This window comes from Poeciliopsis prolifica, unplaced genomic scaffold (assembly GCF_027474105.1).
Source record: "Poeciliopsis prolifica strain line A6 unplaced genomic scaffold, Auburn_PproV2 SCAFFOLD166, whole genome shotgun sequence".
In the NCBI taxonomy this organism is placed as follows: domain Eukaryota; kingdom Metazoa; phylum Chordata; class Actinopteri; order Cyprinodontiformes; family Poeciliidae; genus Poeciliopsis; species Poeciliopsis prolifica.
The window spans coordinates 245001-314115 of NW_026562541.1; the positions used below are offsets into that span (position 1 = coordinate 245001).

General features: G+C 42.4%; 6 protein-coding genes across 11 annotated transcripts in view; 1 reads left to right on the forward strand and 5 right to left on the reverse strand.

Annotated features, from left to right (window-relative positions):
- The window catches only part of si:cabz01090165.1 (uncharacterized protein LOC100333421 homolog), a 100750-nt gene extending 92319 nt beyond the window's left edge, over positions 1–8431 (forward strand). For all 3 annotated transcript variants that reach the window (XM_055025926.1, XM_055025928.1, XM_055025927.1), the window contains 3 exons: positions 1061–1280; positions 1351–1572; positions 7799–8431. In XM_055025926.1, coding sequence (XP_054881901.1) covers positions 1061–1280; positions 1351–1457 — 327 coding nt within the window. In that variant the 3' untranslated portion in view covers positions 1458–1572; positions 7799–8431. The remainder of the gene's footprint in view (positions 1–1060; positions 1281–1350; positions 1573–7798) is intronic.
- A 1047-nt stretch (positions 8432–9478) lies between these two features.
- Positions 9479–12895, reverse strand: LOC129356342 (zinc finger protein OZF-like). Of its 2 annotated transcripts, XM_055025932.1 has the most exons (3): positions 12580–12634; positions 11052–11448; positions 9479–10947 (listed from the first exon to the last, which is right to left on the reverse strand). In XM_055025932.1, the coding sequence occupies exons 2-3, from the start codon at positions 11074–11076 to the stop codon at positions 9614–9616; spliced, it is 1359 nt and encodes a 452-aa protein (XP_054881907.1). In that variant the 5' UTR covers positions 11077–11448; positions 12580–12634; the 3' UTR covers positions 9479–9613. The 2 variants fall into 2 exon arrangements, with proteins under 2 accessions (XP_054881907.1, XP_054881906.1); XM_055025931.1 differs by lacking the exon at positions 11052–11448 and having other exon boundaries at positions 12580–12895.
- A 3028-nt stretch (positions 12896–15923) lies between these two features.
- On the reverse strand, positions 15924–18349 carry LOC129356343 (gastrula zinc finger protein XlCGF52.1-like). The gene is made up of 2 exons (XM_055025935.1): positions 18028–18349; positions 15924–17105 (listed from the first exon to the last, which is right to left on the reverse strand). The coding sequence occupies exons 1-2, from the start codon at positions 18128–18130 to the stop codon at positions 16036–16038; spliced, it is 1173 nt and encodes a 390-aa protein (XP_054881910.1). The 5' UTR covers positions 18131–18349; the 3' UTR covers positions 15924–16035.
- A 1099-nt stretch (positions 18350–19448) lies between these two features.
- Positions 19449–25516, reverse strand: LOC129356344 (uncharacterized). 2 transcript variants are annotated; one of them, XM_055025937.1, is made up of 7 exons: positions 24732–25516; positions 22554–22729; positions 21570–21663; positions 21337–21493; positions 20996–21175; positions 20640–20687; positions 19449–20503 (listed from the first exon to the last, which is right to left on the reverse strand). In XM_055025937.1, exons 4-7 carry the CDS (start codon positions 21479–21481, stop codon positions 20025–20027), a joined length of 852 nt encoding a protein of 283 aa, XP_054881912.1. In that variant the 5' UTR covers positions 21482–21493; positions 21570–21663; positions 22554–22729; positions 24732–25516; the 3' UTR covers positions 19449–20024. The 2 variants fall into 2 exon arrangements, with proteins under 2 accessions (XP_054881912.1, XP_054881911.1); XM_055025936.1 differs by having other exon boundaries at positions 22526–22729.
- Positions 25517–25825: 309 nt separating this feature from the next.
- LOC129356346 (synaptosomal-associated protein 25-like) lies at positions 25826–32880 on the reverse strand. 2 transcript variants are annotated; one of them, XM_055025940.1, is made up of 8 exons: positions 32791–32880; positions 31682–31862; positions 31117–31158; positions 30223–30271; positions 28229–28340; positions 27198–27344; positions 26828–26972; positions 25826–26099 (listed from the first exon to the last, which is right to left on the reverse strand). In XM_055025940.1, the coding sequence occupies exons 2-8, from the start codon at positions 31760–31762 to the stop codon at positions 26034–26036; spliced, it is 642 nt and encodes a 213-aa protein (XP_054881915.1). In that variant the 5' UTR covers positions 31763–31862; positions 32791–32880; the 3' UTR covers positions 25826–26033. The 2 variants fall into 2 exon arrangements, with proteins under 2 accessions (XP_054881915.1, XP_054881914.1); XM_055025939.1 differs by lacking the exon at positions 28229–28340 and adding an exon at positions 28715–28832.
- A 2340-nt stretch (positions 32881–35220) lies between these two features.
- Positions 35221–44646, reverse strand: LOC129356345 (calpain small subunit 1-like). The gene is made up of 11 exons (XM_055025938.1): positions 44476–44646; positions 43565–43619; positions 43441–43477; positions 43248–43340; positions 37708–37765; positions 37552–37616; positions 37405–37473; positions 37255–37333; positions 37067–37183; positions 36581–36639; positions 35221–35487 (listed from the first exon to the last, which is right to left on the reverse strand). Exons 2-11 carry the CDS (start codon positions 43609–43611, stop codon positions 35461–35463), a joined length of 651 nt encoding a protein of 216 aa, XP_054881913.1. The 5' UTR covers positions 43612–43619; positions 44476–44646; the 3' UTR covers positions 35221–35460.
- Positions 44647–69115: the final 24469 nt, after the last annotated feature.

Genomic DNA, 69115 nt, shown 5'->3' on the forward strand with positions numbered 1-69115 from the left:
TCCTACTTCCTGTCCCATTAGTCCTACTTCCTGTCCACTAGTCCTACTTCCTGTCCACTAGTCCTACTTTCTGCCCACTAGTCCTACTTCCTGCCAACTAGTCATACTTCCTGTTCACTAGTCCTACTTCCTGTTTAGTAGTCCTACTTCCTGTCCACTAGTCCTACTTCCTGCCCACTAGTCCTACTTCCTGTCCACTAGTCCTACCTCCTGTTCACTAGTCCTACTTCATGTTCACTAGTCCTACTTCCTGTCCCACTATCCTACTTTCTGCCCACTAGTCCTACTTCCTGTCCACTAGTCCTACTTCCTGTCCACTAGTCCTACTTCCTGTCCACTAGTCCTACCTCCTGTCCACTAGTCCTACTTCCTGTTCACTAGTCCTACTTCCTGTCCCATTAGTCCTACTTCCTGTCCACTAGTCCTACTTCCTGTCCACTAGTCCTACTTCTTGTCCACTAGTCCTACTTCCTGTCCCACTAGTCCTACTTCCTGTCCACTAGTCCTACTTCCTGTCCACTAGTCCTACCTCCTGTCCACTAGTCCTACTTCCTGTCCCACTAGTCCTACTTCCTGTCCACTAGTCCTACTTCCTGTCCCACTAGTCCTACTTCCTGTCCACTAGTCCTACTTCCTGTCCACTAGTCCTACTTCCTGTCCCACTAGTCCTACTTCCTGTCCACTAGTCCTACTTCCTGTCCACTAGTCCTACTTCCTGTCCACTAGTCCTACCTCCTGTCCACTAGTCCTACTTCCTGTCCCACTAGTCCTACTTCCTGTCCACTAGTCCTACTTCCTGTCCCACTAGTCCTACTTCCTGTCCCACTAGTCCTACCTCCTGTCCACTAGTCCTACTTCCTGTCCCACTAGTCCTACTTCCTGTCCACTAGTCCTACTTCCTGTCCCACTAGTCCTACTTCCTGTCCCTGTCCATTTCAGTGGAATTAAAGTGTATGTCCTCCTGTTTAATCAATAACTTCCTGCTCCTGTAGACAGTTTCTTGTTGTCATAGCAGCAGCTTTCCTCCATCTTAGCGTGTAACTTCCTGTCTGTTCTCCAGTTCCTGGGCGGCACCATGATCATCATCATCGGCGGGATCATCGTGGCGTCTGTGCTCGTCTTCATCTTCATCCTGCTGATGAAGTACAAGCTCCATAGCAACCACTACAAGCAGAAAGCCGCGGCGCGTCACGCCAATGTCTGCTCCCAGACCAACGGCGGCGGAGGGGGCGGAGCCAGCAGCGTACTAGCGCCGCCTCCGACCGCCGCGGGAGGTGCAGGTAATCGACCCGCCGAGCGGCCGGTCCGGTTCTGACGGCGTTCTGATGACGGCGTTCTGATGTCTTCCAGGCGCTAATAAAAGCTGCGCGCCGGCCGCAGAGGGAGGAGCTTCTCTCAGAGGGACGACCGTGGTGGACCTGAACCCGAGTCTTGACGAGGACGCCGTGTCCCAATAACAGGAAGCCGGACGCTCCGCGCCGACTCCCCTTTCTGTTTGTTTCACTGCGTTTCTTTTTCTGCTCCATCCTGGAGTCAAACTGGACTTTCTGTGAGGAGCAGCGGCGCTCAGCGGTGAGTCCTGCTCACGACACCGAGCGAAACATTTAATTTGAAGGGTTTCATTCTGATCAGTCAATTTACTCAGCTGATGGCATCCAGTCAAGGACAGTGGAGAGAACAACTTCCTGTTTCACAGGAAGTGACTTCACCAGAACCTGAGGGACATCCCATAATAAACCTTTCATGCTGCTTAATATTAAAAGCATTGCTGGCAGCTAATATGGGAGCTAATATGAAGCATTGTTGCTAACTGTAAGAAACATTTAGCGCTCTTAGCTTCCCATAAAGGAATTTTTCTAAATAAATTGTGACACTAATTTTCTTCACTGTTTAATAAACTTTCAGTAGCAAACTAATGGGAATTTATCCAGAAAACAACGTGGAGGGGAAGCTAAGGTCGTTAAATGTTCTCCAAGTTTGTAAAAATGCTAAAATGTGATCAGTTTACATGATCTGTAAAACATAGAAACGTTTGTTTTGTCCCAGCAGTTGGATAACAGAACATCATGCATAGAGCTGCTGGGCTAGACCATTCTATGTGATAGATCTGTGTTAATTACTTGGTGACATTTTATCACCTCCTGCCACCAGATTGTGTTTTATTGGTTCAGTAGTGAAAATGTTGTGAACAAACTGAAAACATGACGAAGCTTCAGGTTGAGAGAGAGAGAAATCCTTCAACAGATTTTCCTTCACTCTCCAGCTTGTCTGTCAGTTTCCTCTGATATACAGGAACAGACCGGAACCCTGATCCAGCCAGAATGACACCAGGCGCCTCCTTCTGGTTGGTTGGTGTCACAGCAGCTCTTCCTCATTGAAATGATCAACTTTCAGTTTCAAAGCAAGTAAGAAAAATCAAGAGCACGAAAAAGAACCCGGAGGATCTGAGCGCTGCACTCTGACCTCAGTGAGGTTTGTGGCTCGTTGCTGATGTTTTCAGCTGCTGGTGGAAACTTCTGCTTTTCCTTCTTCATTCAATAAATAATGAGCTGCTCCTCATTTACGGCTCAGTCCGTCGGATGGCCAGAACTTCAGGTTCTACATGTTTAGCAGCAAACTGGATGTTTGTGTCAGAATGAAGGAATTCATGCAGAGAGGTCACAGAGGTCAGGGCAGCTGGCGGTTCCTGCAGTCTGATGGATCATCAGGCCGGGTCGGTCCTGGCCGGATTCCTCTCGCGGAGCCGCAGTGACACCCGGTGGCCGGTCGCTGCGCTGCAAATTTTATTTTTATCCCGATGTATCCGGGGAGAAGAAAAGAGAAGCGGCCTCTTAGTTCGTGCGTCGCTGAGCTCAGGCTGCTCTCAGGTGTGAGGAGAGAACAACAATGGGATGTCTGAGCAGGAGGAGGAACTTTTCCAGAAATATAAATAAAGAGATGAAACATTGAGACGCTTCCTCTGGAGCAACATCTGAAATCAAACCAGAGACGCAGCAAAATCCTCAGAGTCACAATTCAGTTCAATGACAAACGTTTGATTATTATTATTTATAGATCAGGTTAGAACATCCCACTGCATGGGAGAGAAGCAGATCCTCAATGTCAGCTGCTGAAACTCTTCCACAGAGGGAGGATGAGACCCAGAACCAGATCAGTGTGGGTCCAGTCCAACACCAGATGGTTGGTTCTGGTTGTAACTTGCTGTTTTCCTGTTGGAGGATTGGATTGGATCAGTTCTTCAGACAAAACCGCTTCTGATCCTGATGGTGACGCTGAGATGCAGCACATGGTGCCACCATGTGGGGGCAGTATAAACACTCTGCAAAGTTACTGCAGGTCGGGATGGAGGCAGTGCATCATGGGAGTTGGAGCGTGGAGCTCAGCCAGATGTTGGTCATCACCAAAGTATTCCAGGATTGGTTCTAATAATATAAATAATAATATCTACAGTGATGTCATGCTGCAGTGTGCAGACTCGCTGTCTGCACCCATGAACTCTGACTCAGCCTGTGTGGAGAGACTCAAGTGGGCGGGAGGTCCAACCGCTTCTGAGCGGTTCAGATCCAGAACAGTTTTTCATAATGAATCAGTTCTTTGTACTGAATCACTTCTTCATAATGAATCAGTTCTTTGTACTGAATCACTTCTTCATAATGAAGCAGTTCTTTCTACTGAATCAGTTCTTAATGAATCAGTTCTTTGTACTGAATCACTTCTTCATAATGAAGCAGTTCTTTCTACTGAATCAGTTCTTAATGAATCAGTTCTTCATGCTGAATTGGTTCTTCTTAATGAATCAGTTCTTCTTAATTAATCAGTTCTTCATAATGAATCAGTTCTTCATAATGAATCAGTTCTTCATAATGAATCGGTTCTTTGTACTGAATCAGGTTGATAAACAAATAGTTTCAGTCATCTGATTTTTAAATGTGGAAAAAAAAGCTTTCACACACTAAGCTGATCATTAAAACTAAGAAAATCTTCAATTCTTTGTACTGAATCAGTTCTTTGTATTGAATCAGTTCTTCATACTGAATCAGTTCTTTGTAATGAATCAGTTCTTTGTATTGAATCAGTTCTTCATACTGAATCAGTTCTTCATACTAAATCAGTTCTTCGTATTGAATCAGTTCTTCATACTGAATCAGTTCTTTGTAATGAATCAGTTCTTTGTAATGAATCAGTTCTTCGTACTGAATCAGTTCTTCATAATGAATCAGTTCTTTGTAATGAATCAGTTCTTCATACTGAATCAGTTCTTTGTAATGAATCAGTTCTTCATACTGAATCAGTTCTTTGTAATGAATCAGTTCTTCGTAATGAATCAGTTCTTCAAATTGAATCAGTTCTTCGTACTGAATCAGTTCTTCATACTGAATCAGTTCTTTGTAATGAATCAGTTCTTCATACTGAATCAGTTCTTTGTAATGAATCAGTTCTTCATACTGAATCAGTTCTTCATACTAAATCAGTTCTTCGTATTGAATCAGTTCTTCATACTGAATCAGTTCTTTGTAATGAATCAGTTCTTCATACTGAATCAGTTCTTTGTAATGAATCAGTTCTTTGTAATGAATCAGTTCTTCATACTGAATCAGTTCTTCATACTAAATCAGTTCTTTGTAATGAATCAGTTCTTTGTAATGAATCAGTTCTTCGTACTGAATCAGTTCTTCATACTGAATCAGTTCTTTGTAATGAATCAGTTCTTCATACTGAATCACTTCTTTGTAATGAATCAGTTCTTCATACTGAATCACTTCTTTGTAATGAATCAGTTCTTCATACTGAATCAATTCTTTGTAATGAATCAGTTCTTCATACTGAATCAGTTCTTTGTAATGAATCAGTTCTTCGTATTGAATCAGTTCTTCATACTGAATCAGTTCTTTGCAATGAATCAGTTCTTCATACTGAATCAGTTCTTTGTAATGAATCAGTTCTTCATACTGAATCAGTTCTTTGTAATGAATCAGTTCTTTGTAATGAATCAGTTATTCATACTGAATCAGTTCTTTGTAATGAATCAGTTCTTTGTAATGAATCAGTTCTTCATACTGAATCAGTTCTTTGTAATGAATCAGTTCTTCATACTGAATCAGTTCTTTGTAATGAATCAGTTCTTCATACTGAATCAGTTCTTTGTAATGAATCAGTTCTTTGTAATGAATCAGTTCTTTGTAATGAATCAGTTCTTCATACTGAATCAGTTCTTTGTAATGAATCAGTTCTTCATACTGAATCAGTTCTTTGTAATGAATCAGTTCTTCATACTGAATCAGTTCTTTGTAATGAATCAGTTCTTCATACAGAATCAGTTCTTTGTAATGAATCAGTTCTTTATACTGAATCAGTTCTTCGTAATGAATCAGTTCTTTGTAATGAATCAGTTATTCATACTGAATCAGTTCTTTGTAATGAATCAGTTCTTCATACTGAATCAGTTCTTTGTAATGAATCAGTTCTTCATACTGAATCAGTTCTTTGTAATGAATCAGTTCTTTGTAATGAATCAGTTCTTCATACTGAATCAGTTCTTCATACTAAATGAGTTCTTCGTATTGAATCAGTTCTTCATACTGAATCAGTTCTTTGTAATGAATCAGTTCTTTGTAATGAATCAGTTCTTTGTAATGAATCAGTTCTTCATACTGAATCAGTTCTTCGTACTGAATCAGTTCTTCATAATGAATCAGTTCTTTGTAATGAATCAGTTCTTCATACTGAATCAGTTCTTTGTAATGAATCAGTTCTTCATACTGAATCAGTTCTTTGTAATGAATCAGTTCTTTGTAATGAATCAGTTCTTCATACTGAATCAGTTCTTCATACTAAATGAGTTCTTCGTATTGAATCAGTTCTTCATACTGAATCAGTTCTTTGTAATGAATCAGTTCTTTGTAATGAATCAGTTCTTTGTAATGAATCAGTTCTTTGTAATGAATCAGTTCTTCATACTGAATCAGTTCTTTGTACTGAATCAGTTCTTCATAATGAATCAGTTCTTTGTAATGAATCAGTTCTTCATACTGAATCAGTTCTTTGTAATGAATCAGTTCTTCATACTGAATCAGTTCTTTGTAATGAATCAGTTCTTCGTATTGAATCAGTTCTCAATACTGAATCAGTTCTTCATACTGAATCAGTTCTTTGTAATGAATCAGTTCTTCATACTGAATCAGTTCTTCATACTGAATCAGTTCTTCGTAATGAATCAGTTCTTTGTAATGAATCAGTTCTTTGTAATGAATCAGTTCTTCATACTGAATCAGTTCTTCATACTGAATCAGTTCTTCATACTGAATCACTTCTTTGTAATGAATCAGTTCTTCATACTGAATCAGTTCTTTGTAATGAATCAGTTCTTCATACTGAATCAGTTCTTTGTACTGAATCAGTTCTTCGTAATGAATCAGTTCTTTGTAATGAATCAGTTCTTCATACTGAATCAGTTCTTCATACTGAATCAGTTCTTTGTAATGAATCAGTTCTTCATACTGAATCAGTTCTTTGTAATGAATCAGTTCTTCATACTGAATCAGTTCTCAATACTGAATCAGTTCTTCATACTGAATCAGTTCTTTGTAATGAATCAGTTCTTTGTAATGAATCAGTTCAGCTCAGATGAAGCATTCAGGTGAACTTCAGGCGCAGGCCAACTTCCGGACAGTTAGCTAGCACTAGCTCTGGTGTTCGTTTGACTCTGCAGTTAAACAGTCGGCTGCTGCTTCTATTCCGTACAAAACTCACATTAATCACGCAGCCCCCCTGCTGGAGCCGTGGCACAGAGAAACGGCGCATCTTCTTTGCTTTACATCTGGCTCCTGCAGAAAGGGAATGGTCTAATCCAAGGCTGGTGCTTCTCACATCTATCCCTTCCCAGCAGCTGGCTCAGAAAAGCCACAACTAAAATAAAAGCCATTTAATCTCTGGACGTGAGGAGAGAGACGGACAGAAGAGGAGGAGGAGGAGGAGGAGGAAGGCTGATGGACTGCAGAGAAGCAACCAGACAAACGTCCAGATGAGTCGGAGACGGAGGAATAAAACGCCAGCAGGAGGAGGAAGAGGAAACAGTCAATTCATCCACTTCCTGTGCTCTTGACCTCTGTGTTCAGACAAACAGTTGACCTCTGACCCCATCCGCCTCATGACCTCAGCAGGACGTGTTGGTGAATGAACGTTGCACTCAGTCTGATTTCCCATCAGAAATTGAGGTCTTGTTCTATGGTGACCCCTGCTGGTGATGGACAGGAACTGCAGAATTTCAGATCTTTTCTTTGGTTGTGAAACTGAACATTTTCTTTTTGATTCTTAATAATCTGATGTTGGCGGTGCGCCCCCTGCTGGCAGGCATTCAGTCCACAGCAGAAACCGACTTGAAGCTGTTGAAGTCCATGGATCAGCACCAATTAGAAACCTGAGAGAAAGACGAAACAGGAAGCGGCTGGCTCACCCCCCCCCCCCCCCGCGGGGAGTCCGGCTCAACCCCCCGCGGGGAACCAGATTCAGGTTGGAGTATGATGAGGCCGTTTCAGCAGCAGGTGGCACTAGTGAGTCATGAACCTTCAGGCGAAGCAAACGGCCAGAGGCTTCCTTTGGCTGAAAACTGGGGTCAAAGGTCACCATCCAGCCTGAACATGCAGCTAGACATTATGGGATGTTTCGATTCATAGGTTCGAACGGTCTAGTCAAAGTCCAGTCTACAGACAGGCAGTCTGTGAGGTTCTGAACATTTAGGGGCGTGAATACTTCTTCCGTCCTGTTGCTGTGGAGACTAACCCCTGCCCCTCTCCTCCAGGTGTTCTGGCCGTGATGAAGGGAACTGGGACCGCCTCCGGTCCAGAGCCGGTCCGGGTCTCAGCCTGCTGATGTTCTGGACCCGGTGAGGTTCTGGCAGAACTGCGGGTCGGTCCAGTCAGGAAGTTCTGGTGCCGCTGCTCCTCTCCTCACTATACGGTCACATGCCAAAGGATTACTGTGGGAGCAGCACCTCCTGCTGGACGCCTTGGCCTGAGAAACGAGCGATGGAAGGACGACCTCTGACCTCCAGACGTTTGGTCGTCCCTCCTCCCTCTCTCTGTTTTAGGGACAAACGGACACACTGGACGTTAGCGTCCATGACGTGACCTGGAGGATCTGCAGCTGAAACGCCGGCGGACTGAACCGGCGTGGAATGTATGAAGTGGTTTTAAAAGATGGCCGCAGATGATGCGTTGTCCCCTCCCTCCCCTGTTGCTGTCTGACAGTGTCTGTGTTTGTATGTGACATCCACCTAACAGTCTTCAGCGGTTTGACGCCCAGAATTTACTTTAACCGTAACGAAACAAACGGAGAAAAACCACGGCAACATGTGAAACGGGAATTTTATGCTTTCATAGACACAAATATGTGGATTTATAATGAAATAAAAAGTATTTTTCTTGGAAAATTATTTCTGGGTTTCTTTTGGTTGTGATGATCGCATAAAAAAAAAAAAGCATCAACACATTTGTAGTTATGGTGCGGGTTGGAGCAGCTGGGTGTAACCATGGTGACCACGTCGATGTGCATTATTGCACAGGACGGCGAGTTAGCTGCTGACGCTAGCCACAGCTACCGCTAGCCACAGCTACCGCTAGTTACAGCTACCGCTAGCTACAGCTACCGCTAGCCACAGCTACCGCTAGCTACAGCTACCGCTAGCCACAGCTACCGCTAGCTACAGCTACCGCTAGCCACAGCTACCGCTAGCCACAGCTACCGCTAGCCACAGCTACCGCTAGTTACAGCTACCGCTAGCTACAGCTACCGCTAGCCACAGCTACCGCTAGTTACAGCTACCGCTAGCCACAGCTACCGCTAGCCACAGCTACCGCTAGCCACAGCTACCGCTAGTTACAGCTACCGCTAGCTACAGCTACCGCTAGCCACAGCTACCGCTAGCCACAGCTACCGCTAGTTACAGCTACCGCTAGCTACAGCTACCGCTAGCCACAGCTACCGCTAGCCACAGCTACCGCTAGCCACAGCTACCGCTAGTTACAGCTACCGCTAGCCACAGCTACCGCTAGCCAAAGCTACTGCTAGCCACCATTACTGCACAGTTATCTCCAGCACAGGGTGAGCAGGAATCTGTCACGATATTTGAATCGCCTGCTACAAAATGTCTTTGATTAAAGCTGAGCAAACTGTTATGATAACTTTGTTTCCTTCCCAGAAACAAATCTATAGTTTGGTTTCTGTCAGTTCTTAAAGTTGCTGAAGAAGAATAAATGAAGAAAGTGCTGAAAAAGAGGTGAACAACTCAAAACCACTTATTTTGTTTCTAAATGCATTTGCTTCGCCTCACACCCGTTAGCATAGCAACCAGTTGACAACAGTTGTGCTAGCCATAGTAGCAGACGTTACGTTCATGGGTTTCGGGAACACCAGTGCCAAAAAACACAAACAGAACATTCACTCAGTTGCTAATTGATGACATGAACAAAGCAAAGCCGAATTAGCTCATTAGCGCCACCATCCAGCCGTCATTCAACACGCAGGACATTTTATTAACAGAAACAATAAATATTAAGAACATCGTCTAAAACAAGCTATTAAATCCCCCTGTGGTCATAAGTAGTCTTTCTGCTGCTCAGAGTAAGACGCCCCTCCCTTCAACATGGACTCTTGTGTGTTTGTCCAGATTTCCTTTCTGGATGAATCTTTGTCCACAAAAATCGCAGGAAAACGGTTTCTCTCCAGTGTGGAGCCTCATGTGTATTTTTAAGTTGGACTTGTAGCCAAATCTTTGTCCACACACTTCACAGGCGAACGGCTTCATCCCTGTATGTGTCCTCATGTGGATCTTCAGGGACTCCTTGTGGCTGAACCTTTGTCCACAAACATCACAGCCAAACGGTTTCTCTCCTGAATGCAGCCTCATGTGGATTTTGTGCGACTCCTTGTGGCTGAACCGCTGTCCGCACAGATCACATCCGAAGGGTTTCTCTCCAGTGTGGCTCCTCCTGTGCTTGTTCAGGTTGGCCTGTTGGCTGTACCTCTGTCCACACACGTCGCACTCAAAGGGTTTCTCCCCTGAGTGGCTCACTGTGTGCCGGTTTAGATGTGCCTTCTGGCTGAATCTTTTCCCACAAACGTCACAACAGAAGGGTTTGTCTCCAGTGTGGATTCTGGTGTGCTGGTTCAGATGGGCCTGCTGGTTGAACCTCTGACCACAGACGTCGCAGCAGAAGGGTTTCTCTCCGGTGTGGATCCTCATGTGGATCTTCAGATCGGTTCTCCTGGTGAAACTTTTCCCACAGTCACAACTAAAATATTTGAGGGCAGTTTGATCTTTACCTGGTGAATTGATGTCTTTCTGCTTCCGCTTCTCATTGCAGTGCAGAGAGCGAATGATGGAATGACCCGTCATGTGTCTCTGGAGGGAGCGCTTGCTGGCGAACTGGTTGCTGCACTCGGAGCAGCTCAGGGTCTTGTTTCCCGGAGGAGTCCAGTCGTCTTCGGCTCCGGACTCAGAACCCGATAGGGGCTTCAGGTCAGCTTCTCCACGCTTTGATCTATCGTACTCCTCGCTCTCCTCGGTCTCTGAAGAGTTCAGAGCCTCTCTGTGAATGTTGTGGTCAAGCCTTCTGCTGGACCCTGCTACCTCACCGTCCTCTTCATCACTTTCTCCCTTCGACGGATCAGCAGAGCCGCTTGGAAGATCTTCATCTTCTGCTTGATGACGATGTGAGAACAAAGGTTTCTCCTCCTCTTCATCATCGTCTTCGTCATTCTCACCCTTCACAATGACTATATTTAAAGGGAAAGCGTCTCCAGAGGGAGGGAGCTCCTCCTCCTCCTCCAGGCTGCTCCACAGCTCTTCCTGCTCCTGCTTAATGCAGACGGCCGCTGGATCCGGCTGCTCCGCATCAGAACTCTGGTCTTCAGGAGGATCTTCCTCCACCAGCAGCATCAGCTGAACATCTGCAGAGAAGATGGGAGAGCTGGGATTAGTTCACACGAAGCCGTGAAGGAGGCTGCAGTCCGAGAAAACAGGCTGAAGGTTCAGTGATCAACCGAAAGTCAACCTGCAGATCTTTCTGCGGCCTCCATCCTTCAGAATCCAGGCCGGCTAACAGAAACAACGTATTTATTACGCAGAGAGATCAGAGAAGTGTCCCTGAAGATAAAAAGACAATATTCAAACAGGATTTTACATAAACAACAAGAAACAATTTGGACACTTACTGACCTCTGAACTCCAGCTGAGAAAGAAAACCTTAAATGATTAACAGAACGTGTAAGACAGATATTTTGATAGAGCCAATGTGACCCAGCTGCTCATGGATCTTGGCACATCCTGTGGTTCTGGTCTGCATCCTAAAGTCCAAACCCCCTGCTGGAGAAACACTGCTACTGCAGGGGGAGCTCCGTTCAGCCGCCTGGAGGGAAATGCACTGACGACTGGTTCTGATCCGCTTCCAGCTGAAACAGTGAAAAAGCTCATTGCATGTAGAAAATGTTTCTATGCTGCGATCAACGACCGATGATCATCTACCGTAACGCTGCACGAGAACAAGCCTGAAACAATTCCCAACACGAAAAATGACTTGAATGTCCAAAAAGACTGACCTTGAAATTTTATTAAGATTTCAGTCCTGAAAAGATTTGCAAGTATAATGTAGATTTTGTCATTTCATTAATATCATCTTGAGATGTTTCAAAGTGTTTACCCATCCTGTCTGCTTCAGATCGATAACTTTGTTTACTAGATTCTTCATCGTTAAAACAATCCTTCCTTCATGGACAGAGAATTAAACACAATGTTCCAGTAAAACGATCACGTTTAATATGATTCAGTAGAAAATATTGTGCACCTAAAAACTGTTAGTGGTCTGAATTGAGTCAACTGCTACCATTAGCTCTTCTTTACTCTAAATGATCAGAAATGTTTGATTAAAACTCTTTGCAAGAACTTAAAAGAGAAACAGAAAATAACTCGGGATCATGTAGCTGATCTCCAGCCTCAGCGTGTTGAACTGAATGGTTTCTATGGAGAGTAAAGGATTTCTCAAGGTAACACTCCATATTTGTTTTTGATGGGGGAATAACAGAGCAGCTCAAAATAGTGGATTTTACATAATGCCCCTTTAAAATGCTGAAATGTGTTTTAATTACGTTCAAACTTTACTCATAAAAAATACAAACGTATACAACTTTTTAAAAATCTCAAGATTCAAAACTGATCCGCAAATCTAAAAGATAAATATCTAATTTAGGTTTTAAGATTTAATTTGGAGACCAATTTACTAGAGTTTGGGAGTTATTATTATTGTGTTTAGATAATGCGGAAAAAGTGACTTGTTGGAGTACCGTGAACAACGGCGCCCCCCAGCGGTCATGCTAATGTGTTCACGTAAACAGAAATGCCACTCGCAACATGGCGGCTCCGTTGACCTGCTGCTCGGACGCTCATGCGGCTCTCGGCTGCTGTCCAGCTAGCAGCTGCTGAACAGCAGCAGGAGAGTCCGAGCTTTCCAGACACGGTCCCTGACTAGACCAGTCCACCCAGTCCGCCCAGTCCACAGCTGATAATGGGAAAGTAAAGGCACCAACCGGGATGTTCGGGGCTGAAAGCAGCTTCCAGGATTTCGTGTCTCTGCTGCTCCGCTGCGTCCAGTCGCTGTTGGACCTGCTGTCTCCACATCTCTGCTAGCTTTTCTCTCTCCAAACTTTCCTTTAACAGTTACTGAGCGGTTCCAGCGGAGCCTCAAACCGTTTCTCTTCTTCCCAGAGTTCACCAACTGCTGCTGTTTCCACCTTACAGCTTCATTAACTCTCCCGCTGCGGCTCCGCGGACAAAAACCCGACAAAACACGAAGGACGGCGCTGCAACTAGCTCTGCTAACTGAACAGTCACGAGTCTGCGCACTGGGGTTCATGCGAGCCTCCGGGAAACGAAACACCCGGAAGTCCCGCCCACAGGACATCAGATAGACGTCAACATGTCCGCCATATTGGGAGGGAAATGCGCTCGATGTATAATTTAGTGAAGATTAGGAGCAGCTTAAGCAGTTTTAAAAGCTCTACAGTTCACTCTTCACAAATAGCTTTAAGTTTAAATATCAGAAACAAGAGACAGATAATTAATAAAACGTTTCTGTTTTTCAGTAACAAACGTTTATTTTCACTCTGAGTAGTGACCCTTTAAACAACCTGGCAAAGGTTTGGCTCTTTTAGCTTCTGATATATGGAGAATTTTCTAACCACGAGGTTAATGGTCAAGTACCTTTAACCTTCCAGATGGAAGACCCTCCATCTGGAAGACCGTCCACCTGGGAATGACTCTCAGCAGACCACCGGGTTAGTCAGAACCAAGTCCATGTTCTGAAGCAGTCATCATAAAACCTGTTTCAGTTTTGCCTTTTCGACCTCTGAACATTTTGCTGCGTTCACAGACTCTGGGCTCTCAGCTGTTCAGGGATGACTGCTTCCTGTGTGGAGGTTTTAAATTTTACCCAATTGCCAATGTTTGCCCGCGACATTTGTAAAGCGCCAGTTTGATGCTAAGAACCTTCCCAGATATTACCTGCACTGCAAACAACCTTCATCCTCTGCAGTGAGAGAAGAGCCGAACGAGGCGACTGTCCATGTTGGCTCAATGTTTGGAGTGTGACCAACACGGACTGAACGGCGTCCTTCACTTCCTCCTCCAGCTCTACAACCACAGGCAGACCAGTTAGAAACACAGAGAACACAGTTCAGTGTAAAATTCAACTGGACTTAAAGCAGAACTAATTTCATCAAGAAAGTTTTGTCTCAGGAATCAGGTGAAATATGTTACAGCAAGTGGTTTAATTAGAGAATAAAATATTCAACCTCTTTATATGGAATTTGTTTATTTTTGGCAACAATGACTTATTCAAAAACTACATTACTAAGAAATAAGTTATTTTGACCAATAACATATCAGGAACCAAATATCCTCAAAAATAATAAAAGGTGAGATTTAAATCACTATTTATCTCAGCACAAAAAATAAATAAATGTCCAAAAATGCCAGTTCGTTTTAATCAGAATAATGTGCCTCAAAAACAAAGTCCTGCAATATTCCATTTCAATCCTGATCCAAAATGAAAAATTCAAGACAAAATCCCCTAAAAATAATGAGAAAAAATAGTGGTGCCACCAAAACTGTGCTGAAAGAAAAGCATTTTCCAGATTTCACTGGGAGCGTCATTCTACCCCCGTTTCCTCATTTTCTCATTTCCTTGTTTCCTCATTTCCTCAGCTCCGATCTGGTTTCCAAACACACCATCTGTGACGCAGGGTGAAGTCTGACTGCCGTTTGTCTTTTCTTTCTCTTCTTCTTGTTCCAAACGCTGGTAAAGCCAAACCTCCCGCCTCCCTTCTTATACTGGTCTCAACCCAGCATGACGCTGCCCAAAAACCAGGGGAAACTTCGGATCAACAGTCACGTAATGAAAACTGTTCTAAGAATTCACTTTATTTTTTGGAACAAACTTAGTGATTGTTACAACTTATTCTCCTTCTGCTGCAGCAGGTCTGAGTCCAGAGGAGCCATCTGCGGTAAGTTCACCCGTCCACCGGTTCACACGTTCACCCGTCCACCGGTTCACACGTTCACCGGTTCACACGTTCACCCGTCCACCGGTTCACACGTTCACCCGTCCACCGGTTCACACGTTCACCCGTCCACCGGTTCACACGTTCACCCGTCCACCGGTTCACACGTTCACCCGTCCACCGGTCACCGGTTCACACGTTCACCCGCCAAGCTTCCCGTCTGTAGAGGCCAGGCTGCTGTGCGCTGGGAATGGAACCAACAAACTGCCACCATCGACCTCAAAGTCCTCTGAAAGCTTTGAGGTTCAATAAGATGCTTGAAGAAATGGAAACGATTTTTTACCACTGGATGTAAAATGCTTAGTGCTGCTTTTCTGTATTTTTATTGCAGAATCTGTTTGATGAGCCACTGATGTCTTTTCTGAGTCAAGGTTTTATTTTATAATTCTCATTTAGGGAAAATAATTCTAAAGAAAGCTGTTACAACATTTCATACTTTCCTACTTTTATTTACACCAAATCATTTATTCACAATGAATGTTTTTCAGTCGATGCCTTCGGATCATTCTGCTTCACTTCAGGTGGAGCTTAATGGAAAGCTGCAACGCTCCACCTGTGGAAGGAAAGCTGCTGATCCTCACCTGAACTCTGACCCAGTCCTGGGTAGAACCAGAAGAAGTAGAACCAGACGATGTAGAACCAGATTATGTAGAACCAGATGATGTAGAACCAGACGATGTAGAACCAGATTATGTAGAACCAGATGATGTAGAACCAGAAGAAGTAGAACCAGATGATTCTCTTCGTTTACTGCATGGCTTTCTACATGTCAGTTTAAATTGGACTTGAATCAAAATTTATGCTCACAAATGTCACGACTGTATGGTTTGTCTCCTGTGTTGATTCTCATTGAATTGAACTCGTCATTAAATCTTCTTCCACAAACATTACAGCCGAATGGTTCCCCCCGTGTGGATCGTCATGTCGGTTTAAAGCTGACTTTTTGACTCATTTTTTTACAGCTACATGGTTTTCCTCTTGTGTGACTTTTCACGTGCCTGTCCGTTGGTGTCTATACAAAGAACATAAAGTGTGGACTCACATAAAGGCAGTTTAGAGACCAATTCATGTTTTTTAGACGGTGGGAGTACCCAGAGAGCCCATTCTTGAATAAATAAGCATTTATTGTTCCCTAAGCAGTTTCTCCTCCAGTGTGGATCCTCATGTGATTTTTTAAGGCAGGTTTTGCAGTAAATCTTCGACCACATACATCACAACCAAATGGTTTATCTCGTCTGTGGATTGTCATGTGACCATTTAAAGCAGACTTCTGAAAAAATCTTCGTCCACAAACGTCACATCCATAAGGTCTTTCTCCTGTGTGACTTTTCACGTGTCTGTTTAGATTTGACTTGAATCGAAATCTTTGCTCACAAACATCACAACTAAACGGTTTGTCTCCTGTGTGGATTCTCATGTGGCAGTTTAAGTGAGAATTTTCACTGAATCTTTTCCCACAGACATCACAACCAAATGGTTATCTCCTGTGTGGATTGCCATGTGACGGTTTAAAGCAGATTTTCCGATAAATCGTTGCCCACAAACATCACAAATAAATGGTCTGTCTCCTGTGTGAACTCTCATGTGACTTTTTAAAGTTGATTTTAACCTGAACTTCTGTTCACAAACATCACAAAGAAATGCTTTTTCTCCAGCATGAATTCTGATGTGATTGTTTAAAGTAGACTTATTACGAAATTTTCGTCCACAAAAGTCACAGCTAAACGGTTTGTCTCCTGTGTGAACTCTGATGTGTCTGTTTAAACTTGATTTCACTCTAAATTTTTGTTCACAAACCTCACAACTAAATGGTTTTTCTCCTGTGTGAATTTTTATGTGTCGATTTAATTTAGACTTAACTCTAAATCTTTGTTCACAAACATCACACCTATAGGGTTTCTCTCCTGTGTGGCATTTCATGTGTTTGTTGAGATAATCCTTCCTGTTGAAACATTTACCGCAGTCAGGACAACCATACAGCTTCAGCTCTGCCTGGACCTCACTGGCTGAGCGACAAGACGCTGCTGAATGATTGTGAGTCTGAAGAGAGCGCTTGCTGTTAAACTGCTGGCCACATTCAGAGCAGCTCAGGGATCTGTTGGCCTCTGACTCAGGACTCCTGCTCTCCTTCCACTCATCATCACTGTCTTCAGTTTCAGCCCCTGAGTCAGGCTGCTCCACATCATCATCCTCCCCTTCTTCCTCCCCCTCAGCTTCTGTTTTCAGGTTCTTCTGAGCTGAGCTGCTGCTGCTGCTTGGCAGTTCTCCATCTTCTGATTGATGAAGATGAGGGCTGAGAGGCTCCTCTTCATCATCTTCGCTCTTTATGAGAACAGTGATGACTGGAGACCTGGAGGCCTCAGCCTCCTCCTTCACGCTGGGCGGCGCCCCCTGCTGGCTGCTCCAGGGTTCCTCCTCTTCCTCCTTTATGTGGACAGGTTCTGGATGGTTCTGGTCCAGATCAGGACTTGGTTCTTCTTTAACCAGCAGAACATCTGCAGGGAACACAGAAACACTTTATGTACTTTATGTACATAAAACTTGTCTGCAGGTCATTTATGAACATCAACAGCTTGTCATAGGTCAGGGGTCACCAACCCGGTCGCCCCCAGGGGCATTGTCAGTTGTCCGTGGAGCAAGTTTGAAAAATAGCCATTGTCATTAGGGAGCACTGGCAAAGAAATTATTTAATTTATTGTTTTTACATTGAAGTAATAGCATTTGTTTATATTTAGAATTTTTAAAGAAAGTAAATTATTAAAAATATTTAAAATAAATTGCTTTACAGATAAAACTAATGTGGTTAAAGTTCGGAACTATGCCCGCGGCGCCGCCCGCCTTAATATTTTTCTTGAAGTAAAAAAGAAAAGAATAATTTTTGAGGTTTTTCTTATTGAACCTTCTTTACAATTAACAAAATTCTGGAGAGGAAACAAAGATCTTATGTGTCAAAGCATCTTGTACTAACTGTAAGGAGACATAGGACGCCTCTATGGCAAGCAGTGTTAACATTTAATAACAGACCAAGAAATTCTCTACCAAGTATGAATAATTTAATTCTTGCAAGCAACTAAGAGTTTTTCTATCTAAACGTTATTCCTCCCAGAAAAAGTTCTAGATCATCTGATATCCATAACTATATTTATTTTGTCCAAGATTAATAATATTAAAATTAGATAAGAGAATATTCATAATTAAGAATCCTCCTTCCTCCTCGAGATGCTGAATTTGTCCACAGACGTCACATCCAAGCAGTTTCTCTCCCGTTGGACCCTTATGTGACGTCACCAGCTATTACCGTAATGCACCTTGAACAAGCGAGGATACATTTTCGCAGCGAGCTAACCAGCAGCTAAGTCCTGGCGGCTGCTCCGGCCTGCAGCTGCCCTCCCTGATGAAGAAGGAAAACCTCCAAACCTGATGTGTGCAGCCGATGTTCGGGGCTGAAAGCAGCTTCCAGGATTTCGTGTCTCTGCTGCTCCGCTGCGTCCAGTCGCTGTTGGACCTGCTGTCTCCACATCTCTGCTAGCTTTTCTCTCTCCAAACTTTCCTTTAACGGTTACTGAGCGGTTCCAGCGGAGCCTCAAACCGTTTCTCTTCTTCCCAGAGTTCACCAACTGCTGCTGTTTCCACCTTACAGCTTCATTAACTCTCCCGCTGCGGCTCCGCGGACAAAAACCCGACAAAACACGAAGGACGGCGCTGCAACCGCCGCCATTGTACCGGAGAGAAGCACGAGTCTGCGCACTGGGGTCAGGCTGGACCAACCAATCACGGAATAGAACACCAGGAAGTCCCAACCACACAGGGCATTAGCGGGACGTTAACATGTCCGCCATATTGAGAGGGTCATGTCAGCAATTATGGAATTTTTTATTTAAAAGATGTCTAAAGTTTAGATTTGACATGTCAATAGATTTTGTCTCTGTTTGAAACCGATTATTCTCAATAATTTTTAGTTCATGTTAAAAAAAAAACAGCGAATCTTCAATGACCCAGCATAAATTTGCCTTCTTTACTTTAAAAATTTTTTAAACCAATTCCAATAAATCCATGTTCCAATATGACTTCCATTTACTGTGCGTAGTTTTATGCTGTAAATCTAACCTTTCCTATACAGTGATAATTTGGATAAAAATGTGTGTTTAAGTGGAGCAGTGTCTCAGCTGTTTCTCTGTTTGCTGGACTGAATTACAGTATTTCCTGAAGATACATGTTTTATCACTTTCCAATCAGAGGCTGCAGAAGCAGTTTCAGATCCTCCTGGCTCCGCCCCCTCAGCAGCAGGTGTTCTGTGGGAGGTCCGGGCTGCATGGAGCCCATGTCCCCTCTCCTCTCCTGAACCCGAGGACAAAGAGTGGCCATCTTGGAGGACAGTTTCTGCAGAATCTCATCTTTCATTTATTATTCATGATACAATTGTATTTCCACATTCCTACAGAAAGTTTTTTAAAGGCCATCCTGATGTTTCCTCTTACCTACAGCAGCAGAAACGCATCAGACTGACCAGCAGGAGTTCATAGGGAAGCTCACCAAACCCAGCTTTTATTTTGGTAGTCCACTTCCAGTTAATGCCAAGTGAATTTGCAAATTAGCTCAGAGCTAAATAGTTCATTTGGATTTAAATAGCTTGATAACTAAATATTTAGCTAGCTTAGAGCTAAATATTCAGTAAGCAAGCTAACTATGTAGTTAGCCAGTTAAAAATGTTACAACCTGTGACACTTATTAATTCATTCATTATTGTTGAAAATTGAACTGCTATTTTTCTCTTATAAAAGGCTAAACAAACCGAAGTTTGCTGTTAATTTAGAAACTGAAAACTCGGGGTTTCAAGGTCTGGTTGAAATGATGAGTGTTTATTTTCTGCCATATTTTTAGTGTGATTCTGTAGGAAATGAGTAAAAACCATTTCGGTAAAAGGTCTAAGCCAGGACCGGAGGGCCGACCCGGTCCTGGGGGGCCGACCCGGTCCTGGGGGGCCGACCCGGTCTGAGACGTCTCCCTGGTCCAACAGCTGAATCACATCCTAAATCCAGTCCGGTTCTGCGGAGTCCTGCTGATGACATCATTATTTGACTCAGGTGCGTTGCGGGAGACGCTCCAGTCCTGGTCTTTGCTTTGGCTTCAGCCTGTTCCTGTTTTGCTAAATTATGGTTTGTTTATTGTTTTTGCTTCCTGTGTTTAATGTCAACAACTTACCAAAATACAGTGAGTTGATTGAAAAATACAAATAATTAGGAGTTTTTCTCCGTTTGTCCTGCTGCCAACATGAGGATGTGAGCAGGATGTCAATAAATAAAGAGCCAGAACCGGCCGCCGGGTCGTTTCCGGGTCAGAACCGACCGGATCAGAAACAACGGCTCCGACTTTGTCCTGCGTTCTGGTTCTGGTCGGATGGATCAGTAGGAGGGTCAGAACCGTGAGGCTGGATGTTGCTGCTGGGACCCGGTAGGGGGATTCTGCTGGTGGTTCTGGGCCGGTCCGGGCGGTCCGCTGCTGGTTTTGTCCCTCAGCATTCGCAGCGCGGTCTCCGAGAAGTCCCGGAGGACGTCCACGGCGTCCCGCTGCAGCTGCAGCGACTCCTGGACGAACTCCTGTTGGCTCTCTACCAGCAGCTGGACGGACCGGGTCAGAACCTCCAGGGAGCGCGACACCGAGCCCAGCAGCAGGCGGCCCGCGCGCTGCTGCTGGAGGCTCTGGGACGACAGCCGGGACGGGGACGGCCGGGACGGGAGCGACGGGGCAGGCGGCGGGCCGCCGGCCGCAGCCGATGTAGAGGAGGAGGGAGCGGCGCCCCCTGGAGGGAGGCTGCAGGATTTCTGGTTCTGGTGGGTCCTGGAGTACGTAAAGACGGGTCTGATCCTCTGCCTGAAGTCCTGGGAGGACGGACCTGGAGGAGAGAGGGGGGCACAGAACCTTCAGCCGGGCCTCCGGTCCGGAACCTTCAGCCGGGCCTCCGGTCCGGAACCTTCAGAACCACCCACAGACTGGATCCTTCATCGTCATCATCATCATCGCCGTCTTACCTTCATCATCGGCCTGCTCGAACTCGGAGGAGGAGTGGATCAGCTCGTCTGCGAAACATCAACAACATCAGGTCAGCGGAGGATGTGACTCCATCCAGGAGTTGAACAGGTCAAAGGTCAGGGAGCCAGCTAGCAGCTCTGCAGACCCCACACATGCTGGACCTGAGCTGCTTCCACCTTTACCTTCGGGGCCGTTCTCAGTGTGCGTGTGGCCCCGCCTCCAGCTGCATCACTTATCATGATTGTTGTTAAATTATTATGGATGTTTATGGAACTGGAACATTAAAGGCACAAATGTTGCAGAAATTAATCTCTGCCTACTTTCACCGCCGTTTTAAGGGTTTTAATTTGCTCACCGGGTTCGTTCTCCGGCGAGGACAGAGGCGACATGTCGAAGGACAGGCCGTCGCCGTGGGAACCGGAGTTCTCGCTGAGGTTCAGGTAGGAATACGGCGCCGGCGGCTGCATCAGTGGACCCGTCTGGAGCGACTTGGGAAAATCCTCGGCAGGACTCCAGTCCTGGTCGCTGCCGCCATCTGGGGACCCGAACACCACAGCAGCTGGTAAGAGACTGGGCCGGCACGGAGCGCCATGATGGTTCTACGGCAGCCCAGAGCGGACAAAACGGGACGGGCGGTCTGGCACAAACTCAGGCTGAAGAGCCAGAGGACAGAGGGAAGCAGGAGGAGACGCTGACCTCTAGAAGGACTCATCATCAGGATGCGGTGCACCATGCGCTCCACCGGGCCCAGACGCTTCTTCCTCAGGTTGGAGCCGTTGGGGCCCCGCAGGGCCAGCAGCCGCCGCTTCCCGTCGCACTTCAGATCCGCCCACTTCTTCATGATCTGCCGCGTCTGAGCAGAACAAAGAGGGAGCGATAAGACGAAGGCGGGCTGTGATTGGTCCAGAGGGACGGACAGAGGGACGGACCTCTCGGCGGTTCTCTCCAGCCCGTTGATCCGATCCGTGATCTCGGTCCACTTCTGCTTCTTGGCGTCCACAGACACGCCGCGGTTAAACTTCTCTGGAGGAAAAACAGTCGGGATGAGAATGATGATGAACTGCACAAATAAATCCTTGATTCAATGCGCTAGCATGGCCTAGTCAAAGCCCAGAGCTGAAGCTCTCGCTCCAGTCTGACTGTTTCAGTCTCTGGCTGTGTTTTGATGTGCCGCCATGTTTACTCTCCCTCCAGTTTACGTAAAAATCTACAATCACTGACTTACTGGAAAAAATGATCCAAACATTGTGTTGAAGTGATACTCACTCCCACCTGCAGGTGGCGATATTTCTCTCCTGATGTCCTGATTGATCAAATCTGTTCCCACAAGGAAGTCTCAAAAATACCAGGAATATTTCTAAAGCAGCTCCACAAAGTCACTGATTTTAATTCCATAAGAAAATTACAGAAATGATTGTTGAAAAGGAACCGACTAAAACTACTGATAAATACTTTTATGAACTAGAGAAATATCCATTTATAATTTCTGACAGAAACTATCTGTGAATGAAAGTCATTTAAATTCAGGCTGTGAATAATTTGGGGCTAAAAGTTTTGCAGCAGCAGATCTTTATTTGTAGAAAATGGTCAAATGTTTAATTTTCATAAAATCCTCCAAAGGTTTGAGATGAAAAGCGTCATGTTTGTTCTGCTGAGCAGTACGGTGGCCCTGCTGGTCCATTCTTCCACTGCTTCATCCATCTGGGGGATTTTTCAGGGATTCGACCAAAAGTCGTGTTTTTGTTATGAATCGTTTTTTTACTAAATTAAAATCTGAATGACTCAGGAAGCTAAGATATTCAGGAGGAGAGATGAACGTTGCCAACAGCATCACTGCACAGGTCCTGATGCGGTTGCCATGGAGACGGGCAGACAGACGACTCACTGAGGAGGATGTGTCTGTTCTTCTTCACCTCATCCAGCAGCAGCTTCACCTCCGTGTAGGAGAACCGGGGTTTGGACCGGAACGCTTCCTTCACGCCTCCATGGACGCCGTCTTCCTCGTCTTCGCCCCACGCCGCGTCGCCGCCGCTGCCGGGCGCCGCCGTCTTCTGATCCTCTGGGAAATCCATCAGAACCGGGCCCAGACCTGCAGGGAGGACAGGGGGACGTCACAGGGAGACATCACAGAGGGACGTCACAGGGGGACATCATGAGGGACGTCACAGGGGGACGTCATGAGGGACGTCACAGAGGGACGTCACAGGGAGACATCACAGAGGGACGTCACAGGGGGACGTCACAGGGGGACGTCATGAGGGACGTCACAGAGGGACGTCACAGGGGGACGTCACAGGGGGACGTCACAGAGGGACGTCACAGAGGGACGTCACAGGGGGACGTCATGAGGGACGTCACAGGGGGACGTCACAGGGGGACGTCATGAGTCTGCTGCTGCTCCCAACAGACTCGGGACGTTTTCCATGCAGCCCAGTTCAGTTTTTCAGTGGAACAGTGGGTAGCACTGTTGCCTTGGGTTCGATTCCTGGCCTTGGTCTTTCTGCACAGAGTTTGCATGGTGGGTTCTCTCCAGTTCTCCAGAACTGGTCTCTCTAAATTCTCCTTAATGTGTGTGTGTGTGTGTGTGTGTGTGTGTGTGTGTGTGTGTGTGTGTGTGTGTGTGTGTGTGTGTGTGTGTGTGTGTGTGTGTGTGTGTGTGTGTGTGTCTGTGACCTGTCCAGGTGACCCCACTTCCTGACCCCACCAGGGTGGAAGAAAATGGATGGATGTTCATTAAACAGAAATAACCACTGGACAACATCAGTATGTGTGTAACTTACCCATATAAAGTTTCACTTAGTGATAAAGTTTCTGAAATAAGTAGATTTTTATTAATATTCTCCTTTGTTAAATAAGTTTCAGTAGATTTTCTTACGCTGCATATTTGACCTCTTTGTTTTATCTTATTGCTGATCTGGATGAAGACATCAAGCAAACATTAAGCAGAATTCCCCCTAAAATCTACAAGCTTATAGATTTTATAAGCAGCAGCTTATAAATGATGTCTGAACAAGGATAAACTGTTTAAATCACAAAACTCAACCTTATAATTTTTAAAGTTAGGATGCAGCAGAAAACCTGCAGTTCATCATCATCCAAAAGAAAACATGCAAAGACATTTTCGTCTGCCGGCTTTGGACCGGTCTGCAGCTCACCACCAGGGGGCGCTGGTCCTATAACAGCTCAATGGCTTTCCATTATAAACATGTTTCTTTAAGAATCACTTAATTGTTTTACACTTGCCTGGATGAACAGTTTGATTTTATGCAGAATTGAACTGAACTTTTTAGCTGAATTAAGGATTATTAGAAGTATTTTTAGGGGATTCAGATTTATCCAAACGTGATAAATAGGTAAACATTTTGTTATTTTTCTTCACTCTTTTTTATGTTTATTTATAAATCATTCAATGAATAAATATAACCTGTTTTGAAAAAAAATAGTGGACAGCAAAATGTCCATATTAACAGTTGGCCACATGTTGCTGGATGTAAATGTAATAAATACATAAATAATGCAGCTTGTTGTTGTTGTCTTGATGTTCGCATAATTTCAGCAGTAAACGGGATTTAAACTCAGGTGATTCTGAAATATGAAGAGTTGCCGGAAGGTCGCGTTAAATGCGGAACAATCAGTTTGCGTGCCTGTTAACGTGAAATGACCCGATTTAAAAGGAACGCTGCGCCGGTCACGTGTCCGCTGTGAGCCAATCAGCAGCGGCGCTGCGGCTCTTTGTTCAGCCTCTCTCCTCCCTGATGGTGGAGTCGCTCTGCCAGACTCTCCGCTAATCTGCGCCGGTTTAAAGCGCCTTCCGGGCGGACAGCTCGTGGACAGGGTCTCGGTGTGGACCCGGTCTGCATCTGGAAGGTTCCGGCCAGTCGGGCCGCTGCTTCCGGCGTCACTCTGACGGTTAATCGCGGCTCTCGGTGTCAGACATGGAGGACAAAACCTGGTTTAAAACCTGCTGTTTTTTCCTCCTGCTTGGCATTTCCAGCTTCCTGTCGCGGCGGCGGAACTTCAGCTGCTTGTTTCGGGTAAATACCGACGCCACGCGGCGCTGACGGGAGGCAGAATGAGTCGAAAATAATTACCAGTAAAATAAAAATGGCGCTGTTTCCTCCTCCTTCTTTCTCTGCGGTTCTCCCGAAACTTCGTTGCGCAGACTCCTTGCGCTCTGGTTTTTTTCCTTTCCTTAAACGCGCAACATTTTTGCTCCAGCTGCGCGCCCCCTGCTGGCCTGGAAACTGTTTACACCAACCACTGCATTTCCACACCAAGCAGCAGAAAACTGAACTATTTCAGTGCAGAACTTGTTTATTTTAGTTACAGAACATCACAATGAGCTTTCTTTGTCTGAAGTGAGTCTGACATAAAGTTGCCTTTAAATGACGTCATGCACTGGTAACAATACAACTGTCAATTTGAAGGAAACAACTCAAAGCAACAAAGACGGATAAACGTTACCGTCCTACTGGAAGCATAAATATCAGAAAATATGGGTAGCGTTATAGAGGTTTGCGGAGTTGAAATCAAACTTATATTCATGTTGAATTCATTACATTTTGTGGGTTTAATGCGACATTAGGATTTTTGTCAACGACATAATGATTTTCTAATTCTGAACGAATAAAGCATCCTTTCATTTTAACCTGAGAACCCTACATTTATTATAAAAACAAAGTCATCAACATGAAAAAAAGAAGTTGCCCATTGTTTCTGATACAACCAAACAATTACACATTTAATATTTGAAGTAATAATAATGTTCTACTTTTTTGTATTTTCTTTTGGTGACTCGTTGGGTTTCTCCTTAGATGACTCATTAATGTGGACCCAGTCGTTGTTTTACCTTCATTTCAGAAGATGCTTGGGCAGAAAAGAAGATGGAGTGGCCGGCAAGGAGCAGTTCCAGGTTCGGCCGCTTGGGGGCCCCAGTGATCTTTCTCTGAGAACAAATGCGTGTTTACCTCCTGGGCGCAATGCCTGGCAAACCCGGAAGAGGGCGCCATGGCACACGTCTTTCCATCCAGTCAGGAACATGAGAGGCAGTAGAAAGAGCTGAGGAGGGGAGGGTTGACCACTACTGGCCAAACTGGTAAGTGGACTGGTTTCTGGGAATATCAGCAGCTGTTCCTGCTTCTATGATGTTCTAAACAGAAAAAATTGTTCATTTCGCCATATAAGGAAACCTGAAGAAGCCTGATCAGGTTGTGTCGGTGGCTGTTGGCGGTTCTGCTGCAGGGACCTGGAGATGCTTTACAGGGGAAAAATGAAGCATTTAAAAAACGCTGCTGTCAGATTAAAGCATTTCTGGCCACTAAAGAATTGAAAAGAGGAAAAACATCAGAGGTTTGCTGTCTGCTCAGGACTCTGATCGGGTCAGCTGCTCTGGCCTATCGCCTCATGAGGTTGTTGGCTTTCTGGTTGGCGGCGTCAATGCGGGAGACGTTCAGGTTGGCCTGCAGATAAAGACAGGAAACAGGTGCTTCATTACAGGAAGTAAGGCATCACCAAGAGCAGTCTGGAATATTCTACAGCACTGGTATTTTTATATTTATTGCCTGTTTTTCCTGAATCAGTGGGATTTTGATGGTTCTGCTTCTGCATTGACTGTTTCTTGGTACGCGAGTAAAGGGGGCTTAAGACTGAATACTGTATCGTTTTCTTTGACTTCATGCTGATGGAGTTTGTCTGTTCATCATAGTGAAGTTAGTGGCTGTAATGGGACTAAATGAGAAAATGTTCAAACTGTGTGAATACGTTTGTGTGGAGTCTTTCAGATGAAAGTTATAAAGTCTGGTTCACACGGCTAGAATTTAGACCGATTTTGCTCCGATTTTCCCTTCCACCAATCTTAAGAACAAACCGATTATTGTGATTGGCCTTAAAAATAATGGTCAGAGATCAGAGTGATTCGGTCTGATCAGAAGAGCGTTGAGATTCTCGGATCGAAACTAAGGGATATTCAACATGTTGGATTGGATCTTGACCTGACATGGGCGAGTGAAATGGGTCTGCATGCGCATAACAGGACCAAACCTGCTATTTCTGTCATCATGTGTGGCTTTTTAAAATCTTGCCGTGTGAACCAGGGATCAGTAGGTCTTTGGACTGGTGATTTCCTGTAGAGTTTCTGAAAACATTTGTTCGACTCTATCCTGACTGCGATGAGTCGCAGCTTTCATACCGCCTCCCGAATACGGCCGATCTGATCTTTCTGTGACTCCAGCTCATTGCCGATGTCCAGAGCCATGCTTTTCAGATTTCCCACGATGCTCCCCACATGAGCCAGATTCTCCTCCATCTCATCCTCTCGGGCGTCGTCCATCACCCTGAAACAAAGGAGTCAGTGTCAGTGTGTGTGTGTGTGTGTGTGTGTGTGTGTGTGTTGTGTGTGTGTGTGTGTGTGTGTGTGTGTGTGTGTGTGTGTGTGTGTGTGTGGGTGTTTGATGACATTGCATGTTTGAGCAGCTGCCTGGGGGAGTTAATGACGGCTTGGATTACCTCCAGGTTGTCAGGATAAAAGCAAACACCCACCAGGCTAAAGCTGTGTGTACCTGCGGATGTGTCCTCCACTCATCATCATCTGCTCTCGCTGGTCGACGACCCGAGACGTTGGAGGCTGATTGGCTATAACCCCATCCTGATTGGAGGCTCCGCCCCAAACTGCCTTGTACGCCCTGCTCTCCTCGAAGGCTTTCAGTCTGAGAGGAGAGAGTGATCTCGTCAATAACCTCTGATCGGATACAGCTGTTGATGTCAGGTATGGTATTGAGCATACTCAGTTCTTTCATATCTTCCCTCCCGTGTTACACCTGATCTGATCCATTGTTCTCTTCAGTTTTTCTCTGGACAGTTTCAGACCTCATTTGTTCCAAACCATGAAATTAAGCCTAATGTGTTTAAAACAAGGATTAATGTAGGCAAAGTGGATAAAAGACGTTGAAAAGATAAAATAAATACAACCAAAGCTAACATGTTAGCCTAGCGCTAGCAGCAGAAATGGCTCCTGGTCTTCAGCCAAAGACTAAAAGAAATCCTCCAACACTAAACTCTGACGCCTCCATCTTGTTTCATCTGATGAAACAGGAAGTTGCTCTCAGCGTTTTCAGAGGTTTTTGTGTCATTTCCTTCAGTGGTTCTTGGTGCAGCGCCCCCACAGGCCAGGAGGGGAACAGGCTGGTTTGACTCAGCAGAGAAAAAGAGAACCACAGCAGGAAATGGAGTGGGTGATTAGTTTCTAATGGAACTGGGTTTATCGCACCATCAGGAGGAGAAACAACTTAACACTGTTGTTTTTGGTATGTTAATTGAAACAACTTGTGTTTTTGTGACATGCTGCTTGAACCAAAGGAATCAATAAAGTTCATAGGAAAAGTTTAAATGACTTTCAGAAATTCTGGAGAACAACTTTAATCGACCACTGAAATCGATCAGAAGCAAATCTGGCTGCTTAGAAGGAAAATACAGAGAAATGAGGGCGGGGTCTCTAGAAGTGAAGCGAACTCTAGAAGCGCTACATGAACCTGCTAGCTGGTTAGCTACTGGTTTACTGAATGGGGGCAGGGGGAGCGTCACCTCCACCTACTTCTCACAGCTGCAGAGGCCGCAGCACTTCCCCAGGTCAGTCAGGTTTTTCTCTGCCTCCTTCATATCAGAGTTGATCTGATCCAAGCCTTCCTCTATCCGCTCCAGTTGTTCTGAGGAGGAGGAGGAGGAGGAGGAGGAAGCAGAAAACACAGAAACAAAGGAGCCAAGCAAGGTCAAAAGGAGCTGCAACTATTAACTGAAAAAACAGCAACTTAAACTCTAATGCTGCAGAACTCATAACTACGGCCCAGTATGGACCAGCAGGTGGCGCTAGCAGTGGTAGTTCCAGTCTGGTGCCCAGTTCCATCAAATTTCCTCCTGATCAACCTTCTGAGACTCGGCGGTTCCAACCAGATTGCAGTCGGCTGGTGATCAGTGATCCTGAACGAGAGAATCTTGATTGTAACGTGAGATCAGGCGGGTTCTGATGCAGCTGGGACCAGGAGGAGGCGACCGGCCGGTCGACCGGCAGAGACGGCCGTACTTCCTGAGTGGCCATATGCAGAGGCCGCAGCACTGAGCCATGTCCGTCAGGTTCTTCTCCGCCTCCCTCATGTCCCTCTTGATGGACTCCATGCCCTCCTCGATCCGCTCCAGCTGCTCTGTGAGGAACAGGAAGTTCAACTAGCAAACATGGACCGGTTCAGTTCAGACCCACATGGACCGGGTCAGACCTGGTCAGTCTGAGTCTGAGACTGGAGCCATGGAGAAAGACTGTTGGTCTGGATCCATCCATCCGATCATCCATCCATCCATCCGATCATCCATCCATCCGATCATCCGTCCATCCATCCATCCATCCCATCTATCCATCCATCCATCCATCCATCCATCCATCCATCCATCCATCCATCCATCCATCCATCCATCCATCCATCCATCCATCCATCCATCCATCCATCCATCCATTTGATCATCCATCCATCCATTAATCCATCCATTAATCCATCCATCTATCCATCCATCCATCCATCCATCCGATCATCCATCCATCCATCCATCCATCCATCCATCCATCCATCCACCATTCAGATGGATCCTAATATCATGAAGCCGTTACAGTTGGATTAATATTTGTTAGTCTAGATGCAGTCTGGGGATGTACGATATATCGGCGTTGACATCCGTATCATTGCAATGGGTAAAACGAGGGATTCGGGTTCAGCTGAAAAACAGATTTGATCAGTTCACAGAATTTACTGTTTATGAAGGTCAAACTTTTAGAAAACCTGGTTTTGGAGGTTTGTGTCTCTGTTGTGATGTCAGCTGAACAGCCCTGGTAGTTTTACCGGAGATGACAGAACAGTGACAGGTCAGTCGCCAACGCGTCGGCTCTTTGAAGTGAAAGACGAAGCCGGCACAGCAGCGCAGTGAGTAGCACACCATGAGAGGTGGAGACTCGGCTCCGCCTTGCTGCTCAGCTCTCACTCTCTATGACTCTGCTCACAGCAGGACTTTGTTTTGACTAGCATGGCTGTCTCTCAGTCACATGTGAGGATATGGAATCATAGGGGTCTAGATTTGCTTGCAGTGTTTTATCTGTTTTTGCTAAAAATGAAACGTTTGATTAAAACATCATACAAAAGTGTCTGCTTTCACAACAGAACAAATTCATAAAATAAGGCAAGTATAAGGCTTCTCATATAGGAAGCACTGAATGCCAAAGGATTATCATGCAAAACATTCCTATTTCCCAAGTTATGTAAATATATGAGGCTGCAGATGATAAGAAATCTGAGAAAAAAAGAGCTTTTAGGAGCAGAAAGAAGCAGCTCTCTGAAAAGAGCCCAACTTCCTGTTGCTAAAACTGAAACGTCATCGTAGAGACAGCAAGCAAGCAAAGTCACCAACTTGACCAACATCTACTTTAGTCAAACTGGTAAAAAAAAAACAGATCAAAATTTAGCAAAACTCCTCTTCTTAGCAGAAAGCATAAACATGTTTTTCCTTTACATTGATGCAGAAATATTGTGATGCAGGTGAAGTATTTACCTCCTTGTTCGTCCAGCATCACAACAGTTCTGATCCCCAGGTCTTTGCTCTGCAGGGGGAGAACATAAAACTATCTGTTCATTATCAAGTAAAGGTTATTATCAGCAGTAAAATCTGGTGTGAACTTCTGATCTAGCATTTATTAACAAATAAATCTCAGATTCTTTCTCTGGCTTTTAGCAAATAGCCTTTCTGATTCCAAGCAGAACCAAATTTCTGAACCAATCACAGAAGTTTGGTTCTCATTCAACTTTAAACAGAAAAAGTAAGACTCTTTATTGGATGGATGTAAACTTCTGGTTTCAGCTTTAAATGTTGCAGATTTATATTAAAATTGAAATAATCTATAATTTTATAGTTTTTGACCTATTGACTAAAATGTGGTTTTAGTTCCATTTGATTCAATTTGAGCAGAATTCAAATAATCTGAGACCTTTGGGCTGTTTATTTAAAAAGTCTAAAAATTCATATTAGAGTCCTGCATGTGTGTGTGTGTGTGTGTGTGTGTGTGTGTGTGTGTGTGTGTGTGTGTGTGTGTGTGTGTGTGTGTGTGTGTGTGTGTGTGTGTGTCTGTGTGTGTGTGTGTGTGTGTGTGTGTGTGTGTGTGTGTGTGTGTGTGTGTGTGTGTGCGTGCGTGCGTGTGTGTGTGTGTGTCTGTGTGTGTGTGTGTGTGTGTGTGTGTGTCTGTGTGTGTGTCTGTGTGTGTGTGTGTGTGTGTGTGTGTGTCTGTGTGTGTGTCTGTGTGTGTGTGTGTGTGTGTGTGTGTCTGTGTGTGTGTCTCTGTGTGTGTCTCTGTGTGTGTCTGTGTGTGTGTGTGTGTGTGTGTGTGTGTGTGTGTGTGTGTGTGTGTGTGTGTGTGTGTGTGTGTGTGTGTGTGTGTGTGTGTGTGAGCACCTCTTCCACCAGTTGAACCATCCTTCTGGTGCTTTCCAGGGACTGAAACATAAAGAAATGTTGCCTCAGTTAAAATGTAAGATTATTTTTGTTGTTTTCAGGTTTTCTGCAGACGGTTTGGATCAGAACCGGCTGGGTTTTGGTTCTGATCCAGTGTTTAAACAGGCTGCAGGTTCTGCTGAGTCGGCGGCCATCCTCTGTCAACATCCTGTCTGCTGTCCTGGGGGACGTTCCCACTGAGACGCTGAGGAGCTGATAAATAACGACCTACAGTGTGTGTGTGTGTGTGTGTGTGTGTGTGTGTGTGTGTGTGTGAGTGTGAGTTTAGCTCCGCCCCCTGCTGACTCTTTTAGGGCTGTCTCTATGGCGACCAGGTGAGCCAGGTGTTGCTGTGATGCCTCCATGACAGCGATGATCCCCTCAGACTGTCTTCAGGTTATTTTTAGACTTTTGGAGATCAGATCCAGTTTTCCAATAAGAACATGAACAAACCCAGACTGGACTATAAATTGTTATGCTGAACAGATGACCTGAAAATTATTGATAGAATTAATGATGTCATCACCTCATCTGTGACCTGATTGGCTCTCCTTTGTAGCTCCTCCTGTTCCGTCATGACGGGCGGGTCAGCACAGCTGGATGCCATTTTACCACAGCTGGTTCTGGTTCAGGCTCAGGTTCTGGTTCTGGTTCAGGCTCAGGTTCTGGTTCTGGTTCAGGCTCAGGTTCTGGTTCTGGTTCAGGCTCTGGTCAGAGGAGACGATGTCCTGCTTACATCCAACCACCATCCAGTGGTGGGCACACTTCATCTAGGGCTATTACAGCAGCGCTACGTTTAGCTTAGCATTTAGCTTCTTTGCTTACTTTGAAAACGTTTAGCTCACTTGGCTTCCACTAAGTTCATTTTTTTCAGATAAATCCTTTAGCTCTCATTTTCTTGTTTTTTAAGCTTTCAGTGGAATAAAGATCAACATCTGTGTTGAAGTTATTGTTGTCGATTGTTAAAGTATTTGGATGTTATATTCATGCTCTTATTTTGAAGATGGGGAAGTTTTTTTATGAACTATGTAAAGTCTGATATATAGTTATAAATAAATAAATCTGGAAAATAATTTGTATCAGTATATTTAACATAAATCATAAAAATATAAACACTCTATCACTAAAGCCCCATTTTTTCATTCAGAATAAAACAGCCTTCTCATGTGAAACAGTATTTTTCACATAATTTTCTCATTAAAAAGTTTTGCATATACAATTCTTGTATAACAATCTAAAAACAGAATTTTATCAGCCAGGTTCTTCATCTTCCTGTAAGCTCAGCAGCTTGCTTGCAGCAGGAGGACGAGGGGTCATGGTCTGATCTAATCATCTTCATGATGATGAAGATGATGACGGTCCATTCAGTTAATTGAGGGTCGTGACTCTGAAGCTTCGGTCTCATTCAGGACTGGACGGGTTGGATAATCTGATTTCCTGATTTCTGATTTCTAACCAGAAGTTTCTGATAGGAGTAAAAATGTTTGATTTTTTTTTTATCTGTTAAACTCAGGAAGAGATAAATGTTCTTGATAAAACTGACTGAATCATCCAGAGTTTAAATCCTTCCCTATGGTTCCTCTTCCTCCCTGATCAGCCTTCATCCTCCAGTCAAAGTGACAGAAACTCTCCTACCTTTCATCAGATCTTCCAGGCTTCCTGTTTTCTGCGTGTTTCCGTCAGATATTCTCCTCAAAGCCGCCAGCTGCCGCCGATCACCTGTTGTTCCTCCTCAGCATCCGCACCCTGCTTTTCCTCCTCCCTCCTCACCAAGCAAACACGCCCCAGCAGAAGAAATGATCCTTACACACTAAAAAAACACCAACATAATAGAAAAATATTGAAAATAAAAGTATTTTCTTGACTTAAATTTAAAACTGTGATTTGTCTTTAGTTTAAAATCAAAAAAGTAAAGAAGTCAAATAAAATGTTTGTGTTTTAAATCAGTTTTAACCTTTATCTGTAATTTGACTGGCTCACTATCGCCATCTGCTGATCACTTTTGAACTAAATCCACACTGCAGGAGCATTGGCTTGTTTGCAGTTATCATGGACATAAATTACTTTTGTTATGTAGCTGATGACCCCCCTTCACTGCCAGACAGCGAAATAACAAATTTATTCATAAATATAATTTTGTTGCCTCAAATGATCGTTTATCTGATTATCACATTTAGAATAGAATATTACAAAATAAATACAACAAAATAATTACATGATGGAAAAGTGAAAAACATCTAATAAAAAAAATAATAGCAAAATAAATCCTTAAAATTTCAGTTACAATGTCAATTAAAAATTAAATATTCAGAACCTGAACAAATTCTGCTTTTTATATGTAGATATTTGTTTGTACTACATATTTTTGTATTACTTGCTTTATATTTAAAGATGTTTTGCATGTGAAATTTGCTCCTGAAAACATGCGTCCTGAAGCTAACAGTCATTTTAATGTGATGCTCGACATTGTTTATCCCTGATAAATATGAACACCTCTGTATGCAACAATAGTGATAGAATATCACAAACATGTAGGACAAAAAGTAACATTAAAATATTCCACCTCTCATGAAAATAAGAAACAACATTTTGTAGGTAAGAACTTGGACTGAACTTTGCATGTTTTTTCCAGTGTAATTGAAATCAGTTGGAAGTTTTCATGTTTAATTTAGAAGTTGCTGTTTTTAGAGTTGGAGTCTGAAAATGGCTCCTGGATGAGGAGAAGTCTGACATGCTGCAACATCAGGATAGCAACATGGAGAGAAATTAAACTAATCAGATGCTTCATACTCTTGGATCCTTCATTTACAGGTTGGTTCTGGATAAAAATCGTCTTCCAGAGGATTGTAACTAGGCCTGTCGCGATAAACGATAAGTCAATTAATCACACGACAAGTTAAAACTATCAACCTCATTTCAATTATCGGCTATATCGTGTCATCTCTGACACTGAATGAAAAAAGGCTCAACTCCACTGACCCTCCCTTCCTTATTTCCTTAGTGTAATGCCCAGCGCGCTGCAACATCTGATGCCGCGGATTGTCAAAACCTGAGAGACATTAGCCGACAGAAATCCTCGCTATAACGGTTCGATCGAACCGTTATAGCGAGGACATCTATGTTGTGTCCAACAATTGACACAACATAATAAGTCCAGTTCACTAACTTTGAAACCAGGAATTAATCAATTCCTGACTACAATCTACCTGCAATGCATGCGGCTAGTGTCAGTCTGACTGAATGAAAATCATTATAAACTATTTATGTCACGTTAACGAAGAACAGCTGAAAAGTTTCCGGGTTTTCTGGTAGAAATTTCGCTCCAACTCCTCCCCTAGTTATTTATACTTTCTTTGCACTAATTGTTGAATAAACATTCATGTTGTTTCCGATGTCTGCTGGACTTCGGGTTGCATCGTGTCAGCTGTTCGGGATTCCCTCCGTGTTTCCCCTCAGAAAGCAGGAGGAGAATCTGCGCTTTCTGATTGGCTACCGGTCACATTCAACAGGCTGCGTCACTCTCCCAGTCTGGATAAATCCTTGATTTAGATCTTCGTTCTACAATCTTAGAACTCAGATTGTCGTTCAGGGTAAAAAAATCCCGTAGAGTGAACTATTGCATCATTCAGTCGGATTCTTCTCTATTTAAATCTAATTATTACTGAAGGGCAATAAACTATACAGACTTCATAATCTGCACTCTTTTGGTTGAATGCAGTGTTTATTTCCACTTTGGCTTTGTGTTGTTTAGTTTTTATTCAAGTACATTTATTGTTAATGGAGACTGAGAATCTATTTTATTTTTGTTTTTGGTTGTTTTATTTATTTTGTGTACCAGTCCCAGTGTTAAGTGTCTTTTGAAAGTAAAGTGTTTCTATCTTTGGCAGGAAATCGCATGTATTGTTACGTAATTTCCATTAAATCAATGTAAAAAGGTCTTCAAACAATATTATCGTTTATCGCAATAATTTTTGAGACAATTTATCACCCAGCAAAATCTGTTTCATGACAGGCCTAAATGTAACACTTTATGGTGTGTGTGGAATAAAAAGCAGACTCACAGGAAATAATTAAGAGTTTATTTCCAGTTGGGTCACTTTAAAACACTGAGAATCAGGATGAAGATCTTTCAAAACAAATACAGACATCAGTGCAACAGACATGTTATAGTGCCACCTGGCAGCAGAAGCAAAGCTGCGTCAACTCTTCTTTGGTCCCAGAGGAAACGTTTTGTTCAGTTGGTCCCATTTCTATGGATGTAGAGAGAAAACCAGGAAGAGGAGGAGAAGTTTTCCCTTTGCTGCTTCAGGAGTACATCGTCAGCTGGAGCCACTTTGAGACAGAGACAGTTCATGTTCAGACTCTCTTCAACTGATACTCTGCATGAAACACGTCTGGATACAACAAACCACAGTAAATCAGGCCCGAAACCTGGGAGTAGTGATGACCTCTGACCTCTGACCTGAACCTTGCGAGCCACATAAAGACAATTACAAAGTCGGCCTTCTATCACTGAAGAACATCTCCAGGATTAGAGGACTAATGTCTCAGCCAGATCTAGAGAAACTCATTCATGCGTTTATCTTCAGTCACATTGATTATTGTAACAGCGTCTTCACAGGCCTGTCCAACAAATCAATCCTCCAGCTGCAGCTGATCCAGAAGCTGCTGCTCCTGTTCTCACTAAAACCAGGAAGATAGAGACATAACAGCAGTTTTAAAGTCACTACACTGGCTCCCTGTAGCTCAAAGAATAGATTTTAAAATACTGTTGTTAGTTTATAAATCACTGAACGGTTTAGCACCACAATACATCAAAGATCTGCTGTTGTTGTATCAACCTTCCAGACTCTCAGGTTCTGGTTCTGGTTCTGCTCTGCATCCCCAGAACCAGAACCAAGATAGGAGAAGCAGCTTTCAGCATCTATGCACCAAAAATCTGGAACAAACTTCCAGAAAACTGTAAAACAGCAGAAACCCTGACTTCCTTTAAATCTCAACTAAAAAACCAGCTGATTAGAGTTTGATTAGAAATGTAATATGTAACAATGTGTTGTCTATTATATAATGCATGACTTTGTGTTTATGATGTAAAGCACTTTGAAATGCCTTGTTGCTGAAATGAGCTATACAAATAAAATTTGATTTGATTTATGACCTCTGGTTTTGTTGATATTATGACGTTTTTCTATTTCAAACTTTGCAGGAAAGGCTTTGAAACTCTGCAGGAATGATGAGCAAAACTAATGATGATGACTCAGGAGAAGGAATCATGTTCTAAAGAACAGTTTAACAAATAATCCCCTATAATTTACTCATATGCAGCTGGAAGGAAACGCAGTAACATTAACCACCAGCAGGCGGTTCATCAGAACGCCACCCCTCTGACCAGAGATCACATCATTAAAACAGGGCAAAGTCAAACCTCCTTGATGTCCAGGTCGATGGTGCCACTGTTGTCCTTATCCAGGGTCTTAAACGCTCCTGAGAAACAAACACAACACCATCATCAACATCATTTTTATCTGTCAAAGGTCCAGGGAGATGCATTTTAAAAACATGTTTGTTTCTTCATGGAGGAAACATTTCTGGTCATTCAGGGTCTGGAAGTCTGCTGAATTGATCACGGTCATCTTTATAGAAAGTTTCTAGGCAATAAGAAGTGTTATATCAAATATTTATTTTGGCAAAGCTGCAGAGCGATATGGGCGCTGTTTATAGAGTTATAGTCTAAAATTAACAGCAGATCATGAGAAAAAAGTCAAATTTTTACCATGTCATAAATAAATATTTTTAGATCAAATATTTAAAAGTCCAAAGTCAACCTAACAAAGTTTCACCTTTAGATGAATCTTTTGGATGAAATAAATTTGAATCAATCCATAAGCAGATCTTCTTGGGAGTAACTTACTGCACATGGCGTCCAGCCGCACCAGACACCCAATGAAGTTATCGAAGTCCATGTCTCCGTTCTCGTCGCTGTAGCGGCGGACAATGAGTTTGTAGAGCTGGTCGTTTAGAGGGAAACCTGGAACCAGCTGTGGAATCAAAAATCGTTCCCAAACGTCCGCGATCATTTAAGCTGGCCAGGTTTCTCACCTGCAGCCTGGAAGGCGTGCGGCAGCTCCCTGGAGCCAATCGTTCCTGAGCGGTCCTTATCGTGGGACAGGTAGATGTTCTGCAGACAGAACCAGAACCATGAACGACTTGCCACACCCAGAACACGGCCCTGGCGGCGGGGCTGCCTACCTGCCACTTCTTGATGTTGTTCCACAGATATTTAAACTCATGAAAGCCCAGTTTCCCTGTGCTGTCGCTCTGCAGGGGGTTGTGTCAAGGGTCTAAGGTCAAACTTAAGAGCAGAAAGAGAGCGCAGCCTACAGGCTGAAAGGATACATCCATGACAGCGACCATGCTCCTGCAGGACTCGATACCGAAGCCGTCAGTCTTCAGGTTGGAATCTGAGGAGAAACAAGAAAACAGAAGCTGAACGCTGATCTTTGCAGAACGACAACCAGGCAGCTGATGGTGGAGAGACGGAAAGGTTCTTACGCCTGGAGATGACTCTGTTCAGGATGTCCTTCAGCTCGTTGGGGCTCACCTCCATGTCCTGCTCACACACACACACACACACACACAACACACACCACACACACACACACACACACACACACACACACACAGACACACACACACACACACACACACACACACACACACAGACACACACACACACACACACACACACACAGACACACACACACACACACACACACGTGCGCGGTCAGAGGCTCTGACAGGAAACTGTTCTCCTTAAGGCACCATTCTCACTGTGAGACACAGTGGTGGCAGCATCAAGCTAAGGGAAGCTGCAACCTGAGGCTGGTATGGTTGAGATCAGAGCTGACTCATGGGTTAGAATGGTCTAGTCAAAGTCCAGACCTGAACCCAGCTGAGATTCTGAAAATTGTTTTCCATCAAACCTGCAGATGTTGCAGAGCAAGAGGAGGGTCTACAGAGTTCTTCAGATGCCTGCCATACTTTTCAGATTTATAGTTTCTGGAGACTTTTCTGCCCTACAGCTCCCTCTGGTGGTTATTGTCCAACATTGTTTTGAATTCCTTTAAAAGGGAAAACTGAGGAATCAGAAAATCCAAGACAGCCAACAGTAATGCTGAAGTGTTCATGAGTCGACATCGACATCAAAATGTCAACAAGTGTTGGTTATGACAAAATAATCATCTTTGTTTTCTGTAAAAATGGTTTGTTTATTTAAATTTAATCTTATAAACAATAATGTGTTAGGTCACAGTTAGCATGAAACAAGTTAGTTTGTGATGTCAGCTAGCCAACTCTGTGTTTTATTTCTTTCAGTTCAAGGGTGGTCAAGAAAAAGGCAAGGGTCAGAGGTCAATCTTCAACAAGAAATGTGCATTTCCTGTGAAAATGCAAGTGTGAATGGTGAATGCTCAAATGCTGAATGCTTTTGGCGAAAATGTCAAAGGCATTTGAAGCCTGCCTAAGATATGAACTGTGAAACAGAACTGACATTTTATTTTGTAATCCTCAATTCTGCCAGAAGATGTAGCTGTTTCCCCCATTTCTATGGGGTGAAAAATTAATAAAAAGCTTAATATTATAAAAAGTATGAAGGTTATGAACACCAAGAGATATGACCGGCATGAGGAGAGCAAGCTGAACAGCATAAAAGTTAAATTTTTAAAATAGCACAAAGTATGCAAGAGAAGAGGCGAAAAAAAGAGCAACCACAATAATAAAAATAATAAAGAAAAACAGGAATTCAAGAGTTCTTGAGTTTGTGCTAACAAATCACCAAAATAAAAAATAAAAAAAAAATACAAGAAGTCTGTGAGCACAGTGGTTCCACCAAGAGGCAGGAAGGGTCAGAGGTCATGTTCAGCTCATACAGACCGAGACATCTTCTGTCAGGACATGAATGTGAAATCAAAGAAATACATACATAGAAGTTAGTATTTATTTCATTATTTATTATTAGTATATTAATCCAGCAGAACCCAGTAATCCTGGGTGGGTTCTGTTGGGCACAGTCCAGGCCGTTAGCTCTGATTGTTTGTTGCAGCTGCTTCCTGCAGCAGAACTGCAGCAGGATTCGGGTTTCCGCTCATAAACAGTGAGTCACAGCCGATCTGACTCAACCCAGTTCTCCTTCTCTCCTCTGATGTTCTGCCACTTTCTGACTCACCATAGGGATCAGAACCACAGAGACAGAGAAACACCCAGAACCACTCCTCCCTATTGTCACTAAAAGCCAATCTGGGCCAGTTCTGGAGCTGAACTTAGTTATTTAACAGAACACAACTTTATTGACTTTTTCTCAAACTAACACTGAGAGTTTCTTGTTTCCTAAACACAGCACAGATCTTACTGGTTCCACCCACCAGAAGCTCAGCTCAGGTGACCATCATACAGAGCTGACTGGTTGAACTGGTGCACACACCCCATCTGATTCATACATACCCACACACTCACACACATAGTATGTAAAACGGGCACAGTCCCACAAGATACTCTGCATTGTTTTACTTTTTTCGCAGTGCAGAGGCGCTATTCTAGAATCTATTAAAACAAACACAAAGGAAGGCGATGATTATGATGATACTTCCTCTTCATCCTGCAGAGACACAAGTGTCCCCATGACAACCAGGAGATCAAATCCAGAAACGTGAACCTCTGAATTTCCTGTGAACTCGTGGTTCTCACCAGCAGCAATACTGATAGACTTAATGAATTTAACTTTGTCGTAAACAGTGAAAGCAATAAAGTCTGAAAGGCGTGTTGGGGGCTTCTAGAACATTCCAGTATGCAAGGACAAATGAGGATGCGAAAAACGTCCTCATTCTTTCCAAGTGTCCTGATATTAAAGGTGCATTATCACAAAAATGTTCTGATATGTCATGAAAACAAGTACACACACACACACAGCGCTGCCCTGCCAAATAATGTCAGGAATGCAGCAAAACGCCCTCCAGCCAGACACAGTCGCATGCTGCCCACAGACTGGGACACTGACGAGCTCTGGGGCAGAACCAGAACCAGAACCAGAACCTCCAAACCCAACTGGGCCGTCCCAGCGAGAACCGCCTGTCTCTGTTTCTCTGATGTTTGAGAAGTTTTGTGTGGATTGTTGAGAATTTGATGGGATCTGTAAGCAGAACCAGTTCTGGCGGAATAGAATGGATGGGTCCAGGGCGGGTCGGAACCGGTTCTGGAGGAATGGAGGGTGGGTCGGCAGGCGGGTGTGGTGAGAGGTGATGAAGCTGCTGACAGCTGGAGGACAAACAGCAGCAGGGAGGAGCAAAGCTAACCCCCAAGCTCATTCAGAACAGATAGCGCTTCAGCTCAGGTCAGAACCAGAACCCGGTTAGAACCTCCACTGCAGGCTGCCTGTTAAAGACTTTTTCCTTCCAGAAAACTTTTCCTCACACTTTTTATCAAACTAAATATAGTTTAGTTTGATTAATCTTTCATCCTGTGGTGCACATTTTATTTTGAAGCTCTGTGATTTTCTGGATTTAATCCCGGAGAGAAATTAAATGTCGTAACTCAGGTACTTGCAGTATCTTTAAGAATGATGAAGCTGTGGCAGGAAGCTTCTCCAGTAGCTGTCAGTCTGGATGACATCTTCAGCTTTTAGCTAGCAGGGCTAATCCACCTCCTTTGCTTTTGCTGAATTGTCCTCTGGGGTTAATAAAGCATATTCATTCATTCATTAATTCGTTCCTTCATTCAAGTTCTTTGTCGCTACGCTTAGAAAACCGCCAACGAATAGCCAATCAGAGCCATTCTCCAATATGATCGACTTTCTCTCTTGAAGTAAACAATACCTTGTTGCCGTGGTTACACAACAAAATAAGTATGATCAAAAATCCTTCCAAATGAATCCAGAACCAGAAGTAATAAATGTCCAATCAGGAACAATTCAACCAATCAGAGCCAGGCAGCCAGGAGGCGCTGTTCTAGAATTTGTCTATTAAAACAAACACAAAGGAAGGCGATGACAACCAGGAGATCAAATCCAGAAACGTGAACCTCTGGATTTCCTGTGAACTCGTGGTTCTCACCAGCAGCAATACTGATAGACTTATGAATTTAACTTTGTGTGTTTCTGGTGCGCCTGTAAATCTGACGCACAGCCACAGCCGCTAACAGCAGAGATGGAAGCTGCTGCTCTCAACCCACTGGGGGTTAATTTCTGATTCTGACGATCTGATTGGTGATGGAAAAGACGATGGTTGTTCTTGAGCTCATGTGTATGTTTGCTTCTGGTTAGCAGCAAAAATATGTTTATGAACTTAAAATCTTGCTTGTTTTGTTGATTGAAATGTGATCAAATAATTATTAGTGCTGCAATGAACTTCAATATACATGTCAACGTGTCCCATCACTAGTCTATGCTCAAGTAATTGTTACTCTGGTTACTGGTAATTAGTCGGTACCAGTAACTCTGTGTTACTGGTAATTAGTCTGTACCAGTAACTCTGTGTTACTGGTAATTAGTCGGTACCAGTAACTCTGTGTTACTGGTAATTAGTCTGTACCAGTAACTCTGTGTTACTGGTAATTAGTCGGTACCAGTAACTCTGTTACTGGTAATTAGTCTGTACCAGTAACTCTGTGTTACTGGTGATTAGTCGGTACCAGTAACTCTGTGTTACTGGTAATTAGTCTGTACCAGTAACTCTGTTACTGGTAATTAGTCTGTACCAGTAACTCTGTTACTGGTAATTAGTCTGTACCAGTAACTCTGTTACTGGTAATTAGTCTGTACCAGTAACTCTGTTACTGGTAATTAGTCTGTACCAGTAACTCTGTTACTGGTAATTAGTCTGTACCAGTAACTCTGTTACTGGTAATTAGTCTGTACCAGTAACTCTGTTACTGGTAATTAGTCTGTACCAGTAACTCTGTTACTGGTGATTAGTCGGTACCAGTAACTCTGTGTTACTGGTGATTAGTCTGTACCAGTAACTCTGTGTTACTGGTAATTAGTCGGTACCAGTAACTCTGTGTTACTGGTAATTAGTCGGTACCAGTAACTCTGTGTTACTGGTAATTAGTCTGTACCAGTAACTCTGTTACTGGTAATTAGTCGGTACCAGTAACTCTGTGTTACTGGTAATTAGTCGGTACCAGTAACTCTGTGTTACTGGTGATTAGTCGGTACCAGTAACTCTGTGTTACTGGTAATTAGTCGGTACCAGTAACTCTGTGTTACTGGTAATTAGTCTGTACCAGTAACTCTGTGTTACTGGTGATTAGTCTGTACCAGTAACTCTGTGTTACTGGTGATTAGTCTGTACCAGTAACTCTGTGTTACTGGTAATTAGTCGGTACCAGTAACTCTGTGTTACTGGTAATTAGTCTGTACCAGTAACTCTGTGTTACTGGTAATTAGTCGGTACCAGTAACTCTGTGTTACTGGTAATTAGTCGGTACCAGTAACTCTGTGTTACTGGTAATTAGTCGGTACCAGTAACTCTGTGTTACTGGTGATTAGTCGGTACCAGTAACTCTGTGTTACTGGTAATTAGTCGGTACCAGTAACTCTGTGTTACTGGTAATTAGTCTGTACCAGTAACTCTGTGTTACTGGTAATTAGTCGGTACCAGTAACTCTGTGTTACTGGTAATTAGTCTGTACCAGTAACTCTGTGTTACTGGTAATTAGTCTGTACCAGTAACTCTGTGTTACTGGTGATTAGTCGGTACCAGTAACTCTGTGTTACTGGTGATTAGTCGGTACCAGTAACTCTGTGTTACTGCTGATTAGTCGGTACCAGTAACTCTGTGTTACTGGTGATTAGTCGGTACCAGTAACTCTGTGTTACTGGTGATTAGTCGGTACCAGTAACTCTGTGTTACTGGTGATTAGTCGGTACCAGGCTCAGAAACAAGCCAAGGTTCATTAAGGGTTCATCGCGTGGGACTCGCCCAGTGACTTGACCAGCTGATTCTAACAGGTCTTGGTTCTTCAGTCCGAGGCGGTTCTGTTCAGACAGAACCTTGGAACCAGATCTGGTTCTAGTCTAGAGCTGATGTGATGAAACTCACGTCTCCGGCCAGCTGCTGGAAGACCTTCCGGAACTGCTTCTCCTCATCGTTCTCGTGAGCCTCGCTGTAGTTGAGCGGTCGGCGCGGCGGCGGCTGGTGGAGAAGCAGCCTGAGTCAGACTGAGGGAGAGCAACAGGGCGCCCTCTGGGGGCCGACATGTTCCCAACCCAGTCAGTCTGCTGCCGGTACTTACTGGGTCTGACGGTCTGAACTGAGACGGGTCGATGTTGCTGTGGGACGGAAAAACAGCAACTGGTTAGCTTAGCATCATGAATGGAAACCAATGGAAACCGTTAGCCTACGGCGCTAGCTGTTACCTCACAATGTTGATGATGCCACCGATCAAACTCTTGGTCAGAAACATGTTGAGGCCTGAGGAGACAGGAAGTGCATGAAAAGATGAGTTCAAAGTCTTCCTGGATTTCACGATTATGCCACATCTGAACGATGCGTTCAAGGACCTCTGGTCATTTCAGAAAATGTAATGATCTTTGCTTGTCTCTCGACACTACGCTAACTGCATCATTACAAACAACTGGAGCTGGATCAAACCTGAGCAGAACATTATGACCACCTGAGAGTCAGACACTGAAACATGTGTGACGTGGACCAGGCTGTTCTGAATGAATCCACTGGTGTTTTATGGGCTGAGCTTAATAACTGCTGCTGCCACCACCGTACTTCACAGCTAGGATGGTATACTCCAGTTTTTCCTCCAAATGTAAGATGGTCGTTACGTCCAAACTGTCTCTTCACGCCAGGACAGCAGAGAGGAAGTCATGGCGTCTTCCTCTGCTCGGCGTTTCAGGCCATGTCGGTACCAGACCCGTCTCACTGTGGATCATCATCATGAAACTTTTTGTTGTCTTCTAATTCTCCTCCTCACATTGTTGGATGATTTCCTTTGAATTTTTATCTACAAAAAGGTTGTGAATCAGCCAATCAGAAGCTGATAAATCCATGACATCATCATGTGGGCTTTTGCAAACGCTCTAAATTCTCCGTGGAGTTTAAATTGTGAGGAAAATCTGACAGAATAAAGGCTGATTGATGTTGTTTTGGCTTTTTGGACCTGAACTGGTCCAAAACGTCTCCTGAACTGGTCCAAAACGTCTCTAGTCCAAACAAACACTTCCAGCTGCTCCTGTAACTTTCCAGCACTGGGTGTGACGCTCCTGATGGTCAACAACAGAGCAAAGTTTAAAGCAGGACATTTTCCGGTACTTACAGGAGTTTTGCGCTTCAGGAGGAACCGAGACCAGAACCAGGACCAGAACCAGGATCAGAACCAGGACCGGAACCAGGACACGGAGCTGGAACTGCAGAGGACAGGCAGACTAGAGACGCTCCAGACACAGAGTCCGTAAAACCAGGCAGGCGGTCATCGTGACGTCACATTTATCCCGCCCACCAGCAGCGCCCATGTTACTAACGCGGATTAACTGTGTTGCGTTCAGGTCCAACAGGAAAAGCCAGTTCTTTTTTTCATGGCATAATGCTTTAAAAATTTGTTCATGAAGATGTTTTACATATTAATTTAAACTCAAAATAAAAACAAAAAAATTTGATATTTAAAGGACTGAAGTTGAACTCTCTGTATTTTAATGTAAATGTGTTTTCTTCATAAGAATTTATCACAGTACACATTTTTCTCACATTTTTCCATCACAGCAGAAAAAAAGATTTACCTAATCTGTGAAATAGAGCTTTAAGATAACAGCCGAGTGTTTAAATAATATAAATATAAATAATAGGGACTATAAATAATATATTTATATTTCCTATAAATATCTCATATTTGTATAAAATACATATAAAACATTTATTTTATTGACATAAAAAATGGGTTTTTATGTGAAAGATTTCATAAATGTGAAAACATGTTTAACGTTACCAAATGTTAGTCAGAACTCAGTGAATGCAGAGAGTTTAACATGAACCTCCAGCAGCAGCTATGCAGTAGTTAGTCAGGCTTTTTGCCTGATAATATCCAGCGAGCTCAAAATGTTCACTCAGAAAGTTTACTCAAAACATCCAAACCAAAAACACCTTTAAAGAAGGAACAGTTTTCACAGTCAAACTCTGAATAAAAGTGGTTTTATTGTAAGTTTCCTTCAGTGAACTGATGAACAAACAGAAACGTGTTCCTCCGGTTCTGATGGACCTGATCCAGGCGGAACCAGTCAGCCTAAAAACATCCTCCTCTCAACCCTGAGGCCAGTCAACGTTTGCTGCCCCCTAGTGGTTATATTTAGTGCCCCCGTGGTGCCCAGGTACCAGCAGACGGTCAGGTTCACTCCAATCGATACGTTTGATGAGACAGTAAAAGATTTCCTGAGGTGAACCAGAGGAAAGCTCCAGCTACACCAGAACCAGAACCGGTTTACGTCTCCTTTGGGTCAGCGCCAATTCACAGACCCAGGAGTACTTTCTACACCCAGGTGTTCAACTCAGTCCATCATACTTATTCTCCCCTCAGACCTCAGAATGACACAGGAACAACAGCTGAGAGCTTTAATAATATATCAGTCAAATCAAATCTGCCAGCTACTCGATCAGCTTCTTCAAAAACAAAACTGTAAGCCAAGTTTCTGATCAGGTGATTTTTGTCCCCATTTTTTAGATGAAAATGTGAAACATCCCAACAGGCTCAACCAAACTTTCAGGTTATATTTTAAAGAAGGAGGAGTATCATGCTGAGGGGATGAGGGAGGTATTTAATCAGCACAATTTCAGTTTTTCAACACAAAAATATGAGAACAAGACAGAAACTAGAAAATTCCTGAAGAAATTTAACCGGGGCCTGCCAAAGTGTGCCCGTCGGTTTGGACCCAGCGTTCTGATGCTAAACATTAGCATCCATGCTAAAGAAAGCTGCAATATCATCAATAGCACGTGGATAGTCACAAGCATGAATTATTGAACATGGGTAATAAGTAAAGGAAAAGGCTAACACCTCATTTAAGGTAAAAGGCTAATGCTAATGCTCTGCCTTGCTGTGCAAGGCAGAGCCCTAACCTCAGAGAAAAAGATCATGCAGGATAATCGTATTGCACTGCCTATGGCAGTGCACTAGTGGGGAACAGTGAAACAGTGAAATGCTAATGTTTGTGTTAATGCTAATGCACTGTCTTTGCCCTAACTTGAGATGAAAAGATAAAGCAAGCTAATATCATTGCAGCGCTGCGGCGCTGTATTAGCCACAGACGAATCTTAAGACTTTTATTTTGAAATTTTCAGTGAGCTTCATTTTAAATGGCCAATGTAATCCCATGTGTAACGATTTTTTGGTAAAATCAGACATAAAATGGTCAAAAGAGCACTTAATTGATGGAAAAATTGTCAAGGCTTTTATTTTGAAAATTTTTTAAAGCTTAATTTAAAATTTTCACACTAATTCCATGTGTAACAATGGTTTGTTAAAAATAGTTATAAAAGGCCCAAAACACAAGTAGTTCTAAAGTCCAGCTTTTTCCTCTGAGTTCTGCAATAGTTAGAACTACAGTGATGCGGTTTTGTAGTCCTAATCATCTGGCCCTGCTGTGTTCCATTGCTATGGTAATGGATCCTCTGCAGGCTGTGAGTCAGACAGGGGGAGTCATAATTCTATCAGTTTGTGGCAGCCATTTTCACTAAAATAGGCATGAGCCAGAAAGAGTCTTAAGGCTTTTATTTTGAAATTTTCAGTAAGCTTCATTTTAACTGTCCAAAATAATCCAAAGTGTAACAGTGGTTTTGTTAAAAAAGTCACATAATCCCCAAGAGAGCAATTCCATAATATAAAAGAATGTCAGGGCTTTTATTTTGAAATTTTAATTCAACTTAATTTAAAATTACCACACTAATCCTGTGTAACAATTGTTGGATAAAATCAGTTATAAAATGCCCAAAACACAAATAGTTCTAAAGGCCAACACCTTCCTCAGAGCTCTGCCATAATAAAAACTACAGTGATGCGTTTTTGTAGTCCTAACCACTGGCCCTGCTGTGCTCCGTTGCTATGGTAATGGATCCTCTGCAGGCTGTGAGTCAGACAGGGGGAGACATAATTCTATCAGTTTGAGGCAGCCATTTTCACTAAAATAGGCATGAGCCAGAAAGGAATCTTAAGGCTTTTATTTTGAAATTTTCAGTAGGCCTTGTTTAAATGTCCAATCTATTCACATGAGTAACAGTGATTGTGTTAAATCAGTTCTAAATGCTCCAAACAACAATTGATATAAAAATTGTCAAGGCTTTTATTTTGAAATTTTCATTAAGCTTAATTTCAATAAGATTAATTAAACTTAATTAACACTAATCCCATGTGTAGCAAAGGTTGGTAAAAATCAGTTATAAAATGCCCAAAACACAAGTAGTTCTAAAGGTCAGCTCCTTCCTCAGAGCTCTGCCATAGTAAAAACTACAGTGATGCGTATTTGTAGTTCTAATTTATAATTCTAAAGGCCAGCTCCTTCCTCAGAGCTCTGCCATAGTAAAATCTACAGTGATGCGTATTTGTAGTTCTAATTTATAATTCTAAAGGCCAGCTCCTTCCTCAGAGCTCTGCCATAGTAAAATCTACAGTGATGCGTATTTGTAGTTCTAATTTATAATTCTAAAGGCCAGCTCCTTCCTCAGAGCTCTGCCACAGTAAAAACTACAGTGATGCGTATTTGTAGTTCTAATCTATAATTCTAAAGGCCAGCTCCTTCCTCAGAGCTCTGCCATAGTAAAAACTACAGTGATGCGTTTTTGTAGTTCTAATTTATAATTCTAAAGGCCAGCTCCTTCCTCAGAGCTCTGCCACAGTAAAAACTACAGTGATGCGTATTTGTAGTTCTAATCTATAATTCTAAAGGCCAGCTCCTTCCTCAGAACTCTGCCATAGTAAAAACTACAGTGATGCGTATTTGTAGTTCTAATTTATAATTCTAAAGGCCAGCTCCTTCCTCAGAGCTCTGCCATAGTAAAAACTACAGTGATGCGTTTTTGTAGTTCTAATTTATAATTCTAAAGGCCAGCTCCTTCCTCAGAGCTCTGCCATAGTAAAAACTACAGTGATGCGTTTTTGTAGTTCTAATTTATAATTCTAAAGGCCAGCTCCTTCCTCAGAGCTCTGCCATAGTAAAAACTACAGTGATGCGTTTTTGTAGTTCTAATCAGCTGCTCGGCCCTGCTGTGCTTCGTTGCTATGGTAATTAATCCTCTGCAACTGTCATGTGTGTGAGACAGAAAGAATTCTATCTTTGTCAGACACCCAGTCAGTTTTCACTGAAAAAAGCGGTCCGAACAACTCCTTCCCGTTTGGAAAACCGTGATACGTATCGGAAAACCATTTGAAGCGTATGAGAGGGCTATCTTTCGTCTCCGATAGTCCCGCGATTCATATCTGTACATCACTCACAGTAATAACAGCGACGAGATAAAAATGTGCGCTGAGGTCTGACATTTTTCAGAAATACATGGAAGTGATCCTGGCTGAGCGAGTCGAAATCCTGTCGCATCACTTTGCTCTGAAGCCGCTAGACAGAAAACCATAAGCCCTAGGAAAATTTTGAAAACATTTTACCGGAGCAGGCATGCGTATCTATGTTATGACCGAGTTTCATACCAATAGGGCGATATTTGTGGGCGTGACGGCGATTTCAAAATTTATTTGGGGTCAGAATCGCAGTGCTTCCCACACTCTAACGAATCGTTGATTACACTCTAGTTTGGGCAGTTTCTAACTGACAAAATTTTTTGATGGTTTTTCGCTTTTTACTTTTTTATCGTAACTCCGAATCCCACCAAAAGTAATAGCACCCCTCCCGGCGCCGAGCCGCACGATTTGATACCACTTTTGTGGGTGGGCTCGCAGCGGTACGAGCCGCATTCCGGTTGACGGAAGAAAAATAAATAAACTAGAAAATTCCTGAAGAAATTTAACCGGGGCCTGCCAAAGTGTGCCCGTCGATTTGGACCCAGCGTTCTGATGCTAAACATTAGCATCCATTCTAAAGAAAACATGACTTACTGTCACAAGCATGACTTACTGCCTTCAGTATACTAAACATGGGTAATAAGTAAGGGAAATAGCTCATATAAGGTAAAAGGCTAATGCGCAAGGCAGAGCCCTAACCTGAGTGAAAAAGATCATGCAGGATAATCTTATTGCACTGCCTACGGCAGTGCACTAGTGGGGAACAATAAAATGCTAATGTTTGTGATGTTAATGCTCTGCCTTGCGCAGCAAGGCAGAGCCCTAACCGGAGGGAAAAAGATCATGCAAGCTAATATCATTGCAGCGCCTGTGGCGCTGCATTAGCCACAAACAAATCTTAAGGCTTTTATTTTGAAGTTTTCATTGAGCTTGATTTTAAATTGTCAATCTAATCCCATGTGTAACAGTGATTGGATAAAATAACACACATAATGGTCAAAATAGCACTTACTTGATGGTAAAATTGTCAAGGCTTTTATTTAGAAAATTTTTTAAGCTTCATTTAAAATTGACACAGTAATTCCATGTGTAACAATAGTTGGTTAAAATGAGTTAGGCCAAAAACACAGGCAGTTCTAAAGTCCAGCTTTTTCCTCTGAGTTCTGCCATAGTTAGAACTACAGTGATGCGTTTTTGTAGTCCTAATCAGCTGGACCCTTTGTGTTCCGTTGCCATAGTAATGGATCCTCTGCCAGCTGTGAGTCAGACAGGGGGAGACTTAATTCTATCAGTTTGAGGCAGCCATTTTGCCTAAAATAGGCATGAGCCAGAAAGGAATCTTAAGGCTTTTATTTTGAAATTTTCATTGAGATTAATTTTAAATGGCCAATCTCATCCCATGTTTAACACTGATTGGGTTAAATCAGTTATATAGTGGTCAAAAGAGCAATTACTTGATGGAAAAATTGTCAAGGCTTTTATTTTGAAATTTACATTAAGCGTAATTTTAATGGTAACACTAATCCCATGTGTAACTATGGAGTTTTGAAATCAGTTCTAAAATTCCCAAAAACCAAGTACTTGTCATGGCCAGCTCATTTCTCCTCAGCAGTAACTGACAGTTCTGCCAATCAGCTCTCACTCTTTTCTAGGCACTCAGTGTTCCGCCATGTTGTAGTTCTAACCTTCAGAAATTGTAGTTCTAAAGAGCAGCTCAATCCTCCGCAGTAGTAACTGACAGTTCCACCATGTTGTAATTTTTATATTCACCTATGACCTCTTCTGTAGGCACTGAGTGTTCCGCCATGTGTAGTTCTAACCTGCAGCCATTGTAGTTCTAAAGAGGAGGTCAACTGTCATGTCAGTGTGACACACAAGGAGAGACTTAATTCTAAGTGCTTGAAGAAGTTAGTTTTTCTGACAGGCATGAGAGAAATATTCAAGGCTTTATTTCGAAATTTTTATTAATCTTAATTTAAAATTGCCAAACTAATCCTGTCTGTAACAGTGGTTGCTTACAATCAGTTATAAAAGCCCAAACACAATGTAATTCTAAAGGCCAGCTCATTCCTCCTCAGTAGTAACTGACAGTTCCGCCATGTTGTAGTTCTGACAATCAGCTCTGACTCTTTTGTAGGCACTGAGTGTTCCGCCATGTTGTAGTTCTAACCTTCAGAAATTGTAGTTCTAAAGAGGTCAACTGTCATGTCAGTGTGACAAACAAGGAGAGACTTAATTCTAAATGCTTGAAGAAGTTAGTTTTTCTGACAGGCCTGAGAGAAATATTCAAGGTTTTATTTTGAAATTTTTCATTAAGCTTCATTTTAAATGTCCAAAATAATCCAAAGTTTAACAGTGGTTATGTTAAAAAAGTCACATAATGCCCAAGAGAGCAATTACGTGATATAAAAGAATCTCAGGGCTTTTATTTTGAAATTTTCATTCAGCTTAATTTAAAATTGCCTCACAAATACTGTGTGTAACAATGGTTGCTTAAAATCAGTTATAAAAAGTCCAAACAAAATGTAATTCTAAAGGCCAGCTCATTCCTCCTCAGTAGTAACTGACAGTTCCACCATGTTGTAGTTCTGACAATCAGCTCTGATCTCTTTTGTAGGCACTGAGTGTTCCGCCATGTTGTAGTTCTAACCTTCAGGAATTGTAGTTCTAAAGAGGTCAACTGTCATGTGTGTGAGGCAGAGACAGATTTCTATCTTTGTGAGACAGCTTAGTCAGTTATAATGGAAAAAGCAGCCCGAACAACTCCTTGCCGTTCGGAAACCGTGATATGTATCGGAAAACCGTTTGAAGCGTATGAGAGAGCTATTTTTTGTCTCTGATAGTCCTGCAAATCATATCTGTAGCTCATTCATAGTAATTACAGCGATGAGAGAAAAATGGTGTGCGCTGAGGTCTGAAATTTCCCGTAAAAGTATTAAAATATATGGTGGAGAGCGTCAGTTAGGCTGGAACTTGATTTTGCTCTAAAGCACCTTGACAGAAAACCGTAAGCCCTAGAAAAATTTTGAAAACATTTTACCGGAGCAAACATTCGTATCTATGTCATGACCGAGTTTGATACCGATAGCACGATATTGTGGGCGTGGCGGCGATTTCAAAATTTTTTTGGGGTCAGAAATCCACTTCATTTTTCACTCTAGCGGAGCGGCAGTTGGTGGCAGTTATGCTCTGCGTTTCGGCAGTTGGAAATTTCGCTCGTTTTTCACTTTTTACGTCGCCATCATAACGCCGATTCCCCATAAAAGTAATAGCTCAATGCCGGGATCGAGCCGCACGTTTTGATACCACTTTTGTGGGTGGGCTCGCAGCGGTGCGAGCCGCATTCCGGTGAACGGAAGAAAAATAAAGAACTAGAAAATTCCTGAAGAAATTTAACCGGGGCCTGCCAAAGTGTGCCCGTCGGTTTGGACCCAGCGTTCTGATGCTAAACATTAGCATCCATGCTAAAGAAAGCTGCAATGTCATCAATACAATGTGGAGAGTCACAAGCATGACTTACTGCATTCAGTATACTAAATATGGGTAATAAGTAAGGGAAATAGCTAATACCTCATGCAAGGTAAAGGTTAATGCTAATGCTCTGCCTTGCTGTGCAAGGCAGAGCCCTAACTTGAGAGGAAAAGATAATGCAAGCTAATATCATGCAGCGCCTGTGGCGCTGCATTAGCCACGGCCGAATCTTAAGGCTTTTATTTTGAAATGTTCAGAATGTTTAATTTTAAATGGTCAATGTAATCCCATGTATAACAGTGATTTGGTTAAATCAGACATATAATGGTCAAAAGAGCACTATTTAATCTAAAAATTCTCAAGGCTTTTATTTTGAAATGTTTTTTAAAAGTTAATTTAAAATTTCCACACTAATTCCATGTGTAACAATGGTTGGTTAAAAATAGTTATAAAAGGCCCAAAACACAAGCAGTTCTAAAGTCCAGCTTTTTTCTCTGAGTTCTGCCATAGTTAGAACTACAGTGATGCGTTTTTGTAGTCCTAATCATCTGGCTCCTTTGTGTTCCGTTGCCATGGTAATGGATCCTCTGCCAGCTGTGAGTCAGACAGGGGGAGACTTAATTCTATCAGTTTGAGGCAGCCATTTTGCCTAAAATAGGCATGAGCCAGAAAGGAATCTTAAGGCTTTTATTTTGAAATTTTCATTTAGATTAATTTTAAATGGCCAATCTCATCCCATGTTTAACACTGATTGGGTTAAATCAGTTATATAGTGGTCAAAAGAGCAATTACTTGATGGAAAAATTTTCAAGGCTTTTATTTTGAAATTTACATTAAGCTTAATTTTAATGGTAACACTAATCCCATGTGTAACTATGGAGTTTTGAAATCAGTTCTAAAATTCCCAAAACCAAGTACTTGTCATGGCCAGGATTACTCATCAGTAGTAACTGACAGTTCCACCATGTTGTAGTTCTGACAATCAGCTCTGACCTCTTTTGTAGGCACTGAGTGTTCCGCCATGTTGTAGTTCTAACCTGCAGTCATTGTAGTTCTAAAGAGCAGCTCAGTCCCCCTCAGTAGTAACTGACAGTTCCACCATGTTGTAGTTTTTATATTCACCTATGACCTCTTCTGTAGGCACTGAGTGTTCTGCCATGTTGTAGTTCTAACCTTCAGGAATTGTAGTTCTAAAGAGCAGCTCAGTCCTCCTCAGTAGTAACTGACAATTCCACCATGTTGTAGTTTTTCTATTCACCTATGACCTCTTCTGTAGGCACTGAGTGTTCCGCCATGTTGTAGTTCTAACCTTCAGGAATTGTAGTTCTAAAGAGGAGGTCAACTGTCATGTCAGTGTGACACACAAGGAGAGACTTAATTATAAATGCTTGAAGAAGTTAGTTTTTCTGACAGGCCTGAGAGAAATATTCAAGGTTTTATTTGAAATTTTTCATTCAGCTTAATTTAAAATTTCCACACAAATACTGTGTGTAACAATGGTGGTTAAAATCAGTTATAAAAAGCCCAAACACAATGTAATTCTAAGGCCAGCTCATTCCTCCTCAGTAGTAACTGACAGTTCCGCCATGTTGTAGTTCTGACAATCAGCTCTGACCTCTTTTGTAGGCACTGAGTGTTCCGCCATGTTGTAGTTCTAACCTTCAGGAATTGTAGTTCTAAAGAGGTCAACTGTCATGTGTGTGAGGCAGAGACAGATTTCTATCTTTGTGAGACAGCTCAGTCAGTTATAATGGAAAAAGCAGCCCGAACAACTCCTTGCCGTTCGGGAACCGTGATACGTATCGGAAAACCGTTTGAAGCATATGAGAGAGCTATTTTTTGTCTCCGATAGTCCTGCAAATCAAATCTGTAGCTCATTCATAGTAATTACAGCGATGATATAAAAATGGTGTGTGCTGAGGTCTGAAATTTTCCATAAAAGTATGAAAATATATGGTGGAGAGCGTCAGTTAGGCTGGAACTTGATTTTGCTCTAAAGCACCTTGACAGAAAACCGTAAGCCCTAGAAAAATTTCGAAAACATTTTACCGGAGCAGACATACGTATCGATGTCATGTCCGAGTTTCATACCGATTGCACGATATTTGTGGGCGTGGCGGCGATTTCAAAATTTATTTGGGGTCAGAAATCCACTTCATTTTTCACTCTAGCGGAGCGGCAGTTGGTGGCAGTTATGCTCTGCGTTTCGGCAGTTGGAAATTTTGCTCGTTTTTCGCTTTTTACGTCGCCGTCGTAACGCCGATTCCCCATAAAAGTAATAGCTCCAATGCCGGGAACGAGCCGCACGTTTTGATACCACTTTTGTGGGTGGGCTCGCAGCGGTGCGAGCCGCATTAACGGTAGCGGAAGAAGAAGCTATAACTAGAAAATTCCTGAAGAAATTTAAACGGGGCCTGCCAAAGTGTGCCCGTCGATTTGGACCAAGCGTTCTGATGCTAAACATCAGCATCCATGCTAAAGAAAGCTGCAATGTCATCAATACAATGTGCAGAGTCACAAGCATGTATAGTAAATATGGGTAATAAGTAAGGGAAATAGCTAATACCTCATGCAAGGTAAAAGGCTAATGCTAATGATCTGCCTTGCTGCGCAAGGCAGAGCCCTAACCTGAGTGGAAAGGATCATGCAGGATAATCTTATTGCACTGCCTACGGCAGTGCACTGGTGGGAAACAGAGAAATGCTAATGTTTGAGCTAATGCTAATGCCCTAACTTGAGAGGAAAAGATAATGCAAGCTAATATCATTGCAGCGCCTGCGGCGCTGCATTAGCCACGGCCGAATCTTAAGGCTTTTATTTTGAAATGTTCAGAATGTTTAATTTTAAATGGTCAATGTAATCCCATGTATAACAGTGATTTGGTTAAATCAGACATATAATGGTCAAAAGAGCACTTATTTAATCTAAAAATTCTCAAGGCTTTTATTTTGAAATTTTTTTAAAGCTTAATTTAAAATTTCTACACTAATTCCATGTGTAACAATGGTTGGTTAAAAATAGTTATAAAAGGCCCAAAACACAAGCAGTTCTAAAGTCCAGCTTTTTTCTCTGAGTTCTGCCATAGTTAGAACTACAGTGATGCGCTTTTGTAGTCCTAATCAGCTGGGCCCTTTGTGTTCCCTTGCCATGGTAATGGATCCTCTGCCAGCTGTGAGTCAGACAGGGGGAGACATAATTCTATCAGTTTGAGGCAGCCATTTTCCCTAAAATAGGCATGAGCCAGAAAGGAATCTTAAGGCTTTTATTTTGAAATTTTCATTGAGATTAATTTTAAATGGCCAATCTCATCCCATGTTTAACACTGATTGGGTTAAATCAGTTATATAGTGGTCAAAAGAGCAATTACTTGATGGAAAAATTGTCAAGGCTTTTATTTTGAAATTTACATTAAGCTTAATTTTAATGGTAACACTAATCCCATGTGTAACTATGGAGTTTTGAAATCAGTTCTAAAATTCCCAAAAACCAAGTACTTGTCATGGCCAGCTGATTACTCATCAGCAGTAACTGACAGTTCCGCCATGTTGTAGTTCTGACAATCAGCTCTGACCTCTTTTGTAGGCACTGAGTGTTCCGCCATGTTGTAGTTCTAACTTGCAGTCATTGTAGTTCTAAAGAGTAGCTCAGTCCTCCTCAGTAGTAACTGACAGTTCCTCCATGTTGTAGTTTTTATATTCACCTATGACCTCTTCTGTAGGCACTGAGTGTTCCGCCATGTTGTAGTTCTGACCTGCAGTCATTGTAGTTCTAAAGAGCAGCTCAGTCCTCCTCAGTAGTAACTGACAGTTCCACCATGTTGTAGTTTTTATATTCACCTATGACCTCTTCTGTAGGCACTGAGTGTTCTGCCATGTTGTAGTTCTAACCTTCAGGAATTGTAGTTCTAAAGAGGAGGTCAACTGTCATGTCAGTGTGACACACAAGGAGAGACTTAATTCTAAGTGCTTGAAGAAGTTAGTTTTTCTGACAGGCCTGAGAGAAATATTCAAGGTTTTATTTTGAAATTTTCATTAAGCTTCATTTTAAATGTCCAAAATAATCCAAAGTTTAACAGTGGTTTTGTTAAAAAGTCACATAATGCCCAAGATAGCAATTACGTGATATAAAAGAATCTCAGGGCTTTTATTTTGAAATTTTCATTAAGCTTAATTTAAAATTGCCACACTAATCCTGTGTGTAACAATGGTTGCTTAAAATCAGTTATAAAGCCCAAACACAATATAATTCTAAAGGCCAGCTCATTCCTCCTCAGTAGTAACTGACAGTTCCGCCATGTTGTAGTTCTGACAATCAGCTCTGACCTCTTTTGTAGGCACTGAGTGTTCCGCCATGTTGTAGTTCTAACCTTCAGGAATTGTAGTTCTAAAGAGGTCAACTGTCATGTGTGTGAGGCAGAGACAGATTTCTATCTTTGTGAGACAGCTCAGTCAGTTATAATGGAAAAAGCAGCCCGAACAACTCCTTGCCGTTCGGAAACCGTGATACGTATCGGAAAACCGTTTGAAGCATATGAGAGAGCTATTTTTTGTCTCCGATAGTCCTGCAAATCAAATCTGTAGCTCATTCATAGTAATTACAGCAATGAGAGAAAAATGGTGTGCGCTGAGGTCTGAAATTTTCCATAAAATTATGAAAATATATGGTGGAGAGCGTCAGTTAGGCTGGAACTTGATTTTGCTCTAAAGCACCTTGACAGAAAACCGTAAGCCCTAGAAAAATTTGAAAACATTTTACCGGAGCAAACATTCGTATCTATGTCATGACCGAGTTTGATACCGATAGCACGATATTTGTGGGCGTGGCGGCGATTTCAAAATTTATTTGGGGTCAGAAATCCACTTCATTTTTCACTCTAGCGGAGCGGCAGTTGGTGGCAGTTATGCTCTGCGTTTCGGCAGTTGGAAATTTCGCTCGTTTTTCGCTTTTTACGTCGCCGTCGTAACGCCGATTCCCCATAAAAGTAATAGCTCCAATGCCGGGAACGAGCCGCACGTTTTGATACCACTTTTGTGGGTGGGCTCGCAGCGGTACGAGCCGCATTAACGGTAGCGGAAGAAGAAGTTATAATAACTAGAAAATTCCTGAAGAAATTTAACCGGGGCCTGCCAAAGTGTGCCCGTCAGTTTGGACCCAGCGTTCTGATGCTAAACATTAGCATCCATGCTAAAGAAAGCTGCAATGTCATCAATACCATGTGGAGAGTCACAAGCATGACTTACTGCAAGGGAAATAGCTAATACCTCATGCAAGGTAAAAGGCTAATGCTAATGCTCTGCCCTGCTGCGCAAGGCAGAGCCCTAACCTGAGTGGAAAGGATCATGCAGGATAATCTTATTGCACTGCCTACGGCAGTGCACTGGTGGGAAACAGAGAAATGCTAATGTTTGTGCTAATGCTAATGCACTGTCTTGCTGTGCAAGACAGTACTCTAACTTGAGAGGAAAAGATAATGTAAGCTAATATCATTGCAGCGCCTGCGGCGCTGCATTAGCCACGGCCGAATCTTAAGGCTTTTATTTTGAAATGTTCAGAATGTTTAATTTTAAATGGTCAATGTAATCCCATGTATAACAGCGATTTGGTTACATCACACATATATTGGTCAAAAGAGCACTTATTTAATCGAAAAATTCTCAAGGCTTTTATTTTGAAATTTTTTTTAAGCTTAATTTAAAATTTCCACACTAATTCCATGTGTAACAATGGTTGGTTAAAAATAGTTATAAAAGGCCCAAAATACAAGCAGTTCTAAAGTCCAGCTTTTTCCTCAGAGTTCTGCCATAGTAAAAACTACAGTGATGCGGTTTTGTAGTCCTAATCAGCTGGCCCCTTTGTCTTCCGTTGCCATGGTAATGGATCCTCTGCCAGCTGTGAGTCAGACAGGGGGAGACATAATTCTATCAGTTTGAGGCAGCCATTTTGCCTAAAATAGGCATGAGCCAGAAAGGATCTTAAGGCTTTTATTTTGAAATTTTCATTGAGATTAATTTTAAATGGCCAATCTCATCCCATGTTTAACACTGATTGGGTTAAATCAGTTATATAGTGGTCAAAAGAGCAATTACTTGATGGAAAAATTGTCAAGGCTTTTATTTTGAAATTTACATTAAGCTTAATTTTAATGGTACAAACCCATGTGTAACTATGGAGTTTTGAAATCAGTTCAAAAAATTCCCAAAAACCAAGTACTTGTCATGGCCAGCTGATTACTCATCGGTAGTAACTGACAGTTCCGCCATGTTGTAGTTCTGACAATCAGCTCTAACCTCTTTTGTAGGCACTGAGTGTTCCGCCATGTTGTAGTTCTAACCTGCAGTCATTGTAGTTCTAAAGAGCAGCTCAGTCCTCCTCAGTAGTAACTGACAGTTCCACCATGTTGTAGTTTTTATATTCACCTATGACCTCTTCTGTAGGCACTGAGTGTTCCGCCATGTTGTAGTTCTAACCTTCAGGAATTGTAGTTCTAAAGAGGAGGTCAACTGTCATGTCAGTGTGACACACAAGGAGAGACTTAATTCTAATTGCTTGAAGAAGTTAGTTTTTCTGACAGGCCTGAGAGAAATATTCAAGATTTTATTTCGAATTTTTTATTAAGCTTAATTTAAAATTGCCAAACTAATCCTGTCTGTAACAGTGGTTGCTTACAATCAGTTATAAAAGTCCAAACACAATGTAATTCTAAAGGCCAGCTCATTCCTCCTCAGTAGTAACTGACAGTTCCGCCATGTTGTAGTTCTGACAATCAGCTCTGACCTCTTTTGTAGGCACTGAGTGTTCCGCCATGTTGTAGTTCTAACCTTCAGGAATTGTAGTTCTAAAGAGGAGGTCAACTGTCATGTCAGTGTGACACACAAGGAGAGACTTAATTCTAAATGCTTGAAGAAGTTAGTTTTTCTGACAGGCCTGAGAGAAATATTCAAGGTTTTATTTTGAAATTTTCATTAAGCTTCATTTTAAATGTCCAAAATAATCCAAAGTTTAACAGTGGTTATGTTAAAAAAGTCACATAATGCCCAAGAGAGCAATTACGTGATATAAAAGAATCTCAGGGCTTTTATTTTGAAATTTTCATTAAGCTTAATTTAAAATTGCCACACTAATCCTGTGTGTAACAATGGTTGGTTAAAATCAGTTATAAAATGCTCAAACACAATGTAATTCTAAAGGCCAGCTCATTCCTCCTCAGCAGTAACTGACAGTTCGCCATGTTGTAGTTCTGACAATCAGCTCAGACCTCTTTTGTAGGCACTGAGTGTTCCGCCATGTTGTAGTTCTAACCTTCAGGAATTGTAGTTCTAAAGAGGTCAACTGTCATGTGTGTGAGGCAGAGACAGATTTCTATCTTTGTGAGACAGCTCAGTCAGTTATAATGGAAAAAGCAGAACAACTCCTTGCCGTTCGGAAACCGTGATACGTATCGGAAAACCGTTTGAAGCGTAGAGAGCTATTTTTTGTCTCCGATAGTCCTGCAAATCAAATCTGTAGCTCATTCATAGTAATTACAGCAATGAGAGAAAAATGGTGTGCGCTGAGGTCTGAAATTTTCCATAAAATTATGAAAATATATGGTGGAGAGCGTCAGTTAGGCTGGAACTTGATTTTGCTCTAAAGCACCTTGACAGAAAACCGTAAGCCCTAGAAAAATTTTGAAAACATTTTACCGGAGCAAACATTCGTATCTATGTCATGACCGAGTTTCATACCGATAGCACGATATTTGTGGGCGTGGCGGCGATTTCAAAATTTATTTGGGGTCAGAAATCCACTTCATTTTTCACTCTAGCGGAGCGGCAGTTGGTGGCAGTTATGCTCTGCGTTTCGGCAGTTGGAAATTTCGCTCGTTTTTCGCTTTTTACGTCGCCGTCGTAACGCCGATTCCCCATAAAAGTAATAGCTCCAATGCCGGGAACGAGCCGCACGTTTTGATACCACTTTTGTGGGTGGGCTCGCAGCGGTACGAGCCGCATTAACGGTAGCGGAAGAAGAAGTTATAACTAGAAAATTCCTGAAGAAATTTAACCGGGGCCTGCCAAAGTGTGCCCGTCGATTTTGACCCAGCGTTCTGATGCTAAACATTAGCATCCATGCTAAAGAAAGCTGCAATGTCATCAATACAATGTGGAGAGTCACAAGCATGACTGACTGCATTCAGTATACTAAATATGGGTAATAAGTAAGGGAAATAGCTAATACCTCATGCAAGGTAAAAGGCTAATGCTAATGTTCTGCCTTGCTGCGCAAGGCAGAGTCCTAACCTGAGTGGAAAGGATCATGCAGGATAATCTATTGCACTGCCTATGGCAGTGCACTGGTGAAAAAGAGAAATGCTAATGTTTGTGCTAATGCTATTGCACTGTCTTGCTGTGCAAGACAGTGCCCTAACTTGAGAGGAAAAGATAATGTAAGCTAATATCATTGCAGCGCCTGCGGCGCTGCATTAGCCACGGCCGAATCTTAAGGCTTTTATTTGAAATGTTCAAAATGTTTAATTTTAAATGGTCAATGTAATCCCATGTATAACAGTGATTTGGTTAAATCAGACATATAATGGTCAAAAGAGCACTTATTTAATATAAAAATTCTCAAGGCTTTTATTTTGAAATTTTTGTAAAGCTTAATTTAAAATTTCCACACTAATTCCATGTGTAACAATGGTTGGTTAAAAATAGTTATAAAAGCCCAAAACACAAGCAGCTCTAAAGTCCAGCTTTTTTCTCTGAGTTCTGCCATAGTTAGAACTACAGTGATGCGTTTTTGTAGTCCTAATCAGCTGGCCCCTTTGTGTTCCGTTGCCATGGTAATGGATCCTCTGCCAGCTGTGAGTCAGACAGGGGAGACATAATTCTATCAGTTTGAGGCAGCCATTTTGCCTAAAATATGCATGAGCCAGAAAGGAATCTTAAGGCTTTTATTTTGAAATTTTCATTGAGATTAATTTTAAATGGCCAATCTCATCCCATGTTTAACACTGATTGGGTTAAATCAGTTATATAGTGGTCAAAAGAGCAATTACTTGATGAAAAAATGGTCAAGGCTTTTATTTTGAAATTTACATTAAGCTTAATTTTAATGGTAACACTAATCCCAGGTGTAACTATGAAGTTTTGAAATCTGTTCTAAAATTCCCAAAAACCAAGTACTTGTCATGGCCAGCTGATTACTCATCAGTAGTAACTGACAGTTCTGCCATGTTGTAGTTTTTATATTCACCTATGACCTCTTCTGTGGGCACTGAGTGTTCCGCCATGTTGTAGTTCTAACGTTCAGGAATTGTAGTTCTAAAGAGCAGCTGATTCCTCCTCAGTAGTAACTGACAGTTCCGCCATGTTGTAGTTCTGACAATCAGCTCTGACTCTTTTGTAGGCACTGAGTGTTCCGCCATGTTGTAGTTCTAACCTGCAGTCATTGTAGTTCTAAAGAGGAGGTCAACTGTCATGTCAGTGTGACACACAAGGAGAGACTTAATTCTAAATGCTTGAAGAAGTTAGTTTTTCTGACAGGCCTGAGAGAAATATTCAAGGTTTTATTTCGAAATTTTTATTAAGCTTAATTTAAAATTGCCAAACTAATCCTGTCTGTAACAGTGGTTGCTTACAATCAGTTATAAAAGCCCAAACACCATGTAATTCTAAAGCCCAGCTCATTCCTCCTCAGTAGTAACTGACAGTTCCACCTTGTTGTAGTTGTTATATTCACGTATGACCTCTTCTGTAGGCACTCAGTGTTCCGCCATGTTGTAGTTCTAACCTTCAGAAATTGTAGTTCTAAAGAAGAGGTCAACTGTCATGTCAGTGTGACACACAAGGAGAGACTTATTTCTAAATGCTTGAAGAAGTTAGTTTTCTGACAGGCCTGAGAGAAATATTCAAGGTTTTATTTTGAAATTTTCATTCAGCTTAATTTTAAATATCCAAAATAATCCAAAGTTTAACAGTGGTTTTATTAAAAAAGTCACATAATGCCCAAGAGAGCAATTACGTGATATAAAAGAATCTCAGGGCTTTTATTTTGAAATTTTCATTAAGCTTAATTTAAAATTTCCACACAAATACTGTGTGTAACAATGGTTGGTTAAAATCAGTTATAAAATGCCCAAACACAATGTAATTCTAAAGGCCAGCTCATTCCTCCTCAGCAGTAACTGACAGTTCCACCATGTTGTAGTTCTGACAATCAGCTCTGACCTCTTTTGTAGGCACTGAGTGTTCCGCCATGTTGTAGTTCTAACCTTCAGGAATTGTAGTTCTAAAGAGGTCAACTGTCATGTGTGTGAGGCAGAGACAGATTGCTATCTTTGTGAGACAGCTCAGTCAGTTATAATGGAAAAAGCAGCCCGAACAACTCCTTGCCGTTCGGAAACCGTGATACGTATCGGAAAACCGTTTGAAGCACATGAGAGAGCTATTTTTTGTCTCCTATAGTCCTGCAAATCAAATCTGTAGCTCATTCACAGTAATTACAGTGACGAGAGAAAAATGGTGTGCGCTGAGGTCTGAAATTTTCCAGAAAAGTATGAAAATATATGGTGGAGAGCGTCAGTTAGGCTGGAACTTGATTTTGCTCTAAAGCACCTTGACAGAAAACCGTAAGCCCTAGAAAAATTTTGAAAACATTTTACCGGAGCAAACATTCGTATCTATGTCATGACCGAGTTTGAGACCGATAGCACGATATTTGTGGGCGTGACGGCGATTTCAAAATTTATTTGGGTCAGAAATCCACTTCATTTTTCACTCTAGCGGAGCGGCAGTTGGTGGCAGTTATGCTCTGCGTTTCGGCAGTTGGAAATTTCGCTCGTTTTTCGCTTTTTACGTCGCCGTCGTAACGCCGATTCCCCATAAAAGTAATAGCTCCAATGCCGGGAACAAGCCGCACGTTTTGATACCACTTTTGTGGGTGGGCTCGCAGCGGTGCGACCCGCATTAACGGTAGCGGAAGAAGAAGTTATAATAAAGAGGCATTCTATTAGGTGTAGATTAATAGGTGCCTGCCATGCAATGCATGGAGGCAGTTACTGACTTGCTTCGCAAGTCAGTCACTGCTCTCCTTATGCATTGCTATGGGCAGGCCCAATAATAATAAAGAGGCGTTCTATTGGGTGTAGAATAATAGGTGCCTGCCATGCAATGCATGGAGGCAGTGACTGACTTGCTTCGCAAGTCAGTCACTGCTCTCCTTATGCATTGCTATGGGCAGGCCCCAATAACTAGAAAATTCCTAAAGAAATTTAACCGGGGCCTGCCAAAGTGTGCCCGTCGGTTTGGACCCAGCGTTCTGATGCTAAACATTAGCATCCATGCTAAGCTTTGCTAAGAATGACAAAGTATCATGTGGAGAATCACAAGAATGTTCACTAACATGAAACTTGCACCATTCAGTATGTTAAATTAAGTGTATAAGCTAAAATTAGCAAAAATGCTAATGTTAGAATGAATACTGTCAGTAACATGTGGACAATCACGAGCATGTTCCCTGTGATTTACTTACTCCATTCACCATACCAAATATCGCTAATAAGTCAGAAATAGCTAATACCTCATTTAAGGTAAAAGGCTAATGCTAATGCTCTGCCTTGCTGTGCAAGGCAGAGCCCTAACCTGACTAAAAAAGATCAAGCAAGCTAATATCATTGCAGCGCCTGTGGCGCTGCATTAGCCACAAACGAATCTTAAGGCTTTTATTTTGAAATTTTCATTGAGATTAATTTTAAATGGCCAATTTCATTCCATGTTTAACACTGATTGGTTTAAATCAGTTATATAGTGGTCAAAAGAGCAATTACTTGATGGAAAAATTGTCAAGGCTTTTATTTTGAAATTTACATTAAGCTTAATTTTAATGGTAACACTAATCCCATGTGTAACTATGGAGTTTGGAAATCAGTTCTAAAATTCCCAAAAAACAAGTACTTGTCATGGCCAGCTGATTATTTATCAGTATTAACTGACAGTTCTGCCATGTTGTAGTTTTTATATTCACCTATGACCTCTTCTGTAGGCACTGAGTGTTCCGCCATGTTGTAGTTCTAACCTGCAGTCATTGTAGTTCTAAAGAGCAGCTCATTCCTCCTCAGTAGTAACTGACAGTTTCACCATGTTGTAGTTTTTATATTCACCTATGACCTCTTCTGTAGGCACTGAGTGTTCTGCCATGTTGTAGTTATAACCTTCAGGAATTGTAGTTCTAAAGAGGTCAACTGTCATGTCAGTGTGACACAAAAGGAGAGACTTAATTCTAAGTGCTTGAAGAAGTTAGTTCTTCTGACAGGCCTGAGAGAAATATTCAAGGTTTTATTTCGAAATTTTTATTAAGCTTAATTTAAAATTGCCAAACTAATCCTGTCTGTAACAGTGGTTGCTTAAAATCAGTTATAAAAACCCAAACACAATGTAATTCTAAAGGCCAGCTCATTCCTCCTCAGCAGTAACTGACAGTTCCACCATTGTAGTTCTGACAATCAGCTCTGACCTCTTTTGTAGGCACTGAGTGTTCCGCCATATTGTAGTTCTAACCTTCAGGAATTGTAGTTCTAAAGAGGAGGTCAACTGTCATGTCAGTGTGACACACAAGGAGAGACTTAATTATAAATGCTTGAAGAAGTTAGTTTTTCTGACAGGCCTGAGAGAAATATTCAAGGTTTTATTTTGAAATTTTCATTCAGCTTAATTTAAAATTTCCACACAAATACTGTGTGTAACAATGGTTGGTTAAAATCAGTGATAAAAAGCCCAAACACAATGTAATTCTAAAGGCCAGCTCATTCCTCCTCAGTAGTAACTGACAGTTCCGCCATGTTGTAGTTCTGACAATCAGCTCTGACCTTTTGTAGGCACTGAGTGTTCCGCCATGTTGTAGTTCTAACCTGCAGTCATTGTAGTTCTAAAGAGGTCAACTGTCATGTGTGTGAGGCAGAGACAGATTTCTATCTTTGTGAGACAGCTCAGTCAGTTATAATGGAAAAAGCAGCCGAACAACTCCTTGCCGTTCGGGAACCGTGATACGTATCGGAAAACCGTTTGAAGCATATGAGAGAGCTATTTTTTATCTCCGATTGTCCTGCAAATCAAATCTGTAGCTCATTCACAGTAATTGCAGCGATGAGAGAAAAATGGTGTGCACTGAGGTCTGAAATTTCCCATAAAAGTATTAAAATACATGGTGGAGAGCGTCAGTTAGGCTGGAACTTGATTTTGCTCTGAAGCACCTTGACGGAAAACCGTAAGCCCTAGAAAAATTTTGAAAACATTTTACCGGAGCAGACATTCGTATCGATGTCATGTCCGAGTTTGAGACCGATTGCACGATATTTGTGGGCGTGGCGGCGATTTCAAAATTTATTTGGGGTCAGAAATCCACTTCATTTTTCACTCTAGCGGAGCGGCAGTTGGTGGCAGTTATGCTCTGCGTTTCGGCAGTTGGAAATTTCGCTCGTTTTTCGCTTTTTACGTCGCCGTCGTAAGGCCGATTCCCCATAAAAGTAATAGCTCCAATGCCGGGAACGAGCCGCACGTTTTGATACCACTTTTGTGGGTGGGCTTGCAGCGGTGCGAGCCGCATTAACGGTAGCGGAAGAAGAAGCTATAATAATAATAACTAGAAAATTCCTGAAGAAATTTAACCGGGGCCTGCCAAAGTGTGCCCGTCGATTTTGACCCAGCGTTCTGATGCTAAACATTAGCATCCATGCTAAAGAAAGCTGCAATGTCATCAATACAATGTGGAGAGTCACAAGCATGACTTACTGCAAGGGAAATAGCTAATACCTCATGCAAGGTAAAAGGCTAATGCTAATGTTCTGCCTTGCTGCGCAAGCCAGAGTCCTAACCTGAGTGGAAAGGATCATGCAGGATAATCTTATTGCACTGCCTATGGCAGTGCACTGGTGGGAAACAGAGAAATGCTAATGTTTGTGCTAATGCTAATGCACTGTCTTGCTGCGCAAGACAGTGCCCTAACTTGAGAGGAAAAGATAATGTAAGCTAATATCATTGCAGCGCCTGCGGCGCTGCATTAGCCACGGCCGAATCTTAAGGCTTTTATTTTGAAATGTTCAAAATGTTTAATTTTAAATGGTCAATGTAATCCCATGTATAACAGTGATTTGGTTAAATCAGACATATAATGGTCAAAAGAGCACTTATTTAATCTAAAAATTCTCAAGGCTTTTATTTTGAAATTTTTGTAAAGCTTAATTTAAAATTTCCACACTAATTCCATGTGTAACAATGGTTGGTTAAAAATAGTTATAAAAGCCCAAAACACAAGCAGTTCTAAAGTCCAGCTTTTTCTCTGAGTTCTGCCATAGTTAGAACTACAGTGATGCGTTTTTGTAGTCCTAATCAGCTGGCCCCTTTGTGTTCCGTTGCCATGGTAATGGATCCTCTGCCAGCTGTGAGTCAGACAGGGGGAGACTTAATTCTATCAGTTTGAGGCAGCCATTTTGCCTAAATAGGCATGAGCCAGGAAGGAATCTTAAGGCTTTTATTTTGAAATTTTCATTGAGATTAATTTTAAATGGCCAATCTCATCCCATGTTTAACACTGATTGGGTTAAATCAGTTATATAGTGGTCAAAAGAGCAATTACTTGATGAAAAAATGGTCAAGGCTTTTCTTTTGAAATTTACATTAAGCTTAATTTTAATGGTAACACTAATCCCATGTGTAACTATGGAGTTTTGAAATCTGTTCTAAAATTCCCAAAAACCAAGTACTTGTCATGGCCAGCTGATTCCTCCTCAGTAGTAACTGACAGTTCTGCCATGTTGTAGTTCTGACAATCAGCTCTGACCTCTTTTGTAGGCACTGAGTGTTCCGCCATGTTGTAGTTCTAACCTGCAGTCATTGTAGTTCTAAAGAGCAGCTCAGTCCTCCTCAGTGGTAACTGACAGTTCCGCCATGTTGTAGTTCTGACAATCAGCTCTGACTCTTTTGTAGGCACTGAGTGTTCCGCCATGTTGTAGTTCTAACCTTCCAGAATTGTAGTTCTAAAGAAGAGGTCAACTGTCATGTCAGTGTGACACACAAGGAGAGACTAATTCTAAATGCTTGAAGAAGTTAGTTTTTCTGACAGGCCTGAGAGAAATATTCAAGGTTTTATTTTGAAATTTTCATTCAGCTTAATTTAAAATTGCCACACTAATCCTGTGTGTAACAATGGTTGCTTAAAATCAGTGATAAAAAGCCCAAACACAATGTAATTCTAAAGGCCAGCTCATTCCTCCTCAGTAGTAACTGACAGTTCCACCATGTTGTAGTTCTGACAATCAGCTCTGACCTCTTTTGTAGGCACTGAGTGTTCCGCCATGTTGTAGTTCTAACCTTCTGGAATTGTAGTTCTAAAGAGCAGCTCAGTCCTCCTCAGTAGTAACTGACAGTTCCACCTTGTTGTAGTTTTTATATTCACCTATGACCTCTTCTGTAGGCATTGAGTGTTCCGCCATGTTGTAGTTCTAACCTTCAGGAATTGTAGTTCTAAAGAGGAGGTCAACTGTCATGTCAGTGTGACACACAAGGAGAGACTTAATTCTAAATGCTTGAAGAAGTTAGTTTTTCTGACAGGCCTGAGAGAAATATTCAAGGTTTTATTTTGAAAGTTTCATTCAGCTTAATTTTAAATGTCCAAAATAATCCAATGTTTAACAGTGGTTATGTTAAAAAAGTCACATAATGCCCAAGAGAGCAATTACGTGATACAAAAGAATCTCATGGCTTTTATTTTGAAATTTTTATTAAGCTTAATTTAAAATTGCCACACTAATCCTGTGTGTAACAATGGTTGCTTAAAATCAGTTATAAAAGCCCAAACACAATGTAATTCTAAAGGCCAGCTCATTCCTCCACCATGTTGTAGTTCTGACAATCAGCTCTGACCTCTTTTGTAGGCACTGAGTGTTCCGCCATGTTGTAGTTCTAACCTTCAGAAATTGTAGTTCTAAAGAGGTCAACTGTCATGTGTGTGAGGCAGAGACAGATTTCTATCTTTGTGAGACACCCAGTTCAGTTATAATGGAAAAAGCAGCCCGAACAACTCCTTGCCGTTCGGAAACCGTGATACGTATCGGAAAACCGTTTGAAGCATATGAGAGAGCTATTTTTTGTCTCCGATAGTCCTGCAAATCATATCTGTAGCTCATTCATAGTAATTACAGCGATGAGAGAAAAATGGTGTGTGCTGAGGTCTGAAATTTTCCAGAAAAGTATGAAAATACATGGTGGAGAGCGTCAGTTAGGCTGGAACTTGATTTTGCTCTAAAGCACCTTGACAGAAAACCGTAAGCCCTAGAAAAATTTTGAAAACATTTTACCGGAGCAAACATTCGTATCTATGTCATGACCGAGTTTGATACCAATAGCACGATATTTGTGGGCGTGGCGGCGATTTCAAAATTTATTTGGGGTCAGAAATCCACTTCATTTTTCACTCTAGCGGAGCGGCAGTTGGTGGCAGTTATGCTCTGCGTTTCGGCAGTTGGAAATTTTGCTCGTTTTTCGCTTTTTACGTCGCCGTCGTAACGCCGATTCACCATAAAAGTAATAGCTCCAATGCCGGGAACGAGCCGCACGTTTTGATACCACTTTTGTGGGTGGGCTCGCAGCGGTGCGAGCCGCATTAACGGTAGCGGAAGAAGAAGTTATAATAATAATAATAAAGAGGCGTTCTATTGGGTGTAGATTAATAGGTGCCTGCCATGCAATGCATGGAGGCAGTGACTGACTTGCTTCGCAAGTCAGTCACTGCTCTCCTTATGCATTGCTAGGCAGGCCCCAACTAGAAAATTCCTGAAGAAATTTAACCGGGGCCTGCCAAAGTGTGCCCGTCGGTTTGGACCCAGCGTTCTGATGCTAAACATTAGCATCCATGCTAAGCTTTGCTAAGAATGACAAAGTATCATGTGGAGAATCACAAGAATGTTCACTAACATGAACTTGCACCATTCAGTATGTTAAATTAAGTGTATAAGCTAAAATTA

Bases quoted from the DNA above. Each gene is read 5' to 3' on its own strand.
- LOC129356342 (XM_055025931.1), bottom strand. From the start codon at position 12,670: ATGTGGAGACAGCAGGTCCAACAGCGACTGGACGCAGCGGAGCAGCAG. The intron at 10,948-12,579 runs GTTGGTGCCTTT...TCTTCTCTGCAG, and splicing joins TTTCAGCCCCGAACATCCCG to ATGTTCAGCTGATGCTGCTG.
- LOC129356343 (XM_055025935.1), bottom strand. From the start codon at position 18,130: ATGTGGAGACAGCAGGTCCAACAGCGACTGGACGCAGCGGAGCAGCAG. The intron at 17,106-18,027 runs GTTTGGAGGTTT...TGTTCCCTGCAG, and splicing joins ACATCGGCTGCACACATCAG to ATGTTCTGCTGGTTAAAGAA.
- LOC129356344 (XM_055025937.1), bottom strand. From the start codon at position 21,481: ATGAAGAAGTGGGCGGATCTGAAGTGCGACGGGAAGCGGCGGCTGCTG. The intron at 20,688-20,995 runs GTGAGCAAATTA...GATGTTTCGCAG, and splicing joins CTCGCCGGAGAACGAACCCG to ACGAGCTGATCCACTCCTCC. The intron at 20,504-20,639 runs GTAAGACGGCGA...TCTCTCCTCCAG, and splicing joins CGAGCAGGCCGATGATGAAG to GTCCGTCCTCCCAGGACTTC.
- LOC129356346 (XM_055025939.1), bottom strand. From the start codon at position 31,762: ATGGCATCCAGCTGTGCTGACCCGCCCGTCATGACGGAACAGGAGGAG. The intron at 30,272-31,116 runs GTGCTCACACAC...CTCCCCCTGCAG, and splicing joins TGGTTCAACTGGTGGAAGAG to AGCAAAGACCTGGGGATCAG. The intron at 26,100-26,827 runs GTATGAAAGCTG...CTTTATCTGCAG, and splicing joins TCGGCCGTATTCGGGAGGCG to GCCAACCTGAACGTCTCCCG.
- LOC129356345 (XM_055025938.1), bottom strand. From the start codon at position 43,611: ATGTTTCTGACCAAGAGTTTGATCGGTGGCATCATCAACATTGTGAG. The intron at 43,478-43,564 runs GTAACAGCTAGC...TCCGTCCCACAG, and splicing joins GGCATCATCAACATTGTGAG to CAACATCGACCCGTCTCAGT. The intron at 37,617-37,707 runs GTAAGAACCTTT...GTTTCTCCTCAG, and splicing joins GAACAGAGTCATCTCCAGGC to ATTCCAACCTGAAGACTGAC.